The 60,948-nt window shown below is 37.6% G+C and overlaps 5 protein-coding genes across 12 annotated transcripts in view; 3 read left to right on the forward strand and 2 right to left on the reverse strand.

Moving 5' to 3' along the window:
- LOC122050396 overlaps positions 1 to 94 on the forward strand; it is a 1,050-nt gene extending 956 nt beyond the window's left edge. Inside the window, exon 4 of the mRNA XM_042611302.1 lies at positions 1 to 94. This exon is cut by the window's left edge and continues 207 nt beyond it. The gene's annotated coding sequence lies outside the window, so the exon portion shown is untranslated.
- A 1,296-nt stretch (positions 95 to 1,390) lies between these two features.
- Positions 1,391 to 7,010, reverse strand: LOC122027037 (WRKY transcription factor 55-like). Its single transcript, XM_042585872.1, has 4 exons — positions 6,843 to 7,010; positions 2,284 to 2,687; positions 2,026 to 2,145; positions 1,391 to 1,814 (listed from the first exon to the last, which is right to left on the reverse strand). Exons 1-4 carry the CDS (start codon positions 7,008 to 7,010, stop codon positions 1,391 to 1,393), a joined length of 1,116 nt encoding a protein of 371 aa, XP_042441806.1.
- Positions 7,011 to 19,052: 12,042 nt separating this feature from the next.
- LOC122050406 (transcription elongation factor TFIIS-like) lies at positions 19,053 to 22,935 on the forward strand. The gene is made up of 3 exons (XM_042611313.1): positions 19,053 to 19,144; positions 19,270 to 19,430; positions 21,911 to 22,935. Exons 2-3 carry the CDS (start codon positions 19,275 to 19,277, stop codon positions 22,925 to 22,927), a joined length of 1,173 nt encoding a protein of 390 aa, XP_042467247.1. The 5' UTR covers positions 19,053 to 19,144; positions 19,270 to 19,274; the 3' UTR covers positions 22,928 to 22,935.
- A 1,635-nt stretch (positions 22,936 to 24,570) lies between these two features.
- Positions 24,571 to 29,543, forward strand: LOC122050415 (serine/threonine-protein kinase AtPK2/AtPK19-like). Of its 2 annotated transcripts, none has more exons than XM_042611322.1 (7): positions 24,571 to 24,724; positions 25,885 to 26,805; positions 27,949 to 28,031; positions 28,117 to 28,237; positions 28,321 to 28,494; positions 28,821 to 28,928; positions 29,030 to 29,543. In XM_042611322.1, the coding sequence occupies exons 2-7, from the start codon at positions 26,155 to 26,157 to the stop codon at positions 29,327 to 29,329; spliced, it is 1,437 nt and encodes a 478-aa protein (XP_042467256.1). In that variant the 5' UTR covers positions 24,571 to 24,724; positions 25,885 to 26,154; the 3' UTR covers positions 29,330 to 29,543. The 2 variants fall into 2 exon arrangements, with proteins under 2 accessions (XP_042467256.1, XP_042467261.1); XM_042611327.1 differs by lacking the exon at positions 24,571 to 24,724 and adding an exon at positions 24,937 to 25,061.
- Positions 29,544 to 30,488: 945 nt separating this feature from the next.
- On the reverse strand, positions 30,489 to 50,081 carry LOC122050431 (thioredoxin H4-1-like). Of its 7 annotated transcripts, XM_042611357.1 has the most exons (8): positions 49,967 to 50,061; positions 49,635 to 49,802; positions 49,367 to 49,560; positions 47,932 to 47,994; positions 45,864 to 45,983; positions 35,544 to 35,666; positions 30,799 to 30,975; positions 30,489 to 30,724 (listed from the first exon to the last, which is right to left on the reverse strand). In XM_042611357.1, exons 4-7 carry the CDS (start codon positions 47,950 to 47,952, stop codon positions 30,811 to 30,813), a joined length of 429 nt encoding a protein of 142 aa, XP_042467291.1. In that variant the 5' UTR covers positions 47,953 to 47,994; positions 49,367 to 49,560; positions 49,635 to 49,802; positions 49,967 to 50,061; the 3' UTR covers positions 30,489 to 30,724; positions 30,799 to 30,810. The 7 variants fall into 7 exon arrangements, with proteins under 7 accessions (XP_042467291.1, XP_042467269.1, XP_042467285.1 ...); XM_042611335.1 differs by lacking the exons at positions 49,367 to 49,560; positions 49,635 to 49,802 and adding an exon at positions 47,073 to 47,279 and having other exon boundaries at positions 49,967 to 50,049; XM_042611351.1 differs by lacking the exons at positions 49,367 to 49,560; positions 49,635 to 49,802 and having other exon boundaries at positions 49,967 to 50,081.
- Between the last annotated feature and the right edge of the window lie 10,867 nt (positions 50,082 to 60,948).

Genomic DNA, 60,948 nt, shown 5'->3' on the forward strand with positions numbered 1-60,948 from the left:
TCCTTTCATGAAGGGAGAGGATACTCTATGCTTAATTGTGTAATCCATCTACAAATTAAATTCATGCCTGATCAAATTAAGTGTGATTAATTAATCTTCGCCTATAAATCTATAATTATTACACCTAATTTTTAAAAGGTCAAAAAAGAAAAAAAAAACTAATTTATTATTATTTTAAAATCCTAGTACCCTAAGGCGTGTCTCGAGTCGTTGCTTAATTCGCGATCCCATCCCAAAGCCCCCTCGCTTTCCTCTTGATTTAGGTCGCCATGGATCCTTTGCTCTTTGGCTGTTTTGTAGTATGCGAAGAGAAGGTGATCCGATGTCCGCGATCGCGCTGTAGGTATGTCGTCCGAATCTCTCTCGTCTCTCGCCATGGATTGAGCGTGCTGCATTAGGTTATGGTATGGATTTTTATTTCCGTGTAAAGATGAGTTTTTTATGTTGAAGATTCCTGCTTTCTTGAAGATTTTAATGGTGGTTTCCTCGGCCGATTTAGTAGGCAAAAATGCTGGGAGGTATCTAAACTCTGCAATTAGCAGATACCACGATTGGATTCGACTTCTGAACCCTTAGAAATTTGGATGGGGATAAAGCAGGATGGGCTGTTGCGGATGATTACATGGATCATCATATCGATGTCCAAGCAGCATACTGAGCACTGCTGAGAAGTGAGAAACACTAAAAAAGGGATGCCAATAAATGAAAAAGAAAGCTGGTATATAGTTCCCCGAGTCTTGGTTTTCTAGAATTATGGAAGTGCATGATGATACCCAAACTTTTACTAAGTTACAAATGTGTTCCTCCACTGATGGCATCATTGGATCATTTGCTGAATTTTGTACGTCTTGAAAGAATCCTGTGGTAATGATTGGAGGGCAATTTAACTTCTTTTGTTTTGAACTCTCGCATCAAACTGATGCCTTTTCAGCATGAAAATAGTACTCATGAAAGTTGTAAAGAATATCACCAGCACCACAAGTAGGCTGTTCTTCATTACTAATAGTTATGTGCTTAACCTCTAGCTTGTTTGACTGGCATAGTTTAGTTGAAGCTGCTGCTATCAATTCTCTGTATTCCAAGAGGAAATAGCAAAGTCTGTGTGTCACTGGGTTCTTCTTATAAATCGTGGTAAACATGTCGTATGACTTCTTCACTAAAGAAATAAAAAGTACAAGTAGCTACTTTTTGTATCACTGAGACATTCATCCACACGACAAAAATAAGTTTTCCTCATTGAGAAATTCAGAATCAGTGATGAGGATAACTGCACAAGGTCAGACTCAGTGTAGAGTAGCAGAAGTTACAAGACCTCAGTGCTTCTAGTTAGTATCGAATTATCCAGTGAATATACAAATTTATTGTGATACAAGTAAAATTCAATTGGTGTCTAAAAGAACGGGTCTAACGCCCGCAGTTTCCCTTGGCTTTGTGTGAAGATGACATCCAAGGTACTGCTACTGCTCCCTGAATTGAACATGGCATCTGCAAATTCTGCCACTGAATAATCAATGTCTCTACCACCCTGCATCTGTTCTATGTATCTATTGCTACTATCTCTGTTGAACCAGTTACGAAGTTGGATCAATGTGGTTTCTGGTGCTACTGTTTGCATATTATTTTCACCATTCTTGCTGTTGCTAACAGCACTTGGCATGAGCTCATTGGGGATCCTTATTGGGGTCGGAGAAGTGCGGCAAGTGTGTGCACCGCAGTAGGTGACTTCAAGTGTGGATGGATCATCATCAAGCCGTTGCACTTTCTTCTTTCCTTTGCAACCATAGTGATTCTTGTGGGTGCAGTGATAGTAGCTTCTGCATTAGGTAAAAACTTCATGTCACTTAAAATGTGTTGAGTTTTGAACCAGTAATTTATTTTATGTCATTGATCCGTATCCAAATCAATCACAAATGTTCTTAGGAGCCTAAAGTGATCCAGAAATGGAAGTAGTTGCGGAAAATTGAGATAGCTTTGAATTTTAAATTATCAATAAGTACTACACTTACAGAAGGATATATAAAATACCTTGGAAACCTCGAATTAAGTATCACTTTCTGACCATACTTCTTCCAGGTATATCCGTCATCAGGAGCATTCTCCATGTTAGGATGTGCCGGCACCAACTTTACCAAAGTGCCTTCCTTTCTGCAAATTCAACTGGTATGATCTATCTTTCCAATACTTTATGCTACAACATAATAGTATCGTTAACTTTCTTCCATATTGGTGGTTGGCAAACATGCAAAGGAGTTGGAGTAAGACATCAAGTTTTCAACATTTCACCTCTTCTTGGAAGATTTTTGCACCAAACACCTGCCCCCTCTCTGAGCCGATGCTGCTGCCGAGTAGACATAGCTTGAGCCACCTGCAAACTCTGTCACTGCCGGCTGAATTTCCAGTGATCTCTGCGCCGGCATGCCAGCGCACAGAGGATTTCCCGTTCCTTCACAGGCACTCATGAGGAGCATTTGGACACTGCAAGAAGATTGGTTCTGCAGGGTATATAATCCTTGGATGGCTCTGTTGAAAGCACCAACAATCTCCTCGCAAGATCCCAAGAGGTAATGTGCATCGGATGCAACGTCGACCTGGAAGAGAAGGCTGCCCTCCAGTTCTTTAGCAAGCTTGCATGCGTCAAGGATTTGAGACAAGGCTGCCTCCATGAACCTCGCACTGCTTCTGTGCCACTGAATCAGAAGAAGAAATGGATACATAACAGCGAAAATGGAGGTCATTTTAAATCAAAGCAGTCTTATTTTCTAGACGTTAGTGTATTGAATGGGTAGGAAAGGGAGGACTCGGTCGCATTCTTGAGTCTTTGGGGTGACTCTCTTGTTCTAAAACAATCTTTGAACTCTTCCACAATGCGGCAGATTGCGTGGAATTTTCATCAATTACTTGGCACTCGCATTTTCCTCGTGTCATGTAAGTAATCTTGTTATCTTTGAATCAATAAAATTATCAATGCTAATGCTTTTCCGATTGTTTATGCCCTCTTGCGTTGCAATGTTATGGTACTGATGCATCGGCATGTCGATCTCACTAGCAGTTTGAAAGCTTTAGTTTTTAACTTTGAACTTTGACCTCGTGCTCCCCTGTTTGCAGTCTAAAATATGAGGTCCTTAATTACGTCATGTGTTACATTAATTTCTAAGATACATTGAACCATCATAATAATTTAACGTCAACTTTTCAATAATTTTAGTTCCAATTGATGCTATTTATTTATTTTGGGGAAAAAAAAATCAAAAAGACATTTTTTTATTAAAATTGTAAAAAGAGCGTTTTTTTTTTCAATTATTTATCATCAAAATCGAAACAACATTCCATCCTATTACCGTCTCATTTTATTTTTGTTTTGGAAAATGGTGTACTATTTTTATTTATCATGAAAATAATATTCCATCATACGGCTGTGGGCTATGATCGTTGACGTTGGCATCATTACCCCAAGCTGCTTCTTCTTTCTCTCGCATTTTTTTCTTTCTCCCATGGTAAATCCTAATTTGTCCCTTTTTAAATGCCATCGGACCCCCCGGGTTACAGCCCGAGTAGGTTTGAACGTGATTTAGCCCTTGACAATAACTACAATATAAATATTTCATCTCTAATCAAATTATAATATAGTAATTATAAATAGTAATTGTTATAAAATAGATACTTGATCTTTAATATTAATATTATATTGTATAACAACTACAATTGTCAACTATTGGACCTCCTAAGTTTGGTGTTATATGATTTATCATTTTTTTAAAGGTAAATTGTTCTAAACTCTCCACATATAAACTCAACTTTATATTCAGTCCCTACGTCAGAAACATTTATTCTCACTCTCTAGAAAATTTTCTTTGCTTTAACTCCCTAATATACACTGATATACCTAATTGTCCTTATTTTTTAGGTATAAAAAGTTTAAAATGAAATATAAGTCTTTAATTTTAAATTCAACACATTTAAATTAGAATCTAATATATTTTCTATCAAATTACCGATGACTATTTTTCCACTTAACTATAGATTGATATACTCGATTCTAGTTAAATGATGCTGAATTTAGATAAAAATAATAGTATAATTTTTCTTAAATTTAACATTATTTAACTAGAATCAAGTATATCAATCGTTAGATGGAAAAAGAGTCATGCTCAATTTTATAGAAAATTTACTAGATTTTAGTATAAATATGCTACATTTAGGAGTAATTATATCTCATTTTAGATTGTTTTTTAAAAAATATAGATAATTAAATAAATTGGTGTGTGTTAAAGAGATGGAAGGGAGTTGAAATAAAAAAAAATTACATGGTGTAGGCTTTATAACAGTAGATATTATAATTAGCCTAAAAAGTAAAGATAATTTTGAGAATAAAAATGAGAAAAAAATATAATCCAATCGGTTCGGTTCTACGAAATTTTTTCATTGATTACCAGGGTAAATCGGAAAGTGCACGCGGTGGTCAACCTAGAAGCCCAACATCTTTTGATTATGCCTCTCATTCGGAGGAAAAATTCCTATAAATATATCATAGTTAAAGTTCGAATTACGAGTATTTAAGTAATAATCTAGATATTCTACTGTGATATCATGATCCTGGGAACGAAAAAAAAAAAAGGGAATGAAGGGGTTGTTTTAATCGTAAGTGAAAAAAAATGTTTTTATTATTATTTCAATATAAAAAAAGAGTATCCTAATTATTTTCGCTCATTTACTTTCCCTTCGAGTGTGGACGCAACTATAAATCAAAGAGATCGATATAGATGACAAATAGTCAAAGCCGTGTAAGAAAACAACTTTGCGAATAATAGACGCGTTAATTAAGTTTATGGATCAAACAGGACCAGAGAATTAATAGTTGAGGAAAGAATGATCAAAGCTTTTGGTTTTGTCGTGGTGTTTCGACTAGTTCTCATCGATGAATTCAACTCTCCAACGAAGTGCTAGCTAGCTGAAAGGTACGTACACAGGGCAGGAAAACTTCAATTGGGCGCCTTTGGAGTGGGGACACGTCCACGCACGTGAGGACCACAGTTGCACATTCAACGACACCCTTCGAACTAGGAAGACAAATTTTCCGGTAAGGAGATCAGATCGTAATTGTAATTTAGTAATAATTAGTTGTCATTTCTTCCTTAATTCATTGTTCTCTCAAAATTATAATTTGAATTTAAACGGATAATCGGAAACTACCAACAGTGGAAAACTGATCAGACAATTTGACGTTGAGCAGAAGGTGATCTCCGGTTAGCCGGAAATCTACTTATTTTATTAACCAAGAGATTTGGACCACGAACCAGGGACATGACTGAACACAATCAGAACAGGGCCATGATTTTCTAGAAAACTTTTTTGTCACATTATTTATTTGCCAAGGTTGAGGCAGAGAAGAATCAGGCATGATAATGAATGAATTCGATGGGTGCTTCCTGTTTGTGTAGCAGAATCATGTCTCACTGTCGCACATCAACGGGGCAGTTTGACCGATAGATCGATCGCTAATCGAACCGGCTGATAGAACCAGACTAACCTGGTCGATTGATCGATTGGATACATTTATAGTTTGTAATCTTGTTGAATGGATCGACCTTGGGGTCATCTCGGACTACTGCTATCTAAATGACTCGTATAGAATAAGGCGAATGGTCGAATCAACGGATTGAAGAATACTAGAAAACAGGAAAGCAAGCTCGTCGTTTTTAAAGAAAGAGACGGTGAAAATATTCTTAATCAACCAAAACGGTCTCAGAATAATTAAACAAATCCTAAACTCTAATTTGTAAACGATGGAAAATATCCTTGAATGCTAAAATCTAAAAAAAAATTCGTAATAAAACTAATAATAAAGATGTTCAGAATTTCTAAAAAAACAAAACTCTAAATAATATTTTTTAATCTGAAATATGAGTTGATACAGTGGATGATATGGAGCCTCTGAGTCGGATCAAAGTCAAGAAGATCGATTAACGTGGTAGTCAAAGGCAAGGAGACGTCACCCTCAAAGCCAGTGCAGTCGATCGTCACGACCGAGAGTTTGTCCGACCAAACCGATGGGTCCGTCAGGCACTGATCTACTGGATACTGATGCATAGTTAAAGACGAGTCAACACTTGCCAAAGCGAAGACTTCTTTTCCACTCGAAGATATCATGATTAATCAGATCGGTCGAGCAATCTAACCGATCGGAACTATAGTCAAATCAGACAAACTGGATGCCCGATCCGATTGGGTTCTTTGGCCAAACAGATAAGTCGAGTGAGGACGAATACCTAGCAACCCTTCATAAATCCGATCTGCCTGTCCTTATAAACAATCGATGCTCGGGTCGCAGGAGAAACTCGAATGGCTTGCCAAGTAAGCATGTGGTAGGCCCCTCAACCTAATGACCTCATATTTCTTGTTGTCATCTTATGCCACAGAGGATAGAGAATATTTTATCTATAAGCTGTACACTAGAAGTTTCTATCTTGTTAATCGTAGGGATTGCGGGTCTATTTCAGAAACGATGTCAAAGCATCTTTATGGTATGTCATTTTTTAAAAACACTTTGAGATTCATGTATAAACAGTAATACTATAAAAGTGGTCTCTATATACAGACACAGGTACACGAGGCTACGTGATTACACACGTTCATAGCCATTATTTTTTTTTATGAAAAGGTAAATATATATCATCACAAATGTACAAACATACAAAAAAAGATCATGTAGCCTCTTATGTCATGTCTGATGAACTGTCAGATCCAGAAGGAGAATTGCGATCGTGTACATATGCTCACCTGTGTACAATCTCTCACACTCTGCTACGCATGTTGGCTATCTGATCATCCTCAGTATAAGATACCGAAGCTGAGGAATCAATAAGCACCACCCATGATCTCTGTCCATACTGCTCGTGTCTCCTCATCACCACTAGCCATGCTCTGTCTTGTGTCGTCCGTCCTGACTTCACCATCATGGGTGTCTTTGTACCCTCCATACCATGTGTCTCAAGTATGTGTCTAGGAGCCATCGATGTCTCCCCTCCTAACCTTTATCAACCTCCTCCTATGTCATGGGCCTAGGCCACCGCGTGTCATCTCCGAGTCTCATGATATCACTTTTAGCAAGGGACCAGCTGTCAACAGATTTGATGTATCTTTACTATGAGTCATTTGCTGCGAACTAGATAGGCCTTTGTGGTGGGCCTATGCACCCTCATTCATACTATTGTTCACTCTACTTGATAAGATCACTGACTTGAGCGTTGGAGTGCCTTCGCCAGGGACCTTTTCCTTAACCCGAGTGTTAATGCTCTTTTTGACATGCAAGAGCGCTTCAGAGTTATTTTTTGGACAGCGAGGAGTCTTAGTTCAGACAATCTTAGAGCCACCTTTCCCAACCCACTATCTTCTCAACTTTTGGATAGGATCATATTTGGCACCGTTTCTGGAAACTTCAACTGCATCCGGAACGTGAAGATGAATGAGACTGGGCGACTCACCATAGTAACTCTAACACAAGAAGATTTAGAACTATTGATAGCCACCCAAGCGGCTAGAATGGTGCAACATCAACAAGCGACGACCGAGTGCCCTTTGCCGAATGATCCGGCTATATCTGCAACTTGCTTGCAGAACACGGAACCTGAGTGGAAGGCCTAACCGGGTTCCAACCTATCTACCTTCCCCAGGCCACCTTCCTGTAAGCACCCGTGCAACCGACTAGCCTTCCGCTCGTGCTTCTATCACTGATTGCATATCACTGGGCATTGTTCCGAATGCCCCTTGATCACATGGGCCGAGAAAAAAGGCCTCAGGGATCATCTTCTAAAAATGCACCGGCCCGGGACCAACATAAAGGTAAAGCTCTAATGGTCAGTAGCTCCCCCGAGCGGGCGAGCATACTATTCTCTCAAGAGATCTTGGAAGACAAACTGCCAGTTCATTTCTGACCCTTGTCGATCAGGGAATATGGAGAGGCAACCGACCCTAAGGATCACCTGCTTAAATTTGTTAATACATCTTGTTGAATCGTAAAGATGTTTGGGGGGGGGGGGGTGAATAACATTCGTCGCTTTTTCAGAAATCGAGAGTACGCAGCGGAAAAGGAACACGAAAGTACAAATGCTAACACAAGTCAATTTTACTTGGTTCAGAGCCTTCAACGACTCCGACTTCAAGGCCCGTACTTATTGAATGCTTTTATTAGACAATCACTATCAGTTCAAAAATGAGTTATAAAGATTTAAGTAGAAGAACTGAAAAATAAAAGATTACCGATAATAAGAAAGAAAGAATAGAGTTCTTTGATCGTTGATTGTCGGAGCAGCTTTTCATGATTGTCGGAGCCTTCTAGGAGCACGTGCAAGAACAAAACTTGTAGTAAATGTTGTTATGAAGCTACTTGTAGAAGGATACTTTTATAGGTCCGTCCGAGCGCCTGGATCCCCTCTCGGGTGTCTGGACTTTGCTAACACAGCGAGTTCTCATCGAAATTTCATCCTCAAAGTTTATCCACCTCTGAGCGCCCGAACCCCCTCCGGGCGCCTAGACAGCTAACATGGGTTGACCAATCGCTGTGCTCTACCACACCGAGAAGATCAAACTTACTGGTACCCCATGGTAGTTTTAATATGATCAAACAAGTTAAGTTATGTCCTGTTGTGTTTAACCCTGTGTCTGAGTGTGCAGAAACTTAGGAGCACAAGAAGTCGAGCAAAAGACGCAATTAGCGAGAAGGACAGCACGGGAGAGAGCCGACAAGATCGGTGCATTTGAGGGACGAGGTGTTGTGGAAGAGTACACTGCGGACGAGAAGGGAGAGTATGGTGTTTCCGAGGGATGAGAAGCCGAAGCGGAAGATTGCTCGAGGAGCAAAAGATGTAGTTGTTCGAGGGACGAAAAGCTGTGGAAGAGTATGTTGGTGGACGAGAAGGAAGCACGTGGCGATTCCGAGGGACGAGATGCCAGAGCAGAAGCTTGCTCGAGGAGAAGGCTAGAAGTTGGGTTCGGGTGAGCCCTATTCCGGATGACCGAAATCATTCAAACGAGCAGAGTCGAAGCGGAAGACCCAGACCGATGCGAGCGGAACCGGAGCAGGAGACCGAGACAAAAAATCAGCAATGCTGATTTTTAGCCTCAGGGCGCCCGGACTAGACCGGGGCGCCCGGACTAGGCCGGGGCGCCATGACTGAGGGTGCCCGGACTCCGGGCGTTTGAACTCTTCCGGGCGCCCGGAACTCGATTCTTAGTCATTTCGACGTGTCGTTTGAACGTTACGTCGGGGATAGAATTCTATCCCATTTCAGGCGGCTGGAACCCTTCCAGGCGCCCCGAGTAGGGCTATATAAGCATCTCTGCTCCCAGAAGCTAAAAACAACAACAATTACAAAGTAACAACACTTGTGCTTGAGTTTATTTGAGTTTAGCTTTGTTTTGTTGGCTTTGAATGCTGCAACAGGCTTCTCTGCCCAGAGGAGATTTTTAGTGCGCTTTTTCATCTGCCTTGGATTAACAACCTTCCCAGTTGCAACCATGTAAATATTTTGAACCTCGTCTTTTTAGTTTATTATTATTTCTATGTTTATACAAGTGTTTTAATTAAGTTTGAGAAAGGTATTTTTGTTTTGTTTTTGTGCAATGACTATTCACCCCCTCCTCTAGCTGGCCGCCAAGGGTCTTAACAAGTGGTGTTAGAGCCAGGATGCTTCAAGAGGACTAACCGCCAAACGAAGTACACGAGATGACAGGACCAAGCATCTACCCACCAAAGTTCGAGGGGAACTTCGCGAGCTGATGGCGCAGAGCAACAAAGATAGTGGAGCAGCAATAGCAAATAACATTAGCCGAGCGGATGGCGCAGCAGGCGACCTCGGCATCGGGCGGCCGAGCGACTCAAGAAGATCGACCGGAGCAGTACTCCACTTGGGCACAGAATAAAGGTCAGACCGGCACACCAGGAGACGCGCCGCCTGCCCCTATTCCGTTCCATCGAGCCCTGTTCTAGACTCCGTCCGAGCTAGCCCAAGTCAATCAAGGGTCATCTGATGAAGCCCCCGCCCGGGATGTTAAAAAGGGCAAGGCACCTCAGACCGGGTCATCTCTCGAGCGGATTAACCGCCAATTTTCCGAAGCAATCTTGCAGGACCCGCTCCCGAGGCACTACGCCACACTGGTAATCGGGGAGTACAGCAGCACAACCGACCCGGACGACCATCTCGGTAAGTTCGACAATGTCGCTACTCTCCATCAATACACCGACGGAGTCAAATGCAGGGTCTTCCTCACCACCCTGTCCGGCTTGGCCCAACGTTGGTTCCGAAGACTGTCGGACGGGTCAATTCGGAGCTTTAAAGACATCCGAATGACATTCCTCCACCACTTCGCCAGCAGTCGACGCTATCAGAAGACCAGCGTCAACTTATTTTCCATGAAGCAAGGGCCGAGAAAGAGCCTCCGAGCCTACATCCAGTGTTTCAACCAGGTGGCCATGGATTACGAAGAAGAAGTTGACGAGGGAAACTCGGAGAGAATGATTCCTTTATTGAATCTTTCCGAGGATGGCTATTTATAGCTTCCAAGGAATACGAAGAGTTAAGCTTTCAATTAATTCATCATTTATGATCTTCATCAATAAGGAAGATGAAGAGTTATAGGCTCCATAAATTCTTCAATTATAACTTTCATTATGATAACTCTTCAAATTCTTCATTAATTATCATTATGATGACTCTTCGAATTCTCCATTAATCATCATGATTATAACTATTCGAATTCTCTCTTCTTTGTATCAAATAAATCCATATTTGATCTTGATCTCGACTAGCTTCCGATACCATTGTTCATGTCTACGTGCTATGCATGCGACCCTCTAGGTTTTATACACGAAGGCAGTGTAAATCCATACACAGACTAAGGTAACCGTCTAGCAACAGTTTTTAGCCACCCAACGTGATAAAATTAATATCAGTCATAAACTGTAAACCACTATGAACCAATTACTGTGTAATTCAATCTCTTCATCTAAAACCTACATCCCAATTAATTCGATACATTATGCATCATTACCAAATTAATTGTTTTACTTGATTTCCAAGATATAATAAACTCCTCTTGAATGATAAATAATTCCTCCCATGGCCATGGATTTTGAGTCACTAATATCTCTATCAAGCGGCCAGGATGTTAACTCCTAATCCAAGAGAGCGATGAATCCTCTATTGACTCAAAACTATTCTCTCTATGTTTTGTCATACACCCAACTACCGTATTAATCACAATCTGATTAAAGACTGCTTTTAACGACGTCAAAACACATAACTCCACGCATAGAATAAATGAAGGTCTCAAGTCAAAAGATCAGTTACACTCGTTCATAAGAGGAATAACCAATGATGCTTAATATGTGGTCTCCTCTTGAGCGGGTCGTGTTCAGTGTACCTCTAAACTCAAGGCACCCCCAAGTACAACTTGGATATCCATCCCTCCGGTCTATCTCGACCTAGTCATACTCAGCGTTGATCTAGATATCCATGTCCCCTCTAGATATCTATCCGATCAAGGACTGTTTTCAGATTAATATACCGATTAATCTATGAGACTTTATCATTAATCATATACGTATAGAAAAGTAAATAATTAATGATAAATTCTTGCCTTTATTAAATAATTATCCACAAAATACATAAGCAGTGTCTTGGCACATAAGTGCACACACTAACACGTGACTCTCAAACTTGCTTTGTCATAAAGCCTTTGTTAAAGGATCCGCTAGATTCCTTTCAGTGGGAATTTTCTCGAGTTGTATTTCTTTCCTACTAACGATCTCCTTGATCAGATGATAACGGTGAAACACATGTTTTAATCGTTAATGAGACCTCAATTCCTTTACTTGCGCAATGGCTCCAGTGTTCTCATAGTAAATAGGTAATAGTTCAATAATGGATGGAACCACTCCAAGTTCAGTAACGAACTTCGTGATCCAAACCGTTTCCTTTGCTGCTTCTGAAGCTGCAATGTATTCCACCTTACAGGTAGAATCTGCAACAGTGTTTTGCTTGAAACTTTTCCAACTAATTGCGCCTCAATTTAATATGAATATGAATCCAGACTGGGACTTGGAGTCATCCTTGTCCATCTGGAAACTAGCTTCGGTATATCCGCATATAGTCATATCACCATCTCCATAAACTAAGAATGTATCCTTAATTCTTCTTAAGTACTTAAGGATCATCTTGACAGCCACCCAATGATCCATTTTCTAGATCAGACTGGTATCTTCTCGTAACACTCAAAGCATATGATACATCAGGTCTTGTACATAACATAGCATACATGATAGATCCTATTGCGGACGCATAAGGTATCTTATCCATGCAAATCCTCTCGTCTTCTATGCGTGGGCACATAGACTTCGAAAGGTGAATTCCGTGCCTCATAAGTATGAAACCTTTCTTAGATTCAGACATCCTAAATCGTTTTAGCACTCTGTTTATATATTTCGACTGTGAAAGACCAAGTAACCTTTTCGATATATCTTTATAGATTTTCATCCCGAGGATGTAAGTTGCTTCTCTCATGTATTTCATGGAGAACATATTGGACAACTAAACTTTAACTGACTGTAGAACTGGCACATCATTTCTTATAAGCAATATGTCATCAACATATAATATTAGGATACGACTATACTCCCACTAACCTTTTGATACACACAAGGTTCGTTTGGATTTTGTGAGAAATCAAATTGTTTGATTGCCTCATCAAAATGGATATTCCAACTCCTGGATACTTGCTTTAGTCCATAAATGGACTGTTGAAGCTTGCATACTTTATTCTTGTTAACAGATGTGATGTCATATACACATCCTTGAGCAGATTTTCATTAAGGAAAGTTATTTTCACATCTATCTGTCATATCTCATAATCATGATGAGCTGATATGGCCAGGAGTATCCGAATGGATTTAAGCATGGTCACAAGTGAGAAAGTTTTGTCATAGTCAATGTCTTGCCTTTAACGATAGTCTTTCACCGCCAACCTTGCCTTGTAGGTAATAATATTACCATCCATGTCGGTTTTCTTCTTGAAAACCCATTTGCACCCTATAGGCGTAATGCCTTCAGGTGGGTCCACCAAGTTTCAAACTTGATTTTCGTACATAGAATTTATTTTCCGACTTCATGGTTGTAAGCCACTTGTCCTTTTCTGAACTATTCAGAGTCTCTTCGTAATCAGTAGGTTCCTCATCTTCAATGAGTAACATATCATTCAATTCTCTTATAAGAGATCCATATCTCTTAGGAATATTGCGTGAGCTACCTGATCTACGAGGAGGCTGTGTCATAATCGGTTGTGGTTCTTGACTAGGCATCTCATTAGTGTTTATTAGAGTCTCTTGAACTTCATCAAGTTCAATCATACTCCCACTTGCTTCTTGTAAGAGAAATTCCTTCTCTAGAAAGGTAGCATGCCTTGAAACAAACACTTTTTGTTCCAAGGGATGATAGAATTGGTAACCCTTAGTTTTGTTAGGGTATCCAATAAATAAACACTTATCAGACTTGACATCTAACTTGTCTGATATCGCATAAGCAGGACACCCCCATATCTTCAAATAAGATATGAGGAGTTTCTTACTAGTCTATACCTCATATGCATGATCGATTAGTTAAATATCTGAATGTTAGATGAGGAAACCCTAAACTCAAATTAAGTGAATTAGGACTAGGCAATCGATTGGATAATTGATTGACCTAAAGCTAATTGATCAGGTGATCGATTGAGAGTTATTTGTCACGAGAAAGGAGAAGGACTGAATGGATTGGGGCAATCGATTAAGCATTTCCCAATCGATTGGGGCAATCGTCGTGAGAGCACAGAGAGGTGCTGAATCGATTGGCTAATTGATTCAGTCTTCTTTAATTAATCAGTTAATCGATTGGATTAGAGTTTTACGAAGCACAATGTTGTGCTGAATCGATTGGGAAAGTGCCTAATCGATTGGGAGAAAGTCGCGAGCAAATAGTGAGCTTATGAATCAATCAAGTGATCGATTGAAACTGCGTAATCGATTAGGTAATCGATTTGCGAGGTTTGAATGGACGAATCCGATGTGACAATCGATTGGGAGTAAAGTCAATTAATTGGGAACTCTAGATCTCGAGATAAAAAAGACGTTTTCATAGGGGATTCAACACCTCTTTTTCATCGTCAATTCTTGAAAGATTCCGAGAGAAGTGTTGCTGCATTTTCGAGTTTACAAAAGACATTTTAAGTAACAAAAGATCGAGAAAGTAAGGTTTTTATTTGTATTGTGTATTTATATTTTGTTTTCATTGTATTATTGTATGTGAACTTGTACGAGGTTTTTTCACCTCTGGATTGTTTTTGAGGAGTGTTCTTCATAGTAAAATGTGTGCATTGTGTGGATCCTTGAATTAGTCACATCAAGGAAGTGAATACCAAGTAAATATTAGTGTTAGTACTACTTCGAGTTTTCTGCTGCAACATATCAACAAGACGAAGCAATTTGAGTTAATTACCCCTACTTTAGCTCCCAAAGTGTCATAACAAACATTTATGATGTTGCATGTTGTACCAACTCCTATATTTATGGGGGGAAAATTAAAAAATTGATCAAGTCTATGCCTCATATTGCCTTGCCTCTAAATGCCAGCTTCTCTTCTTCTTCTTCTTCTTCTTCTTATGTTTTTTTTTATTTTTTTTTAGGTATTTCATTCTTTTTTTTCCTTTTTTTTTTTAGGTATTTCTCTACTTCTTTTCCAACTATAACTCTCTTTTTTTCTTCCTTTTTTCAATAATAATAACCCTCATTCTTCCCTTCCTTTTATTGTTTTCTACCGACCAACAATGATTCTATAGACTCTAGTCCTTCTTCCTCTCAAACAAGAGCAACCCGTTTTTTATCTTTTCTTATCATCAGAGTTAGCCGAAACTATTAGAAAAGAGGATAAAATTTCCATTCTCTTCCTTTCACCCTTGTAATTGTTTTGTTTTTTTTCCCTTTGCAAATCAATAGTAGTTCCCACTGTTCTATTTGGGTAATCTTTTAATCTTTTAGTTTACTTTATTTCTCGTCTTTAGCTAAATGTCAATAGTAGGAAAAATAAATAATCATAATTGTTGCCGTCCATAATAGGAAGTCCCAATTCTTATTTTATCTAGACTTTTCATCCTTTACCCGAAGTCCAACAAACAATAAGTTCAAGCCCTTTCCAACTTTAAGTTTTTGGATTCGTCCCATGAGACTCTAATAAGGGAGGAACTAAGTTAAAGGTTTATAACCTAACAAATAAATCTCAAATTAGGTAATAGTAAATAATAATACATTATTTTTTTAATGCTAAATTTTAAAATAAAATAGATAGATTTTGTAGGACCGTTGCGCCGGGTAGAAGGAGGTTGTTGGATAGTCCTGTAGAATAAAAATAAAAACAACCTTCCTCGAACTCTTTAAGTTAACACTTGCATAAATAGATTAAGCAGTAAATTAAAAAACATAAAATAAGAGGCACGAGTGTTTACTTGGTTACAACCGATGTGGTTGTTGATCCAATAAAGATTAAGCCCAATATCAATCTTTTTCAGACGGAGAAGTCTCTTACAGCGTTGACGTACAAAAAGAAAGAAGCTCAACTAAAACTCTAAAGCGTACAAGCGTTGGATTTACAGTTATGAGTTCGTTGAAAAGCTTCTGGACCAAGGCTATATTTATAGCCTTGGTCGGGGCGCCCTGAGGGGGATAAACTTTATCCCCCAACGATCAGATCGAGTCAAATCTCGATCCTGGTCAAAAGTCTGGTCCGGGCGCCCGGAAGGGTTTCGGGCACCCCGGAGGGCTCCGGGCGCCCCGAACTGCTCCGGGCGCCCCGAAGCCCAAAGTCAACAGATGTTGACTTTTTTGTCCGGGACCTCTTCTCTGGTTCAATCCCGCCTCGGTCCGGTTCTTCTCCTCCGGATCCGCTCGCTTGGGTGATCTCTGCCATCCAGAAAAGGGCTCATCCGAATCCAACTTCCGGTCTTCTCGAGCAGCCTTCCGCTCCGGCTTTTCATCCCTCGGAATCGCTGCGTGTTTCCTTCTCGTCCACCAGCGTACTCATCCGCAGTCTTCGTCCCTCGGTCGCACCCCGTGCCGACCTTCACGCTAGTTGCGTCTCTTGCTCCCCGAGCAATCTTCCGCTCCGGCTTTCGTCCCTCGGAACTAGCGCACGCTTCCTTTTTGTCCACCGGGGTACTCTTCCGCAGCACCTCGTCCCTCGGACGCACTGCGTGTCGTCCTTCTCGCTAGCTGCGTCTTCCGCTTGAGTACTTGTGCTCCTAAGCTCCTGCACACTTAGACACAAGGTTAAAACAACACAAGACCTAACTTAACTTGTTGATCACGCCAAAACAACCTTGGGGTTCCAACAATCTCCCCCTTTTTGGTGTGATCAACCCAAGTTAAGCTAGGGTTAAAAATAGACATGAATAATGAAATAATTTATATTGCAATAACATGTAACAAGATAGAAAAAAATTAAATTTCAAAAAATTCCAATTTTCTACCTCCCCCTAGACTTATAATTTTTCTTCTCCCCCTTTGATCACATAAAAAAATTGGGGTTGCAAGAAAAATCTAAGGGTTGACACTTAGAAAAATTATAAAAATCTATTTCAATGATTTTCTAGAAAATTTTTCTAAGGCAAGGAAAATTTCTAAATCAAACATAACTTTTGGAAAATTTCTAAGTTTTCGTCATCAAAATTAAAAATTCTCTCAGCAGAAAACTTTATGCATAAAATTTTTTTAGAACATGTAAAAAAAACTTTCTAAGAATTTATTATTATATTTTTTTAATTCTAATGCTTTTATCAAAAAGTTTTAAATTTTCATTTTTTTATTATAATTTCTCAAATTACACTTTTTCAGATTTAAAGCGACTAATATTAAATATGCAAAAAATTGTATCATGTTAATTTCAATTATTAGTTTGTCGAGATTCTTTAATCGACAAGCTATTTCTTTTAACTTAATATTTTTTGTTATATTTTGAATTTCTAATTCACAAAAATATTTTGATAGTATAAATTCTAACTTAATAAAATTTTTCGACAATATAATTTGTAAAAATTCTTTCGGCAATGTCTTTACTTTGCAAAATTCTTTCAGAAAGATATTTTCTAATTTACAGAATTCATTCGACAAAATATTTTGTAATTCACAAGAATATTTTGACAACAAAAATTCTGATTTGCAAAAATCTTTTGATGATTCTTTTGACAGTAGATTTCTTAATCCGAAAAACTTTTTCTACGATTCAATTTCTAATTCGTAAAAATCTTTAGGCAACTTTTCAATTATTTTAATCAATTGTTTAGAAGGTTTCAGCCATACCTTACTTACCTCATCGGCCGTTGGTTCTTCCCCTGTTGAATTGCTTTCTTCTGGAGACTCTCCCCCTTTCTTGATTCTTATCTCGGATGAGCTTTCTTCATCTTTAGGTGGGTCTTCCGCTATGATTGCTGTTTCGGCAATTTCTTTGGTCTCGGATTCGACTTCTTCTGATTCTTCATGAATCTTCAAGAACTTTTCCCAAAGTTCTTGCGCTTTTGTATTCTCTGATTCTGTCGAGATCTTCATCTGGTATTACGGTTAGAAGATGAAATTCTGCACGACTATTTGCCATATAATCGTTACGTTGCTTCTCGTTCTAGAGGCGTTTATCGAGTTCTTCTCCATTCGTTGTCTTTGGTGCTTCAAAACCAGTTCTCATTATTAAAAGAATACCGAAATCAGAGTTTAGATATATCTCCATTTGTTTCTTCCATAAAACAAACTCCCCCTCGAATGCGAGTGGGTAGACGCTAGCTTCAGCCATCGTTTTGTTGCTTTAGATGACGGTTAGTCCTTCTTGAAGCGTCTCGGCTCTGATACCACTTGTAGGACCGTTGCGCCGGCTAGGAGGGGGTTGTTGGATAGTCCTATAGAATAAAAACAAAAACAACCTTCCTCGAACTCTTTAATCTAACACTTGCATAAATAGATTAAGCAGTAAATTAAAAAGCATAAAATAAGAGGCACGAGTGTTTACTTGGTTACAACCGATGTGGTTGTTAATCCAAGGAAGATTAAGGCCAATATCAATCTCCTTCAGGCGGAGAAGCCTCTTACAATGTTGACGTACAAAAAGAAAGAAGCTCAACTAAAACTCTAAAGCGTACAAGCATTGGATTTGCAGTTATGAGTTCGTTGAAAAGCTTCTGGACCAAGACTATATTTATAGCCTTGGTCGGGGCGCCCTGGGGGATAAACTTTATCCCCCAACGATCAGATCGAGTCAAATCTCGATCATGGTCAAAAGTCTGGTCCGGGCGCCCCGGAGCCCAAAGTCAACAGATGTTGACTTTTTCGTCCAGGACCTCTTCTCTGGTTCAGTCCTGCCTCGGTCCGGTTCTTCTTCTCCGGATCCGCTCGCTTGGGTGATCTCTGCCATCCGGAAAAGGGCTCATCCGAACCCAACTTCCGGTCTTCTCGAGCAGCCTTCCCCTCCGACTTTTCATCCCTCGGAATCGCTGCGTGTTTCCTTCTCGTCCACCAGCGTGCCGACCTTCTCGCTAGCTGCATCTCTTGCTCCCCGAGCAATCTTCCGCTTCGGCTTTCGTCCCTCGAAACCACCGCACGTTTCCTTCTCGTCCACCGGGATACTCTTCTGCAGCACCTCGTCCTTCGGACGCACCGCGTGTCGTCCTTTTCGCTAGCCGCGTCTTCCGCTCGAGTATCTGTGCTCCTAAGCTCCTGCATACTTAGACACAAGGTTAAAATAACACAGGACCTAACTTAACTTGTTGATCACACCAAAATAACCTTGGATTCCAACAGATTTTACTAAATTAAATAAAAAATTATATTATGATAACTTGCATAATCTGCTACAATATTATTATTATTTTTGTTTATTTATGTGTTTTTACAAAAGTCCTCAAAGCATCGTGCAAATTTTCCCACCGTTCGATGCAGTGAATCTCAGAATCTTCCAGTTTCCCCTCTCTCTATATATACATACGTCGAAACGCTTATTGACACTGTGGTCGGAGAAGCCGACGAGTGGTTCGTCCCACGCCCCTGAAACAAACAGACGCCCCTACGCCGCTTTCGCTTGCTAGGGTTCGTTCCTGCGCCTTCTCCTTCGTCCCCCCTCCCTCCCTTCAGTTTTCTTTCTTTTTGCCCTTTTCGATCCTTTGCGTCATTGCCATGTTTCTTGGTTTCTTTTACTTTCCCCTTTCTTTCAGCCCTGATGGAGGAGGAGCTCTCGGAGACGTTCGAGGCTGCAAAAAAGGCGGCGGAGCAGGTCCAGACCGGCGGGGAGTGCACGGAGGTTGAACGATGTGTCAGTGCGCTTCGGAGGCTGAAGAAGATACCGGTGACCACGAAGGATTTGGTGGCCACTCAGGTAATGAGGTCCTTCCGAGCTGCATTTCTCGTACCGGGACTTATTTGACCGGATCGCTGTTCCTGCTGTTGTTTTCGAACCTATTTTGTTTAGAAAGTTTCGATCTTTTTATCTTTTGGAAACTCATTTGCCGCTCCTAGTTATGGAGATTTGGTGTATTTTTATCAGGGTGCATTTGGGTATCGACCTGATACAGAGTTTTAGGTTTGGAATGATCCGTGAGGTTATTAACTTTGCTGGTTTGTTATGGATCATACGAGAGCTTGTTCTATTTTTATCGTCAAGATTATTGAAACTTGTTCTATTTTTATCGTCAAGATTATTGAAACTTGTTCTGTTTTTAGTAACAATAGACAAAAGCATCCCATTAAGTTTGTTCAATAGACGACAGTGGAATTATAGCATTCCAATGCCAATCCCCAACCTTGATAAATAAGTTGGAGGGTAGTAGGTAGTCTTAATTGTTTGAGTAGACTTAGAAAAGGGTAGATCCACATGTATTACTAGTAATACATCTTAGAGTTCAATGATGACTCATGGTTGTTTTTGTTGTATGCAAAAAATGAGAAAACACTTAACAAAATAGATGGTACATAAAGAAGGCAGTAATGTGAGACAAGAAGAAAAACAAAAAACTATCACTAGGAGGTTGATTTAACCAAGCTCAATTTGGTTAGTCAATCTCTTGATGCCTCTGCCAAATTAGGAACTCATGCAAGAGTTTAGGCGTTTACAAGATCCATGCCTTGATGGCTCCACCGAATTAGAAACACTACAGACGATAAATATCACTGAGAGATTTTAGTCGATTATGTAGTGGTTGTATTAACACCAACAAACACCAAGCCTAGTTAAAGGTAATAGATTGGTTCCTTAATGGATTGTTTTTTCTGAAAACCTAGCCAAACATTATGCAATTGACATAGTGCAACACATATCAGGTATGCAGACATGTGCAGATGCATTTTGTGAGTTAGAAAATGCGCTTTGCCTTATTAAAGTTAGATAATTTAGGATGTCAATAGTAGATATGATTGATCTTCATCAAATTCACCTCTTTAAGTTGGGGTTTTATTATTCATGTGAGCTCCAAAACTTTAATTACCTCTAAATAAATTTAGAGAATCTTCAATTAAGGAGCTTAATATAATTGTCAAATATAAGACATTTATGTTTTTTATCATGTCAATTGTTACATGAAAGAAAAAATTGCAGCAAAAGCATGGGAAATATGTTAAAGGTTGATGGGACACTTGAAGACTTGAACTTTGTTTTTTGAGCTTGAGCAAGGGTGCACAACATACTATGGAGCTCATTGATCTACATTTGGTGGTTGCTGGGGGCATTTCTTTCACTTAGCTTATCGGCATAAGTATGTTGAAGTAAGGCCTTAACTGAAGAATTTGAGGATTGAAGATCCAAATGGATGGATTTGGATAAAGTGAGCAATAGTCATTGAGTCATGGTCAGGAATTTAGTTTTAAGACGCTGGAATACATTGGGGTTGAACCTTGACTAATGAATTTAAGTTTTCGAGTTGAAACATAGGAACCAAAGTGTGTTTCATGATTTAGTAGGGGCTAGACGCATATGTGTGATACATGCAGACAGCTTAACAGCACATCGTATTGGTTTTTCTTTGTTTGACTATGAATAAATTCGAAGAACAAAGGTTGAGAATATTTTGAAAGAATGTATAAGACAACATGTGTCTTTTTTTGCCTAAGGATAAATCTTGTAATTATGAAGGTATTGTAGAATAAACAACAACAGCTAGGATTGAAAAAAATGCACTTCTGTTATTCGTCAAGATATGCAATATTATTAGTATAAATAATGGAGCAAATTATGTAAACTTTTACTTAATGAATTTCCTTGAAGCTATTTCCTCTTGGGTCTCAACACGCAGGTCTTAGTTTCTTTGTCCAAGCAGATAACTTCTGATGAGAACAAAGGAAAGTAGTTGTATTTCATTTACTTATGGTTTGATATGCCTCTTAGATAAATGCTGTCCTGTAACCAAAGCTAGTAGTTTTCCTCCAACTAAGCGCTTACTCTTAGGAGGAACATCATTAAAATCTGTAGATAAGAAGCACATGTACACTTGTACAAAAGAATAAGATGAATGATGAGGTGGCTTCCCTCCCTCCCAATTAAGGTAACCATCAACAAATTTTTTTGATAAAGGATCATATGCATGTACCACTGCAATTGTCTATTTTATTCATATTTTCTGAATGTTCTAGATCCTTGAACTTTTTGTCCATTGAATTGGAGCTTGACTATTCTCCCTTATTTATATGCAAAAATTAACGGTAGATTTTCCTCTTTACAAAGGATTGTTTTTTGATGAATTCAAGTTCATTCTTTATTTGTTTGGAGCCAAGAATGTGGGCCTCATTCTTCTACCTTGTATATATACCTACTGGATAATGGTTGGAAGTTCTGCATAATGATGGTAATAGAGTTTTATATTTCAGGTTGGCAAAAAACTTCGCCTTCTGACAAAACATTCCCATGATGAGATTCGGACTGTGGCAAATGATTTATTTCAGTTCTGGAAGAAACTAGTGGTTCAGGAGGCATCAAAAGATAATAAGAAATCTGAAGCCTCGGAGGGAAAAAATATTCCAAAGGTTGAAAAGGACACTGAGCGAGCAATGAAACTTAATGCGGACAGGATTCCAAAAGCTGCATCAACAGAGAGCAACATTGTTTCAAAATTTGAATGTGTTGAAGCTGGTAGGGTAGACTGTGACGGGGAAAAACAGAATAGCAGAATGTGCAAACAAGGATCTGCCAAATTAGAGAATACCAATTCTAGTAAATTTGGGCACACAAACACTGGAGAATCAAACAAGAGGGATGGTTTCTCCACGGATGAGAGTGCAGAATATATTTCAAAGAAACCTCGATTAGGCAGTGGCTCATTGAAGCTGTCTTCAATGGTAAAGTGTAACAATCCTGCACGTGATAAGATCCGAGAGCTTATTGCAGAAGCCTTTGCGCGAGTTTCTAAGGAAACAGCTGAGAGCAAATTAGATGAAGTGAGGAACATCCTGGATGAAGTTGATGCATCTGACCCTATTCGTGTAGCTGTGTCTATGGAATCTGCTTTATTTGAGAAGTTAGGCCTCTCAACTGGTTCTCAAAAACACAAATACAGGTCTATAATGTTCAATTTGAGGGACAACAATAACAAAGACTTCCGACGAAGAGTCCTCCTTGGTCTTGTAAAGCCACAGGACATAGTTACTTTGGCTCCAGAAGACATGGCTAGCGACGAGAGGAAACAGGTGAATAGACAGATAAAAGAGAAGGCCTTGTTTGAATGTGAAAGAGGATCAGCTCCTAAAGCAACGACCGATCAGTTCAAATGCGGGCGGTGTGGGCAAAGGAAGACCACATACTATCAATTGCAAACACGTTCCGCTGATGAACCAATGACTACTTTTGTAACTTGTGTAAACTGCAACAACCATTGGAAGTTCTGTTAATGAATCAACATCACTGTTTGCTTTGTTGCGGTAATTAGGTGATGCAGGCATCCAGAGACTGCATACTATCAATTAAACTTGTGCAGCTGTTGAGCTGATGACTAATTTCAGAACTTAATCAATTGACCTCCTGCCAATTGAAAAATCTGAACCCTTTGCTTTATTTGTGATGCATAGGTGGTCAGAATTGAATATTCATTTATCAGCCTCTTAGTCTTCCTAAGAGGTCTGATATGGTAGTTTGTTGATTTAATCATTTTTATTAGATGTTCAGCTGTAACATGGACGTTAGTAGTTCCCATTTCTATTTGCTGCGAAGTCATCATTGCCTTCATGATTTGCTTTGGAGAATCCTTTCACTCGTCTGATTTGGTCAGATTAGTCCCAGTCATTGATCGAGCTAAAAATTGCAGTCAAATCGAACTACTCAAAAAGGCTCTTAGCATTGCATTTTGGCAACGATTGTTTCATTTGTGATCACAAATCTTCTACAGGAAGACGTCGTAATGCTCAGGGCGGTAAAGAGTTATTTAAATTTATTTATTTAATTGATTAGACATATTAAATAAATATCAATAAATTTGTATTAAATTAAATGTTAAATAAATAATCAGTCCATTTACGGGCCTAATCCTTTGGTTGTCAGTCAGTGCACTAAGATATGGGTAAATTTGCATGCACTTCTTATTGATAAACATAATTTTACATATAATTTCTATCCATAAATTATCTAAGCTCATTTCTTTTTTCATCTCAAAATATACTCGATTTTAGTTTAATGTGCTGAATTTAATAGAAAATATACTCGATTTTTAATATAAAGTACTGATTTTAAGAAGAATTATACTCATTTTTGGATTTTTTATACTCAATTTTTGACTTTTTGTATCTAAAAAATATGGATTAATTTCAATAGAAAATATACTCGATCCTAGTATAGAGTACTAGATTATAGTGTAAAGTGCTGAATTTAACATGAATTATACTTATTTTTAGATTTTTTATACCTAAAAAATAAGAGAGATAATTTTGATAGAAAATATACTCAATTTTTAATATAAAGTACTGACTTTAAGAAGAATTATATAATTTAGGTATCAATATTTGCATGAGGGAGTTGAAACAAGTAATACTTTGCATGTAGGGAGTGTAAACAAAATTTTTTAGGCATGGAGATTGCATGTAAAGTTATGATTATTATTGAGGATTTTTCTCTAATTTACCGCTAAGATGTTGTCAAAATCCAAAGTTAAGATCAAAATTTTTAATTTGTTCTAATATTGTATAAATCAACAGAATATTAATAAAATTCATCTGGTCGATTAATATCAGACGCCAAACTTGGTCAACGAATGCGGGAACGCGTAACCAGCCGCCCCTCTCGATCCCCATCAATGTACTCGCATACAAATATCGTGCGTCCACGCGACGGTAACCCACCTTTTCCGTGTCATCCACGGACCCAGTAATATAAACGGATCGGATAAGCCAACATAAAGATCTGACGGATGCCAATCTGAATTGTTGTAGGATAACGTACGGACGTCCGCACGGGCTGAGCGGTTCGGCTTTCGTCGAAGGCCAGGCAAGCTTTGCGCATATGCCAATATACGCATGGCTTAAACTGCTCCACCAATAATTCGTTGCCACGTTGCACCGATAAGGATTCGGCTGGGGGTGGGAACGATCCGGTGGGCTTCATTGTAACGCGAAATAAATATAAAAGAGCTTCGGAGATCGGCAATTGATCGCCCGCCGCGGTTTCCCGTGCTCCGATCAATCGCTCCGCCTCGCAAGGTTTGCGACTTTGCCTCTCCTCTACCCACCTCTATCGATTGGTGTCTGCTCGTTGTAATCTGGGGTTTCCTTGAGATTAGGGTTAGCTTTGGGGGGTGCTTGGATTGCAATATTGTGCTTGCAGTCGCACTGCAAATCAGTTATATTTCTTTAGATGTTTTTGTTTACCTTGCATTTTAGTTTGAATGATTGTCCTGGTACGATGCATGTGCTTGTAGCTGCGTTCGCTTGGCCTGATTCGAAAGAAAGTTTTGTTCTTTCTTGGGCATGGATGCTGTGGGAAATCTGGGTGTTTCAAGTAATTTCTATTTAGTTTGTGCCCTCTGATCTAGATCGGGTAATAGTTTTGCTCCTATGCTAAGATATGGGGATATTTTTCTTGTTAAATTCGTTTTTACGTATTTCTTGCCCTTTGTTTTGTTAATTTTATGCGTTTTATGACGATAAGCTTTTCTCCGAGTCGATTTCTTGTCAAGTATAGAACGAAAAACTTGGAATATTCATGCGTACATGAATCTTGGCTTTGAAGATGGGAAAGAAGGGGATTTGTGATGCCTTCATGCTGAAGTTGCGGTTGGGGATGTATCTCACGCCTGCTGCAAGGGACTTCTTAGGATCTGCTTTGGATATTCCTTTGTTTTAAGCATTTACCTGAAAAGAGGCGTGCCTGATTAGCTATCTGACTACTTAGGAGAAGCTTAGGATATTAGTTCTTTTCTCTTTGTCGTGTGGGCTAAGTCATGGCAATTGCTATCGAGTGCCTTCATTTATTTTGCTGGTTTCCTCAAATATCAGCATCTCACATAAAATTTATTTTTAGATGAACTGTCAGGTCCTTCTAGGTCTCTGAACCTTAGTCCTGATTACAATTTTGAAGTTTTATTGGTGATGAATTATGTTAATATTGATTCAAAGAACCTTTACTAATTTCATATGTATGAGCTACAATATGCCAGACAATCCTTTGGTAGGACTTTCTAATTCTACTGTCCTTAACACTTCAAGGAAAAAGGACTATTCATCCTACATCTATTTTTTGGAGTGTGCAATTTTATTTTTCTTCTGCCATATGTTCCATCCATTGAAGTGTAATTTTCGGTCAATATGATTTCTCTGATTTTGATTGATGTGTCTTTTTCTTTTCTGTTAAACATCTCTAGGCAACTTGATCTTCATGAATTCAAGAAATACAGTGGTATCTTCCGTTTCCTCTACAGTGGGAAACAACATCAGCTCTGGGCTTCTTCTTTGCTCACTGCCAGGATTTCTGGGATTTCCTATTATTTATGTGGATTTCCAGTTATTGAAGGCCATTGTTAGGACTCCTTCTTCATCAGTTGTCTTGGAGACCTGTGGAGTTTGCCTGATTTAGTGGAAGGGAAACCAAAATCAACTACATCAGTTTTGAAATCAGTCTAGCAATTTAAAAAATGGTCTCCTCTGAGGTAGGTTGTGTCGCCAAGGTCAATGTTCACAAGAACTTAAAGATGCAGATACTTCTTCCAGCAGTCTCTCCTGATGTTGTGGCCTCCGAAAACTTGGAATTTGATTTTTCTGATGTGTTCGGTCCTGTCCCAGTTCATGCCTCTGTTAACTTACATGTTGTCATCCCTGATAATACTGCATCAGTTTCAAGTGAGACAGTTTATGATGACCCAATGGTTATTCACAAACGATCACATTCATTAGTGGGCCCTTCAACTCCAGTTAGCCAATCATTGCAGCTTAGCAAGCTCACAATACACGAGAGTGATAGCTCCTTGGATCTTTTGGAGTGTGCAACTGGGGAGGCTGATGACCAGGATTCATCAATCTGCATCAGAGACAAGCACGAACCCATATCTGAGAAATGCGAGGGCATTGGACTTGATGATTTTGAGGTTTTGAAGCTTGTCGGGAAAGGGGCATTTGGGAAAGTGTTTCAGGTGAGAAAGAAAGGCACTTTTGAAATCTATGCAATGAAAGTAATGCGGAAGGACAGAATTGTGGAAAACAATCATGCTGAGTACATGAAAGCCGAGAGAGATATACTAACAAAAGTTGATCATCCTTTTGTAGTACAACTTAGGTATTCATTCCAGGTGCGATATCATTGTCAACTCTTTACTTATTTTGGTCTGTATACCGATAACATCTAGGATATAATATTGAACACTGCTCAATTTTGGTATTTGAATGAGTCTTGGATCGTGCCATTATATAGATTTGTGGTAGGGTAAGTCTAGGAAATTTTAACTAGTAGTTTTCCTCCGTTTTCCTTTTTTTTCAAGAGTTATTTTGGTGAAATTATCAGTTATACTTATTTGACAATAATTATTGTACAATAACATGTTACCGTCTTGGTAACTCTTATAAATTGAGTGCTTTGTTTATTTTTCATCATCAAGCAATTAAAAAGTGAGATTTCTTAGCCTCAATCTGAATAAAGATGCCTTGCTATGCACCTGGTAGTATCCAAGTGTAGTATTTTTAAAATATCTTTAAGCTAAAGATACTGCAAATACACTCTTCAGTAAACTTGACAAAATCTCAATTACTACCACTATCTTCTTGCCTCTTCAAGATGCTAAATTAATGTTCTCTTACTAAAACATTATAAAATGTGTTAATAACTTGGAACCTATCACACCTTTAGATTGAACTTGATCAGTGACACACAACTTAAAAACAATGCGTCACAAAGCCCAATTATTTGGAGATGATAACATTGTAAATTACATCACTAGTAATATCCGTTCTTGTAAATCATTTCTTATTATGTTAAGCAGTTTTTTGATTGATGTCTTGTGGGGGATTCAACTTGTCTAACTATATAATCTCTTTGTTCTCTCAAGTCTCATCTACATTTTCCTCTCCTTTTTATCATTATTGAAGATACACTTAATTGCTTCCTATGTTCTTTTTCTAGTTTTTTTTCCAATACTGTGTGCATATCCATTTTAGTATGTCATTATCACTAAAGAAATTGCTTGTGTATTGTTTCCTAACTACTCAACAATGATATAAAAAATATTATTTGTTATTCACTTTAATCAATTGACAGTCAATTTATCAGTGAGTTTTTTTTAAGAAAAATAAAAATATTTATTGGTTTTGTCAAAGCAGCTTTATGTCCACTCAATTCCAAGTATGGATGAAACGCTACAATGTTGTTCTTTATGATGAAATATGTGCTATCACAGACTTTTGAACATTTTCATCTTGTCTTCCTTTGATCTTTGCAGACAAAGTACCGGTTATACCTTGTGCTAGATTTTGTAAACGGAGGGCATCTATTCTTTCAGCTCTATAATCACGGCTTGTTCAGGTGATCATATGTTCTTAATCTATTCTCTGTATACAAGATTCAAATGCGCCTTATTATGTCAACTTACTTTTAACTACGTTATCAGAGAGGATCTTGCTCGCATATATGCTGCTGAAATAATATCTGCTGTTACCCATCTTCATGCAAATGGTGTAATGCACAGGGACCTCAAACCTGAGAACATCCTTTTGGATGCGGATGGCCATGTGAGGATCTGTTTACCCCTTTTTGTTGACCACTTATCTCCATTGTTTCCAGGAATGACTTCAATTTGGTAATGCTTCCTCAGGCCATGATAACTGACTTTGGTTTGGCAAAAGAGTTTGATGAAAATACTCGATCAAACTCTCTCTGTGGGACACTGGAGTATATGGCACCTGAGATTGTGCTTGGAAAAGGCCATAATAAAGCTGCTGACTGGTGGAGTGTTGGGATTTTATTGTTTGAGATGCTTACTGGGAAGGTTCGTGATTTTCTCCATTCACTGATCTTGCAAAATTGTTGCTAAAAGTTACCTTATGCTGATTTCGCTGTTTAAATTGATTTTATTAGAATCTTTCTAGCTTGAGCAAATTCTAATAGAAACTCTGTGTATGGCTTAAAGTATCTACTTCAACATTTTTGGAGCTATAAATCACTCAACTTTTGTCTTAGATGTACAAAAATTGGCAAATATGTATAGTATTGCTGATTAATTGATCTTTAGCCTAAGCCTACTTATAAACCTATCTATACATTTATTATCCTATCTTCCTCTATCTATTCTAATATGACCAATGGAATATGCAGCCGCCCTTTATCAGTAACAACAGAGAGAAAATGCAGCAGAAGATAATGAAGGAGAAAATTAAGCTGCCAGCTTACTTGTCCAGTGAAGCTCATTCCTTGCTCAAAGGCGTAAGTTTGCAGCATTGCTTGCTAGATTAAACTTGGAATCCTTGTTGATCTCACATTCCATCCTGTGGAAAGTTCATAAGGTGTTCTCTTTGTCCTTTCAGTTGCTCCAGAAGGAAGCAGGCAAGCGGCTCGGAAGTGGCCCTAGTGGCAGCAATGAGATAAAGAACCACAAGTGGTTTAAGTCAATTAATTGGAGGAAGCTGGAGCGTCGTGAGATCCAGCCTAGCTTCCGCCCTAATGTTGCCGGAAAGGCTTGCATTGCAAATTTCGACAAGGAGTGGACAAACATGCCGGTGTTAGATTCGCCAGTTGCCAGCCCCGTGACCGGACAGAATGAATTTCCAGGGTTCACGTACGTGAGGCCTGCTCCTTTCCTTCAGAAGCCTAGTCCTCTGAGCTGAAAGACTAGTATGGAGCTGGAATGCTTGGGTATTGCAGTTTGTATTACAACATCTGGTTTGTTTTATTTTCGTTATCAGCCTTTTCTTCTATGTTTATGTTTGTCTCTGTCCGGTTTCGATTTGCTTGAAAATTGTCTGTAAAGTTGCTCTAAAAACTGTTGTGAGCTGTCTTTACTCTAGCTTCTTTAAACTGTCAAAAATGCATTCACTGCAAGATGTCACGTTTTCCTCTTTAAAACTAATTTCATCGAAGATATCATTTCTTCATTCAAATAGGAAAAAAAGCCAAGATCTCTGCAAGGTCACTTGCTCTTACTTTTTTCTTCTCCACATGAAAAGACTTGCTTACTCCACTAATGGTGGATTCATTCTGAAGACCGCACACAGAGTTGGACATTACATTTTTTTTTTTTTCGTTTATTCTCTTCTGATGACATTAGCCCTCCTTTCATTAGCTACATTAGCTTGTCATCAATATAAGCTTGCATGTTTTTATTTATCAACTTTATCAAAGATTATATTATCAGTAGCATTCAATAATTAAATTAATTTATAGATTACCTTGTGTCTTTCACTCGAGTTGAAGAAATAAAGTTATCTTCAATCCTAATTCATCCCCCGAGTAAATTTAGACTTTTAAAATATTCATTTCTATTACTATTTGAATTTTAATCCTCTTATTTATTTCTTTAAATATTTTATCACTATATCATTCATGAGGGCAAACCCTCTTTAGGTCATATTTAACATGATCTACGAGGGAACAGGTTGGTGTTGGATTTGGCTTGGTTCATGAATGACTTTGCCCACGTGCTCAATCTGATCTAAAAAAAAATTAAAATAAAAAATAAGATTAAGATTAGTTTTAACTCTATTTTGGAAAAAGAAATCTCCAAGTATTAATTTACTGTAAAGGATGGATAAATCAGATTGGGAATTAAGATATTATCCACTAGATGTAAAATTATCCTAATAATAGATCATCAGTTTATCGATAAACTATTTTTTAATTAGATATAAAACCTCTTTCCTTCCTTTTTTAACATTCCAAGCATCTGAATTATCAAAAAATAATTAATTTAGAGCATGATATTCTACTACTACAAACCTTGAGCCTTGAGGCTGTACAAATGGTGAACGCAGAATAATATTGGGCCACTAATTCAATGCCTCATTTCCTTAGAAAGTTAAAATTCCTGACATACACAAAATGGTACGAATACCACCATTTCCTAGTGTAATACGCGTGCACCACTTCTACAATATGACTACCGTCTATTCACCACAGACATCAAAAGAATTACAGTATGTATAGCAGTATGTATAGCCTCGACAAGTTTCTCCAGTACTAAAAGGTAGTAAGCAGCCTGCGTGAACCTTGCCAATGGTGTTTTCCTGTGAAATCAAGAAATCCAACCTTAGTTTTGAGAGCGAAAAAGAGGAAAACACACACAAGGATACAAAGGTACAATGCTTTCTCATCATAGAGCTGTGTCCTTGGAGCACTGAGTTGAGGAATCAGCAAAGGTAGCTATCTTTTTCTCTAGCTCTGGTTTATTAGCACCGATAAGTTTATCCATTAGCTCCCCGTCTTTCAGAAAGAAGAATGTTGGAGTTGCTCGGATGTCCCATGAGGAGCTAAATTCCTGAAAAGTGTATATCATATATATAATCTATGGAACAAAATTCCTAAAAGATAATTCATAAGCTTAAAATCCACTCTATTTATAATGTTTGATTCGCACGCTTTGCTGCTAATCATATTGCGCGGTAGAATGATTCACCTTGGCATTTATATACTAAACAAAGCAAATCAGAATGTCTATGAGCGGAACAACATTTGGCTATTATAAATATATACGGTTCTAAGTAAATTTCAACTTTAATTGAGTGCAGGAAAAGAGAAAATGAGATGCAAGTTAAGAAGATATTCTGGGCTGCATCTGGTTGTCCATATTGTCATGTGAAAAGCTATTTAAATATAACTTGTACTTCTGTGCTGCCCGTGCTTGGAGGTATTTTAGCAATAACACTGTATATCTTAAATCAATGGTGGGTATTCTTCTCTTCCAAAACTTTGCATAGATAACTAAGAGAAAAACATCTTAGCAGTTTCAATGAGCTAAAAGCCTAACACTTGCAACCTTAGCATTTAGAAACTCTACTAATCTTTATCACGAGTTCATGACCAATTTAGAAACCTGACAAAAATTTAAGCAACTAAGAATGTTCTGAAATTGGTACTGCAAGGTTAAATGGTGTACGCCAAGGTTTAAAATTTCGACCCGTGCCGAGGTTTCGGTCCGATACCGGAACGATACGGTTTCGGTATCGTATCGTGCCGTGCCGATACTGTTAGAGTGTATACTAAAAGCCTAACTTTTGGTATAAACATTAATCTAGAAATAAGAATCACATTGGTCAAATGTCTACATTTATGATAAATGTAGTTGCTCAATTAATTTATATTGTAGATAACATGGTGTGTGGTGTCACATACAGAAGATCATGTTATCGGTTCCTTATAAATTATAAACAGTAGCTCACGACCAAGATGGAAAGGAACAAACCATTGGAAGGTCGTAGTGTAATTAGGTATTAGTTTATCTTAACTATATGATTACACTAGTACACTTAGAGTGTATTGAGTAGGACCATTTGAGGTCGTTCCTTTTATACTGACTTTATAAAAGAATAAAGACCTCAGTTATTATGGAAGTGTGTGCTCTTAATCCTAATATAATAACAAGCACATATATTTGATATTTATTTCTTTAATTTATCAATAGGTGAGATTTAGTTCGATAAATCAATAAACCCGATAAGTTGGGAAATGGTATCACTTATAGTGTGTGTTGTTGATTATAGAAGGAAACTGTGTACTAGAGATACTAGGTTGATAATGTCCTCAAGAGGAGCTCATAAGGATTGTCATGTTAAACCTCGCAGTGGACTTAGTCCGACATGATAATAAGGTTGAGTAGTACTACTCTTGGACTTAGATATTAATTAAATGAGTTGTCAGAACTCACTTAATTAGTGGACATTCGATATCTTAAACACAGGGAGACTAACATGCTCATAATAAGAAGGAAGGAGCCCAAATGTAATTTGGGATTGGTGCGATAGTTCAATAATAGTTCTTTAGTGGAATGAATTATTATTGATGAAATTAAGTTGTGTGTTCCGAACACGGATGCTTAATTTCATCGGAGACCAAACCAATTCCTCCTCTCGTCCCTATCGTAGCCTCTAGTATATAGATTTATACCCACCGTATACCCACCTTCTTACCCGTCAATCCGAAGCCGAACCGAATTGCCACCCTTAGCCAAGACCAAGTGGATGAGTATGTAGGGTCGGCCAAAGCTTGGGTCCCAAGCTTAGGTGTGTCGACCACTAGAATATTTAAAAGGATTTTTATTAAAATTATTTCATGTGGATATCATGATTTTAAAGAGAGTTTAAAATTAAAATTTCCTTTTATAGCTTTCTTACAAAAGATTAAGAGAAGAGATTAATCTCTTTCCTTATTGTAGATTAAAAGGATGGTTTAATTTTTGGTAAAACTTTCCCTATTTGTAAATCATCTACATGTTTAAAGAGAGTTTAAATTTAAAATCTTTCCTTATTTGTTGATTAAAGGAGGATTTTAAATTTTAAGAAAACTTTTTTAACCATGTTCATGATTTAAAGAGAGTTTAAAATTAATAATTCTCTTTATTAGTTTCTATAATTGAGAAAAGATTTGATATCTTTCCTTAGATTAAAGAGATTTTAATTTTAGAGATAACTTCTTTTATCCACGTTTAAAGAAAGATTTTAATTTATTAAATTTCCTTTTATAAACCAATCAGATGGGATTAAATTATCGGAGAAATAATTGTGTGAAGTTTTAATTAATTAAAACTCTCCTTGTTTTGAAGTGTGGCCGACCATTATAATTAGAAAGGGAAAATTGTTTTAATTAAATAAATTTTTCCTTTTCAGCAAAAGAATTAAGGAAGTTTTTAATTAAATTTCCTTATTCGCCAAGACCAAGGATTATAAAGAGAGGGGTAGAAGACTTCGGTGAACAACCTCTATTATTTCTCTCTCTCTTTTTCTCTGGTGTCAGGCGCCAACAACCCTCCCTTGGTGGTGGCCAACCTTCATCTTCGAGCTCTGTGTGCGGATACTACTTGGAGAAGAAGAAGAAGAAGGAGACAAAGCTTAGATCCCTTGGAGCTTGGTTGTGGAAAAAGATCCTCTTTTGGAAGCTTGTCTGGCAAACTTGAAGAAAGGAGAAGAAGGTGCTTGGTGGATTCTCATCTAGATCGCGCCCACACAACGTCCGAGGTTAAAGAGGAATACGGTGAAGATCAAGAGGTCTTTCTAAAAGGTATAACTAGTATTCGCATCATCAGTTATATTAGTAATTTTTGGAAATAATACCATCTACTATTCTAGTATTTGAATGTTTTCAAGTTGTGTTTTTGTTTTATTTTCCTTGTGATTTGATTGTTCTGGTTAACCTAAAGTTATTTTAGGAAATTAAATATTAGATTTCTATAAAAGGTTTTGTCTAGTCGGTGGTGGATGTGCCTCGCCACGTCAATATTGGGAACCAATTATAGAAATTAATATTTAATGGAATTAATAACTTAAGGTGATTTTCCGCAGGAGATCCAAGTCAAAACCTAAAGAACAAATAGATTAAGTTTTGGATCAAACGTGTTAAGTTCCGCAGCGATCCAAAATTTAATTTAAAAGACCGGAACGATACGGTTTCGGTATCGTATCGTGCCGTGCCGATACGGTTTCGGTAATTTTACTTAAACATTAAATCAGTAAAAAATATAAAATAATTAAAATATATATATAAGAATATAAATTTGATTTAATAGAATTTTTATAAAAATTATTTTTTTTAGAATTTTTAAAAATTTTAAAATAGTAAAAATAATTTCAGAATATTATTTAATAAAATTGATTATTTTTTTAAAATTTTAAATATATTTTTTTATTTTTTATATTTTATATATAAATTTTTTTTAGAATTTTTTGAATCTTTATATTTTGTTGGGATAATTTAATTAGGGTTCATGAAAGTCTCTTTAAAATATCTCAATTAAATAGGAATTGTTTAATTTATTTAAATTATAATTTTGCACAGTGCTGTGCCCGCGACCCGCGCCTGCTCCCGCGACCCAGCGCCCGCGACTCGCCCGCGCCCGCCTCCGACTGCGCCGGAGGTGTCCGGCGACACCTCCGGCTGCGCGGGAGGAGTCCGGCGAAGATTCCGGCGGCGCCAGAACAGGCTCCGCGAAGCTTCCGGCGACGCCGGAAGCTTCTGGCGATGCTGTTCCCGACTCCTCCTGGCGCGTGACGCACCACGCACGATGCGACGAAACCGTCGCTCGTCCGGTGCCGGTTTCGGTGCGCGGGCGAAACGGTAAGTTTCGCCCGTTCCGCCCGGCACTGAACGAAATTTTGTTCATTGGTACACGCTTCTTCAGAGAATCATCTAGCAGAACACTGAGTGGGAGCAATTTTCAATCTGGCAGTGCTATGGATTGCAATAACCACAGGAGGTATGGGTACTATGATACCAAGACACAGCAAATAACATAAAGACAAATTCAAAACTCAAGTCTTAAAAAAAAACTTATTATGAGCTTATCTAGGAAACCTGTATTGCAATTTATATCATACAGAGTAAGTCCCTACCAAAACTACAAGCTAATTCAGCTTTCCAACATATTGACACAAACTGATTCACCATTTTTACCTAGAGTTTGATGTGATTATCCATAACATACTATGTTCACCGCCTTGAGTAACAGATATCTCTATTCTCCAATCGTAATTCAAACAAGCATCAAGATCGCACACCATAACTAAGGCGATGAGGATGATTTAGCAGGAAGCAACAAGGGTAATGACCTTATGCAAGCACAATGTGCCCGTTTTCTCAAGGAAATGATGCAAGAACAACAATAAGTGGACTGATAATTCACACAAGCACAGGATTATGGAATAATTCAAACAACCAAAGGATGGCAACACCACACCAAAGGAAATGAGGACGAATTAGCAGGAAGAAACAAGGATAATGACCTTATGCCAGCACAATGTGCCAGGCTTCTCGAGAAAAAGTAAGAATTATAATAAGTGAACTAGAATTTAAATATGGACTGGATTGTAAAGAAATTTAAATAAAAGAAGATATTACCATTAGTTTATCAACATCTATGGTCAAAAACATCAGTGAAGGATACTTCTCAGATAACTCTGCATATAAAGGCGCTATCACTCTGCATGGGCCACACCAAGATGCACTGAAGTTTGCTACAACCTGTGGAAAATCATATAGGAACATTCAAGTTCTATGGTAAAAGAAAAATAAGCTACACGTGAAGAATTATAAAATTAGTCTCAACCTGTGATGTTACAACTTCTATGGAGATCTTTGAACTAATTACCCAAGAAGATTTAAATTGGGTATGAGTTTTTTCATGAATATGTTTTAGATTAGCTATTACAAGTCACTGAGATCACTCCGTCACTTATTTGACAGAGGCCGATGAACAGCTGCCTGGAAAGTCCAGCATCTCTTTTCAGAACAAAATATCATTTTTTAATTATTTTACAAATTAAAACAATCTCTCCCTCTAGCTAAGCCTCTACCTCCCTTTCTCTCCCTTGCTCCTTCCCAATCTCCTATAGCCATCATGGAGGAAGACGAATATTCTCTGCTGCCAACCAAAGTAAATGAGGGTAAAGGATTTCGTTGGAATAATGGCAAGAAAATTAGGGACAGCAATGGGTAGCTGACAATCGGCTACCCACAAGAATCAGAGCCATTTAAGTCTGGTTTGAGTTCAAGACACATTTGGGTTTGCGTAAAATTGCAGGTACCCATGTATCATCTATAGTGGATATGTAAATGGGCCCGAGTAGCAGATATTTAATGAGGTTTAAGTTCGGGTAATACCAAAAAAATGTGGGTACTAACACCTTGCCATTCCTACAAATTAGAGCCCTCCCACTAATCCTCTCCAATTTAATCCAGTTACCCATCAACAACAAGGGTGCTCTACCACTGCCAAGCAAAACTTGTGAGCATAAAATTGAACTCTATACAGAGTTGTCAGTCACCCTTGTTAAAGTTGTCAATGATCCAAACACAAAGGAATGTTAAAAAATGATCATCTAATCCAATAAAATCATTCTTTAGCCCACAATTCTATATGTGGGACTAAAGTAGAACGTCACAACTTCGCTCACTCAATGCTTCATATCTTATTAAAGTTTAAATTAACACTCATATCCTAGAATCTCTAATTGAGACATAGCCTAATGATGGTTCCACCATCAAACAAGTAGCTTTTTCCCAGCAACCAATCGTGTATAAGGTTAGATCAGCTCTAATGCCACATATAAGGATTCATGATCCATGAATTTTGGTAGGTTCAATCACAGATCCAAACTCCGCCCATGACGACCGGTCATGGTCAGTCCCAAGCCTGGATAAGGAAGAGGATTAAGTTAGGTTGTCAGCCAGCGTTAAAACTATAACAAATATTCAATGAATGGATCTATTAAACTATTGTGCTAATGCTAGGTTGTTCCCCGGAAGGAACGCATTGCAGGGTCCGACGTTATAGTCCGACTATAACATCTCGACAAAGACCACTACATCTCCAGAACTTGGGTGTAATGCTAAATATGTAAGAGTTCGCGTTATAGGGTCCGACTATAACATCTTAGCAAAGACCGCTACATCTCCATGAGAACTTGAGTGTAGTGTTAAATAGGCAAGAGTTATCACACCATGATTGGATGAGAACAATATGATAGGAAAACTAATAATTTAAGATTTGGAACATGGAACATAGGAACTCTCACTGGTAAATCAATGAAAGTAGTAGATATGATGATTAGGAGAAAAATTAATATTTTGTATGTACAAGAGACAAAATGAGTAGGCAAAAGGAAAAGATGATAGAGAACTCAGGTTTTAAGTTATGGTACACTAGAAAGAGTAAAGAAAGAAATGGAGTGGGTATTATTGTAGATAGTTTGTTAAAGGATAAAGTTGTAGGAGTAGTTAGAAAAGGGGATAAAATTGTTGGAGGATCGGTGGCCGGCTTGAAGGGGGGTTGGATAGACGGCACCCCCAAATCGTTAGCTTCCTACACTATTGTTAGCTTGCGCAGCGGAATACAAATAAAAACAAACAAGCTAAACTAAATACAAGACAAAGAAAGGAAATGCAAACCAAACCGCTAACACGTTCGATGTAACGTGGTTCGGAGATGATGCTCCTACTCCACGACGTGTCCGTAAGGTGGACGATCCCTCAATCCGTCGGTGGATTAGTCCCCGAAAACTCCGGCTAGCTCAAACCTCCTTGTGGATGGAGAAACCTTACCACAAACTCACCAAGACCTCTTGGACACAAGGGAAACCTTGAGCACTTTTGTGACTACTAATTAGGCTTTAACCAAGTCTAATTTCGTCGCCTTGGCCGGCCATATCAAGCTCCTTCTTATAGAGCTTGGAACAAATCAGAACCTGATTTGCCCGTTACCAGTCGACTGGTCCTTGCATCGCTCAAGGTATCCTTCCTAGGCTACCATTCATGCATCCTCGAGTATCATACAAATGTTCGCATATAAATGAATTAAGCAACGGTACTTACTTGGAGCAACAAGAAGGAGCTTGATGTGTGTGTAGTGAGCTGGCAAAACTTCGCTCTGATACCACCTGTAACGCCCGCCCTTCTTACCCAACCAAAGGCGGCGCTACGTCCTTATACTACTTACGTACATGTTTTACTATAACAGCGGAAGAATAAAAACTTTAAGAATTTAATTTATTAAGCATAATATCACATATTCTGATTTGTTCAAATGTGCATATATTGAACTTATAACTAATCATATTAATTTGTCCGGATCGTTCTTTGCCGAGCCACCACCACACACATCACTATCTGCTCCTCCTGTTGCTCCTCTAGCTCATCCAGCTTCTTTATCTGCAGTACAAGGAAAGTAAGCTGTGAGCACTCATGGCTCAGTAAGTTCCTTTCCTACTCACTAAAACCGAAAATCATCGTATATTAATATCATGCGTAGTATCATAAGCATACGACATACAAGGGTATCATATTCATATCATGACATTATATCATCAGATAATTCAAGCACATATGTAGGCAATGCATCATGAATTTGAAAGTTTATACTTATAAGTACTTGAAATTCATATCATCATTAGAGGGGATCCCGGTTTGTACCACATACATAATGCGCGCGCTTCTTAAATAGGTCCAAGGTAGCAAGTCTTGAACCCTACCATACATACATACTAGGCCCGAGTCTTACTCCATCGACCTAGGGCACTCAAAGGCCCATTACTGACGAGGCCCGAGTCTTACTCCATCGACCCCGGGGCGTTTACGGAGCTCACCCTTGGTACAAACCATAAAAATAACTTATCATGCATAACTATCATATCATGTCCTTAACAATCTTTCATGCATTTATTCTTTTTCATCATTTCTTTTCATTATGTATAGCATTTTCTATGCTATCACATATCATAACATAACTTCATTTCTTTTCATTATGTATAGCATTTCCTTATGCTATCACATATCATGGCATATTACATAACATTATGTATAGCATTTCCTATGCTATCACATATCATAACATAACTTCATTTCTTTTCATTATGTATAGCATTTCCTTATGCTATCACATATCATGGCATATTACATAACATTATGTATAGCATTTCCTATGCTATCACATATCATGACATATAACATAATTTCATTTTCTCCTCATTATGTTTAGCATTTCCTATGCTATCACATATCATGGCATATTACATAACATTATGTATAGCATTTCCTATGCTATCACATATCATGGCATATAACATAATTTCATTTTCTCCTCATTATGTTTAGCATTTCCTATGCTATCACATATCATGGCATATTACATAACATTATGTATAGCATTTCCTATGCTATCACATATCATGGCATATAACATAATTTCATTTTCTCCTCATTATGTTTAGCATTTCCTATGCTATCACATATCATGGCATATTACATAACATTATGTATAGCATTTCATAGAAGGAACCTTTGCACTAGTTCGGTTAGACAATAATCTTACTCACCTCTTTAAAATATTTTTGGTTGAAATCCTAAGGTTAGATACTCCTCTGATCATACATCATATCAATATAAAATCATGGAAAGGAATCCTTCTACATAGCATAGAAAATCTTATCATGAAATGAGGTCTTGTTTAAATCATCCTAGATTTGAAAACCTTTTCTTTAGCCGAATTTTCTTAAATTCTTTCCTAGGTTTTCTAATCCTTATAAATCCGAAAATCACATAAAAGCCTTGTACCACAGGTGAGGGGAAACTTACCTTCTTCGCTTAAGTTTCCTAGAGTTGAGAACTTGCTTGGACCTTTCTTCCTTGCTTGCTTTGCTCGGCACCAATGGAGGAGAGGAGTGGCTAGGTCTTTTGGTGGAGAGGAGGAGGAAGAAGAGGCTTCTTCCTCTTTGTGTTGCTCGGCAACAACAAGAAAGAAAGAAGAGGGAGGGAGTGAGGAGGAAGAGGAGCTTCCTTCCTCTTGTGTTGCTCGGCAACAAGAAGAAAAGAGGGGGAGAGGGAGGTCTCGGCACAAAGGGAGGAGAGGAGGATGAGTGGGTTGAGGATGAAGTTGAAGCCCCCTTCCATGCCTATTTATACTAAAAGGAGGGGAGGGAACTTGACTTGATTCATCCTCCCTATTCATTTCTTCCCTTAAATGACAAGAATATTCTAGAGATATGCCTCTTGAGTTCTCTCTTTTCTTTCCCTTAATCTCTCTCTTTTTTCTCCTTTAATTAAAATTCCTATCTCTCCTCTTACAATATTCTCTCCTATCCCACTTGGTTAATACATGCATGCATCCATAAGAGAACCAAGGTTCAAAACTTGGTTATGTATATTTTTATTTCTTTTTACTTCCTTTTTCTTTTAAGTAGAAAGAATCCTTTCTTATTCTTAACTACTTAATCCTTTCTCTCCTTATCAATAATTCTCCTATCCCCTTTGGTATCCTATACATGTTCCTTACAAGAGATCCAAGGTTCAATCTCTCTTCTAACATTTTATTTTCTTTTGTACATAATAACTCATATATTACAATATTATGCATTATGCATAAATATTTCATACATGTATATATTATCTCATATTTCTTCCTTTTTGTCTACATTAATTCCATACATTATAAATCATGCATAGATGATTTATATTCTCAATTTTATTTTCTTTCATAAAGTTTTAATCATCTAAATCCTTCCCATCTTAATATTCAACGTAGACTATCTACACATTACATTCGTACTCTCATTGCCCTTACTTTATCTAGGCTTTCTAGGGGTGTTACACCCTTACAACTCATTTGATGCTTCTTTTACAGCTTTGACTTCTTGCCTTCAAGCCTACTTCCTTTGGCTCTCGTCCCTCGGATGCATCCAAGCCCGCGGCTCGTCCCCGATGCCATCCTTCGGTACCAAGTCGCTTCCTCGGCTTTGGCCTTGTCCTTGTCCCTGATGCTCCATCCTTCGGACCGTCAACCCGAGTCACATGTGTCACTTCGCACAACTCAAGTACACATATCAAATAAATGTAGTGACTATTATTGTAAACCCTTCACTAAACACTGAAGTCGTAGGAGTAGTCAGATATGGAGATAGAATCATAGTCCTTAAGATAATAGTTGTGAAAGAAACTATGAACATAATTATTGTAAATGCACCACAAGTAGGATTAGATGAAGCTACCAAATTAATATTTTGGGATGACTTAGATGAAATATTATAAAATATTATGTCAAATGAAATTATTTTAATAGGAGGTGATCTAAATTGGCATGTCAGAGTAAAAATTGAGGAATATGAGAGGGTACATAGGAGTTATGGGTTTGGAACAAGAAATGAAAAAGGGAAAACTATATTAGATTTTGTGATAGCATATGACCTCATAATAGCTAATATAATTTTTTAAGAAAAGAGAAGAGCACTTAGTCACATTAAAAAGTGGGAATAATAAATCACAAATTGACTTTCTTATGGTTAGGAAGAAAGATAGAAAAATTTGTAAAGATTGCAAAGTTATCACTGGAGAAAGCTTAACTATCTAACATAGGTTAGTAGTGTTGAATATACGTCTCAAACATAGTATCAATAGAAAAAAATATATATGATTCCTAAAATTAAGTGGTGGAAGTTAAAGGATGAAAAGCAAAATATATTTAAGGAGAAGGTAGAAGTATAAGCATTAGGTGAAATATACGATGACTCTAATACAACATGGGATAAGATGGTATCAAAGTTGAAAATAGTAGCGAAGAGTGTACTCGGTGAGTGAAAGGGACATGCACCACTAAGTAAGGAATCTTGGTGGTGAAATGAGAAAGTACAAGAGAAAGTAAAGGAAAAACAAATAGCTTATAAGGAATTATATATTTGTAAGAACGAGAAAAATTTAAAAAAATATACAATAGCCAAGAAAAAAACTAAGAAAGTAATGAGTGAAGCAAAAAATAAAACTTTTGAACGATTATATCAACAATTGGATACAAAAGAAGGGGAAAGAGACATTTATAGAATAGCTAAAGAGATCTTAGCCAAATAAAATGTATTAAAGATGAATATAATAAGGTATTAGTAAATGATTGAAAAATAAAAGAACGGTGGAAGAGGTATTTTCATCAACTGTTTAATGAAGGTTTAGGTGACCAACTTAACTTAGATAATTTAAGTAGGTCAAATGAGCATAGAAATTTTAATTTTTATCATAGAATTCAAATTTCAAAAAGTAAAATAAACTTTAAATGAAATGCACGAAAAGCCGTTGGGAAATAAAGTTATGAAGTGCATAGGGAAATAAGGTATTGAATACTTACAAAATTATTTAACATGATATTGAAAATGAAAAAAATGTCTGTTCAACGGAGGATAAGTACTCTAGTTCCCTTATATAAGAACAAGGGAGATGTACAAAATTGTGCAAACTATAAGGGTATTAAACTAATGAGTCATACTCTGAAACTTTAGGAAAAAGTAATAGAAAAAAAAAGATTAAGGAGACCATGACCGAAAATCAATTTGGATTCATGCCGGGAAGGTCGACAATAGAAGCTATTCATCTTTTTAGACAAATAATTGAAAAATATCGGGAGCAAAATAAGATCTACACATGAAAAAGCTTATGATAGAGTCCCAAAAGAAATTATATGGAGAATTCTAGAAAAGAGAGGTGTTAGTGTAACATATATTGAACTAATTAAGGATATATACGAAGATGTAACGACCAAAGTAAATACTTCAGACGGAGTAACTGAAACATTTCCAATAAAGATAGGGTTACATCAAGGATCAGCTCTAAGTCCCTATCTTTTTACACTAATTATGGATGAACTCACTGGAGACATTCAAGACATAGTATTGCGATGATGTTGTTTGCGGATGATATTATTTTGATAGATGAAACATGTGAAGAAGTACATGCTAAACTAGAATCTTGACAGAAAAAGTTAGAAGGAAAAGGTTTTAAGCTTAGTAGATTAAAAACAGAATATATGAAATTTAAGTTTAGCAATATTAGAAGTAATGGACATACGAGGATGGACAAAATAAGAAATGAGAGCATTAGAGAGAAATTCGGAGTTGCATCTATTGAGGAAAAACTCCGAGAGACACGTTTAAGATGGTACGGGCATGTACTTAGACGATCAATAAATGCTCCAGTTAGGCGATGTGAAACTATGATAAACATGCATATCAAACGAGGAAGAGGAAGAACAAAAAAGACTTGGTTAGAAACAATAAAATAAGATAAAATTTATTTAAATATAGAGGATGATATAGTAAGAGATGGAACTTAATGGCGTAAAAGAATTCATACAGCCGACCCCACCTAGTGGGAAAATGCTTGGTTGTTATTGTCGTCGTTGTCAATCACAGATCCAATGCTTAAATTCAGCCTAAAAGTAGTTAGCTATCAAAGTTTATAAATTCTCATAATCCACTTGCAACTCTCCGCAAGACAAAATTAGAGTGCCACTAGAAGATTTGAAAGAGAGCGAGAGAGAGAGAGATTTGATTGTACAACTAATTAAAAAAAAAAACGCACATTTTGACTTTAGATTGGAAATCTGATGGTTTTCTATCCACCTTGGTACCATTAATACCTCACTTATGATGTTGTATGACATTTTGACTTTATACAACAAAATATAGTACCAAATTAAGGTAGCGTTTGGTTTAGAGGTTTGGGAATGAGGGAATGGATTCATTCCCAAACCTTGTGTTTGGTTGATGGGAATGGAATCAAGATTTTGGAATGAAACCCAAAAACTTGGGTATGCATGAAACTCACCCCTCCCTTGGGTTTTGATGGAATGGGAATAAGAATTAAGTTTTGGACGAAAATACCCTTAGTATATTTGTTCAATTTTTCTTTCATTCCACACTCTCTCCTTGTTCTCTCTCATCATACTTTCTCTCTCCTCATTCTATCATCACTTTTTCTCTCTCAACATACTTTCTCTCACCTCATTCTCTCTCATCACACATTTTCTACTATTTTCTCTCTGTATTCTCTTTCATCACACACCCTCTTTCATTATTTTCTCTCTCTTCATTTTTTCATCATACTTTCTCTCTCCTCAATCTCTCTTACCATACTCTCTCTCCATATTTTATTTCATCACACTTTCTCTCTCTTCATTCTCTCCCATCACACTCTCTCTCCTCATTCTCTCTCATCACACATTCCCTATCATTTTCTCTCTGTATTCTCTCTCATCACACACTCTCTCTCATTATTTTCTCTTTCTTCATTCTCTCCTATTTTTTCATTATACTTTCTCTCTCCTCAATCTCTCTTACTATACTCTCTCTCCATATTTTCTCTCAATACTTTCTCTCTCTTCATTCTCTTTCATCACACTCTCTCTCCTCATTTTCTCTCATCATACTTTCCCTCTCTTCATTTTTTCCCATCACACTTTCTCTCTCATCACATTTTTTCATCATACTTTCTCTCCTCAATCTCTCATTTTCTCTCATCACACTTTCTCTCTCTTCATTTTTTCCCATCACTCTTTCTCTCTCAACACACTTTCTCTCTCATCATACTTTTTCACTTTTCAATCTCTCCAATCACACTCTCTCTCCTCATTTTCTCTCATCACACTTTCCCTCTCTTCATTTTTTCACATCACACTTTCTCTCTCATCATTCTCTCTCATCATATGTTTATCTCACATTCAACTTTCTCTTCCATCTAATTTTTTTCTCTTATTTTTCTCTAAGGGTAAAAAAGGAAATTTAAGTTCATTCCAATTGAAAATATTCAACTAACCAAACATTATTTTTTAGAATGATACCCAAGCTCATACCCATTCCCATTCCGTAATACTATGATACTCATTCTCATTCCGATTCCTAGGAGAGAACCAAACGCCACCTAAATTTTGGGTATCCATTTATAATTACAACAATTAGCCTGAAAGTTTTCTTACTCCCACTAATTGAATCTTAGTTTCTTTAAAATGGCATGACTTGAATATTAATCACATTAAGTACAATTTGAGCAATAGGCATCTATTGGTAGAAATCAACTAAAAGCCTCCAATTATTTTTCACAAAGTTGTACATCAGCTACAATACCAAAGTTATATCAGATCGAAGTAAAATGACCATAGTAAAATCTCATCCAAGGATATAAACCCTACAATGGAATTTTATTTAGGAATTATTTATTATAATAATCATTTGAATAATATAGGTTTCTCTAAACTTTGATCTGGGGATAGAATATATTCAAGTAACCCTCACTCATGAGTATCTGAGACAATTCAACCTATTTGTTTTACAAAACTTACCTTCTTGTATCATCAAAGCACTGCCCAACATATAATGCAAGCATTGTTTGGTTCATATTCAGAGCAATGCCTATTGTTCCTTCTTCAAACTCTACTAATTCACGTAACATTATTTTGCCAAGGCTACAAATATGAACAATTCTGTCATCTACTACCCTAGTCCAATCCCGTTCTTAATGTAATGAATATGTCTTTTCATTTCTTCTTTGGATCTCCTTGAATTATCAGAACTGCAATAAAATCCTTGGTTATTAAATTTTAATGAATTACTAAGTTCTGGTCATTCAAAATACTATGAAATTAGAATGAAATCGAATACGATTCCAATATTTCATATCTATCATGTCAGCATGTAACACTAAAAAAAAACGAGGTAACACCATTTTGGATGGAATTGTGCAGAAATTCAGGGGACAAATTCACATAACAGAAACACGCTAGACTCAAAAACCTTCATATGCAAGTGTTAATGACAGATCATTTCAAATATATGCTGGATGCTTTGTGAAATCTCTTTAGCCATATTCCTTGGTCTGAAGAATGTACAAGCCTTTTTCTTTTCAATCACTTACAATCTTGCCTTGTTTTTCTGCTTCTGAAATCTTTTGCTCCCAGTTACCCTTGCTTGTTATTACATGCACATTGCCACCTCCCATGTCTATCTCATCATCCATGTCACTAGCTGCCTCACTCTAAAAGGAAAAGGGAAGATAATGTAAAAAAATTAACAAATAGGGAAGAAATTATAAGAGTGATAGATATATACTCAACAAAGATATGGTCCAGAGAAATAGAATAAAAATTTCAGCATTAGATATTGACCAAGAAATTCAATTCACTATTTAAAACAATAATGTGAAATAACAAAAAAATTCCATATATTTTTAGAAACAAACTATAAATTCCATTATTAAAAGAGACTCAACTAATCTACTATAGCAGGAACAAGTGAGTACATAAGCAATTAAAGATTCCAAGCTATTTCAAAAAATAACTCTATATAGAGTGTATGTGTAGTTCAAAACCATAAGAGTTGTTCTTGCCGCATAAGAATATTAATCCACAAAAATTAATCCTACAAGGCCAGTTTGTCAAAAGTTACCTTGACACACTCAATCATCATGTCTAAATTTTTTTGCTCTCATTTAAAAATTTATTAACTAAATCCCAACTTTTTCAACTTTGGAACAATTTTTTGGCATGTCATTTTCCTGTTAACAACAATTAAATGACTTGCATAGGCTTGACATGGACTACTCTGCTGAGTTAAGAAAGCACAATATGTGCTTCTCTATGGATACATTATCTTGTTTCTTAGTATCCCTCCTTCCCAAGCTCAAACATATTGCACCATTAAATGGAATTGGAAGCAACACCACAAGAATATTTGTTAATAACATTGTTAGCAAAAGTAATATAACTAGTCACATTGACATGACTAAGAAAGAGGATAATAAGTTTAGGGCTTTGAATGTAAAAAAGGAAGCAAGGACCATATTTCCATATGTTAACCAGGTGGTCCAGGGATGACTCTTGGATCAGATGGTTAGTGTGGGGGCAAAAATTCAATGTCAAAGATATATTAGCACAAAAGTTTTAATGAAAACAAGCAACCACAACATTAATAAGGATGGCTTAATAGATTTATACATTGTAATATGGGAGCTCTTATGATAAACTCACTAGTAATGTCTCGAGTCCTACAACAAAAGGACCAGTAATTCTTGCAATGATGCACAACATATATATATTCAACAACTTTCATACAGTAAAACTCTCACCATGAATAGCAATAGCAAGCACGAAAACTCTAGCAACATAATGGACAAAGGGTGTCTTCTTTCCAGTTACTAGTTTCACATAAGACTTCTGAAGAGGCAATAATCCACATCAGATTCCCTCATTCTTCATTCAATGATCCTTATGATATAGTAAAGCGATGAGGATCAAACACATCCAAAGTCACAACGAAATGATCCATATCATCACTGTCCAAAGTTGGATAGATATTTCATGTCAGGAGACGATCATTTTCATACCATTACTAGCACAAAACGAGAGAGAGAGAGAGAGAGAGAGAGAGAGAGAATTTTTAACATGGTTCAACAACATTTCCTTAAAATCAGAATTGTGCAGAGGTATCTTATAAAGGCATAAATAGAAAGAGGTAGGTTGCATAGGGTCAGAATAGACAAAAAGTAACAATACAAATTGCTTCAAGCTACAGACATGGCTGCCAACATGATGCCCCCATTATCACCCTACAATCTGAACAAACTCACTAGGAAGCTAAACCAGATATACATTAATGCCCCATCCTTCATAGTGCATCAGTTAAGCTTCATTCTTCTACATTTCATATCACATTAAAAAATAGACGTATGAGGTAACTAACTTTTTTGCTAGATTTGGTAAATTAGCTCCTAACATCAGCATTACCAGCTCAAACTCATATGTATTTTGAAAAGCAAAATATTTAGAATGCAGGATAATCATCCACCAATATAGCAAGGATGTTAACAAAATAGTGATGAAAGATGCAAGTCAGAGATGCAAAGAATAGACAGTGGCAACAAATACATAATTTGTTTATATTAAATAGTGAGAAGGTTTCGATATTGTCTATTGATAACTTCTTACCTTCCTTACACAGTTTCCCATTTGAATTGAGAAAGGAACCAAAACAACAATTTATATCAGCTTCTGTGAAAAAAAGAACAAGGTCTGTATTACTAAAAGCCCATGAGAGGAAAAATTTACTAGATAATAACTATGAAAATAAATCTCAACAGCCAATAAAAATACAACAACCAAATCTTATCCTACTAGGTGGGGTCAACAACCACTAAAAATAAATGGTCAGAAATCTTAGGAAATGATCCAGTAGCATATGATAAGGATATTATAATGCATGGATGGGTGGGTGCTGCAGCGTGGGGATGATTCTCATGTCACAAAAAAGAACTAAAAAAGGCTTTGCAGACAGAGATTTTAATTTGTATAAGATGATAATTCATGTAAATCAAATAGCTATATCATTAATTGTGAAATATTCTAGCGCCGATAAGATTATATTTATTTTCAATCTTAGTTAACTTATTGAGCATATGTATGTAGTGTATCTTATTCCATACATACATCTTTGAGGTTTCATTTTGTTAATAATAAATGAATTTGAAGAAAGTGAATTAAGGTATCAAATTAGGTTTATGCTAATCTCACTATTTAATGATATTGATTGAATTTTTACAAAGAGGCACCATAATGGTCAATCATTACAACCTACTCTAGCACTCCCCCTAAAAATTGTGTAGAACTATTGCTAATGCTCATCTTGCTTACAATGTAATGAAAAATTTTACTCCGTAGGCCTTTAGTAGGCACATCACCTAACTAATATGATTTGACAAAAGTAATCAAGATAATTCCTCTGTCCAGCTTCTCCTTCTAAAATGTCAATACACTTTAATAGCTTAGTACAATTGCATTGCACGGAGTTGTTTACCATTTTGATGGCTGCTTTGTTGTCACAATATAACATTGAAGAATAGCTTTTCATTATGTTAAACTGTACCAAAACAAATTTCTAAGCCGGAGAGCCACATATGGTCTATGGTTAGAGGCTTTGTATTTCACTCCAGAACTAAATCTAGGAAAAGTTTATGTTTTGTTGTTCCAAGTCACTAGATTGCCAACAGCAGTAAGTAGAGAACCGAGGAACAGACTGCCTATAATCAATAAATCTTCCCTAATTTGCAGCTGTATACATCTCAACCTTGAGGCAATTGTTGCTAGCAAGGAGAACAATCTTGTTCTTGGGCATCTCTTTAAATGCCTCAAAATGCGTGTATCGTGTGGGGAATTATCCACTCAACCTCATTCACCTACCAGCAACTTTTCACTTTGGTCATTAGATGTCGCAGGCAATCAACACCCAGGCATAGCAGTCTCATAATGCATTAAACACAAATTTTTACAAGAAAAATAATTGCGCTGTTAAAAAGATTTTGCCACTTAAATAATATGGAAATATCATAGATTTCCTTGATACTTGTCATATTGATAGGAAAGGCACCTTCTTGGGCACAATGTCTCCACTTTATTGTTCTTTATCAATCTGTCACATCAACATAGTCATTCCATTATGGCGATCAATAGGAAGGGGACGTTAAATTCCAAGCACAAGTTATTGCCCTTCCCCTCCAAAGTGAACCGATATATCTTCCAAAAGTTCTAATATTAGCTACTCCAAGACATTTCTTCTTTCTGCTGCATTGACAGTTCCAGCTTATATAAGAATTACTGAAAATGACTAAATCAGCTAAAAACTTTTCTTCGCGCACCTATAAGCTACGTTATCAAAGGCCATCTAATATCTCCCGATCTCTAATTAGTCGTCTTTAATTCGCAACAGGCAAACCCAAAAGTTACGTAGAACTGGCCATCATATCCCATTCGTCCATGTAAACGGATAACAACCATGCGGCGATATATGAACACAGAGAGGCGCACTAAATAGCAATGATCAGCAACAACTAATCAAAAAAGGGGCATATTTTAATGGAAAATACGGGGAAATGTGAGATCTTTCTCATATGGTAACAAATTCAGAACACACGGGACGAATTAGTCGCGGTGACGTCGCCGAATTCATGGTGAGGAAAGGAATAGTTACCTATTTCAGGCCGACGACTCGAAGTATCGAGCCCGCTCCAGGTTCTCCTCGGAGCAGACTGATCGACACTGTAACAACCACGTATTGCTAAGTCGATTATCCCAAAGTCGGTGGTTCTAGAAAGAGCCGATCGAAGCCCAATTTTTCTTAATGGGCTGAACCCATAATCTTACCCCGGTAAATTATTAGCCCATTGCTGAATTCTCTTCTAATATAATTTAACAATTATTCGACCATGCAAGTATTTGCCCCGGGAGTTCAGCAAGCATCCATAGGCGGTTTCGACGGGACATTTTTCTTTTTGCTAGTCCCCGCTTCTCCGTCAGTTCATCCTTGACCAACACGAAATAATTCATGTATGTCTACTGGTCTAGGCAGTTAAATAAGATATATAAGAGAGGATACATTTAATTATTAGTCAGGATTGGACCTCTATATTTCATAATGATAATATGAGCATTGTGATAAAAAAAAAAAATTGAATACGTTCATCCTTAATCTCCCTGTCAATTCGTCTCAAAGTTAACACTGAGGAGATAAATTATAGACAACTACTAGACTTTGGAATAGTGACTAGCACATAAGGAAGACATTTATCTCGGCTTTATCGAGATTCGAATCTCATACTTTATTATGACAACACCTCATATGCTAGTCACTGGACCCATTCGAGAGGATATGATGATAATATGATCATATTTACATTTTGAGGGGATAAAAAAATTTGATAAATTAATTATTAGGACAGTTAATTTAGATTGGATCCATCCAATTAATTTATCTCACTAAATAATTTAAGTATGATGATTAAAATTTTATTAACTCATTTAAAAGACAGGTCCAAATAAATCAATCTGTCTGGCCCTCGGTTCGTATAAGTCAAACAACGGGTACAGGTTGAGAAAAAAATATCTGTAAAACTTAAAACTAAAATAAAAATATTTAATTTATTTTTATATATATATATATATATATAATTTTATGGTGGACTTTGGATTGATCCGCCTAACTTACCCATCTTCTTGAGTTAGATTGGAATTTTTTAATTCGTCAAGAAGATAAAATTACCCGCTCTGTCAAATAACTAACCCACCACGGATCCATCTACCTTGCTATGGACCGGCTCGCCTAGCAGCTCTATTGACTACTAGGCGAGGAATTATGCGCTTTTGAATTTTTTCCGGCAAGCGAAAAGGGAAAGACTTTTGGAATTAAATAAAAAAAATGAAATTTTAAGGGTGTATTTACAAATAAAAGAGAAAAAGAAATAAATAAGGATTTTAACTTTTAAAAAGGTTGAATGCGCTTATGCGCCTAACTTAATTTCAGTAGTCTTTTAATTGTTGCTTGAATGTCAATTTAAGTCAAATGATCCTATTTGAAACTGAGAAGATGGCATGTTAATTCACGTGGATAATTTATTGACTAATGGTTGATCTTTTGATTTAGAATGAAGCTTCTTAATGATCCTGTGTATCACTAGACGATCCAATGAAGTGCTAGTAATCAAAGCTCAAGGAATTAAGGGGTCTCTGGTAAGACTCTCCGATGCTCAAGGTAGTACAATTTCCTTACAAGTAGAAGAAGAATAATAGTGGATGTACGAATGAAGGTATCAGATGTAAGAATTACATACTTTGTCAACAGAGAGAACCTCTTTTTATACCACCTCCCATGATCTCCGTGATCATGAGGTGGCTTCATACGTCAAAGTTTGTTAGGTAGTTCTTCAAAGAGCTTCCGAGGAATCTTTTTTGCATTTACATATGTACCTCTTTTATCGTTTATAACTTAAATCTTTTTTAAAATCGTTGAAGGAAGATGTCGTTATAGATGAATCATCAATGAGAAACCAAATAGACGCCGGAGTTTCTAAAGTAATATTCCCCGGCAACTATGTCAAGCTGTTAAAATGTTGTCGGTTGTTTGTTTGCTGAATATATCTCGGCTAGTCCGCAAGCCGACCATATTACTTGTCATTGTATTATGTTATAGTATCTTGGCCTGTCCATAAGGCTGGCCGTATTACTTGCCATTGCATCAATCTGCCCTTTCATATGTTAAATACTACAGGGATCTGTTCTAATATAGAGCCCACAGTGTGTCAAATCTTCATTCAAGAAATCATATGGTAGATTATGTATGTTATAGCTTTATTTTAGAGACAATATGACATTAAGTAACTAAAACTCGGTCAACCTGTGCCTGACCGAGTGCATATGCAGAGTTTTCTAAAGATAAGTATCTTTAAGTTTGTCCGGTCTTTACCCAGTTGGGCGTACAAGGGAAGCCTTGTATTCGACCAGTCTTCATCCAGCCGATCTTATATTAAAAGTTTTATAATACCACGTGTTTCTAAGTCCGTTCGAGTTTTACCCGACCAACCGTATATTAAGAACTATATATATATATATATATATAAAGTTAAGTATCTCTAGGTCCGCCCGAGCTTTGCCCGGTCAGGTATTCATAGAGAACTTTTATGTTTATTCGACCTCTATTCGGTTGACCATATATTAAAAGATATATATAAGGTTAAGTATCTTTGGGCCCGCTTGGGCTTTGTCCGGCTAGGTGTTCACAGAAAACCTTATGTTCATTCGGCCTTCATCAGGTTGATCTTATATTTGTTGGTGCAGTTAGCACTGACGGTCTAACTCAAGTTTTGATGAATGACAAAGTAAGTTAAGTTAGGTTTATTGTGATCTAACACTTTGATTGAGTGTGCAAGAGAAGTCCAGATAAGTCGACGGGCTGACCGGATATCTGACACGAAGTCCAGCTAGGTCAACGGGCTAACATGATAGTTGGCACGAAATCCAGATAGATCGACGGGATGACCGGATGTCTGTCACGAAATCTAGCTAAGTCGACAGGCTGACCTAATAGCTGGCACGAAGTCCAGACAGGTCGACAGGCTGACTTAATGTCTGGCAGGTAAGTTAAGGTAAGTCACTGGAGGGGAGTGACTTGGTGAGGATGCGTGCATTCCCACTCAGGGAATTTAGGCGTCGATCTAACTTAGAACCATTTCGGGAATCTAAGTTGAGATCGCGACTAGATTCTGATCTCGGCGAGACGGAATCTAATTACTACTCTATAATTGTGCTAACACTTTATTTTGTAGGGTAGTATAATTTGCATTTGCCTCGGACTAACATTTTCTTGCAGGAAATTGAGTTGCTGGAAAATGGTGGTCCAAGCGCCTGGAAGGGATTCGGGCGCCCGGAATGCAAATTCTATCCCGACGTAGGGTTGAGCGCGCTGATTGGCTGGGCCGACGTCATGCTCCAAGCGTCTAGAAGGGATCCGGACGCCCGAAGCTTCCTATATAAGGAGGCTATCACCTGGAGCAAATAACAACAACTTCTGCTACAATTGCTCTTGTGCGCGCTGCTTCCAAGACACTCTTACTACGCTGCGAAATTTCTCCGACAACTAACGATTTAGTCTTTACTTTCTTGTTGTCGGTAATTTCATTTTGCAAGTTCCTGTACTCATTTTGTAAACATATTTTCGAATTATTAGTGATTACTCAACGAAAGTATTCAACGAGTGTGGGCCTTAAAGTAGGAGTCGACGAAGGCTCCGAACCAAGTAAAATTAGTTTGTGTTAGCATTGTGTCTTTCGTATTTCTGCTGCATACTCGACTCAATTTAATTACGAATTTTTCGAATGCTATTCACCCCCTCCTCTAGCATTTTCACGATCCAACAATATTAAAAGATATATATAAGGTTAAGTATCTCTGGGTCCGCCCGAGCTTTACCCGGCCAGGTGTTCATAGAAAATCTTATGTTCGTTCGGCTTTTATCGGGCCGATCTTATACTAAAAGATATATATAAGGTTAAGTATCTCTAGGTCCGCTCGAGTTTTATCGGGCCAGGTGTTCACAGAGAACCTTATGTTCATTCGGCCTTCATCTGACCGATCTTATACTAAGACCTTTATAAAGTTAAACTTCTTTACGTCTGCCCGGTCTTTACCCGACCGGGCATACACAAAGAGTTTTGTGTTCGATCGACCCTCGTCTAGCCGATCTTATATTTTTGTGAGGCTAGCTAAGTATTGCTAAGCCTGACCGACCCTTTGCCCGACCTGGCTTTCCTTAAACCGGGTCGGCCATTAACTGACCAAGCACATTACCTTTTTATTTTCAGAGTAAAACCCTAAAATCTTTATATTCAACCAAGTTCACACCCGGTTGTCCTTATATGGACGTTCTGCACTGGAGTCGCACGGGCAAGATCTGAGAATTCTGAGGTTGGACAATCAACAGAACCAGGTATGAAATGCTCATCCATTTTGTCTTTGACCACCACATTACCTTGACTTTAACTACTACGTCATCTTCTAGATCCGCTCATTATGACCCGTATCACTAGCCTCCCCTTCAAGTCTAGTCGAAGGAGACGTAGTTGGCTGACTGGACTCGAGTTTTAGTCTCGCTCGTTCTCCTTCTATACCTAGTGATTTTCAAGGTTTATGTTTTTGATCGTGCTTCTAGGCACTTGATGATCTTTTCAAAAAATGATCCGCTCCTTGCTAGAGCTAGTACTGACGACACACGAAAAGGTATTTTTGACTACAAAATGTGTCAATTGTCATGTCCTACATAAATGCTCATTTATGGATAAATATCATGTGGCCCCGATACTCATTCTTTGCGACATTTGTTGACATCTGCTGTTTCGTATGGCACAATGTCACATTCAACTTCGCAAATTAGTGATCATCCTTATGCAAGCCATTTTAATCTAATGGTGAAAACTAAATTTCTCCTTATAAAACCCTAGACCTTATGCATTCTCCGCATTGTCTTTCATCTTCTTCAATCTCTCCTTCCAATAATCTCTTTTCCTCTCGGCTTTCTTCTACTCTTAACCTTACGCCCAATAAGTCGCTGATCTTCTGTCTACTTTTCATTCTACCATGGCTTATGAATTTTTCGCTCTATGGTATACTCTTACCTCTTCGAAGTTCGATGCCTCCGATAGAGTCTATCTCTATTCTAGATATGAAATTCCTCCCAATTACCGCATTCGTCTTTTTCCTAGGACAAGCATCCTCATCTTCCTCCTAATAATCGTGTGACTTTCTTCCCCCATCAATGAGTGGTTGGTTTACGTTTTCCTGTTCACCCATTTTTATCAGAAGTAAGTCAGTATTTTCGCATCTCACTACAATAATTTACACTGAATGTATTCTGTTATATGTGTGGGATGTTTATGTTGTTCCACCTGTTCGTAATTCCTCCTACTCCTTGTAATCTTTATCTGTTTGTCTATCCAAAAAAAAAAAAATCAAAATTTGGGTTTTCCTATTCCAATCTTAACCTAAAGTAGTCTTCTTTGAGGATATGTCATCTTCGAATAAGAGTTGGAAATCTCATTTCTTCTTGATAGAAATACCTGATTCTGTCACTTGACTTACTGCTTGGCAAGCTTCCTTTTCTCTTCCTGATCCTACAAGATTGAAAAAGGATCATGTGTTTACTATTTATCTCCCCAAACTAAGCCATCAATATTTTAAAATTTACAAATGGTTACAGGAGGCTTTTTTATATCTTTTTGATTTAAGCCCCATTCAAAAGAGACTGTCATGTTCCTTTGGTAAGCTTTGTTAACTTTGATGCTTACACTTTCTCTAACTAAAGTATCTTTTATTTTATACAGTGGACTATTCTATTATCCTTGATCGATGAATCAATCGATCTAAAAAAGGCTGAGCTATGTGCCAAGGAAAAGGAATTATTGGCCAAGCGGGGTTTACCAGTACCCCCTCCTTCTGAGGAGGCCTCTGAAGATCGTGGGATTGAGACGAGCACAACTAGAGTATCCGGGAAGTTGCCTTCAAAACCTTCTCCAACCCCTGTGAGCTCTTCTCCAGAGAAGGCAACTTCTCCCGAGAGACAACTCAAAAGGCATAAATTAACTCTCACACCTTCTCCCAAAAGGCAAACAAATCCCTCCAGGCGGATCCTACTTGAGAGGAAATACAAGAACCATCTCCTGAACCAACCGAACTACCGTTCCTGCATAAACTCAAGAAGATATTTCCCTACCGAACTACTCTTCAGATCCCATTCCTTCTATATCTCCTGGCCCAAGGGCTACTTTGGCTGATCCAGAATGTTCCCTACAACCATCAATTATCTTTTCCTTACCTTCTGCCCAAGTTTCGATTTCTTCCACGTCTCTCCTTCCTTCTACTCTACCAACATTATTAGGAGGGCATTTAATCATGGCTTGGAAAGAGGCTAAGACTCAACTTAGTGAACTCACGCCCACAGAATTGGCGGACGAATTTTCTTATGAGCAAACTAAGGTATTATAGATTGTGTTGGAACCCCATATTGTTTTGATGTGATTAAACAAGTTAAGTTAGGTCCTGTGGTATTTTGACCTTGTGTCTAAGTGTGCAGGAACTTAGGAGCACAGAAAGTTGAGCGAAAAACGTAACTAGCGAGAAGGATGACACCAGAGAAAGCTGACGGATTCGGTGCGTATGAGGGACCAGGCGCTACGGAAGAGTACACCGGCGGATAAAAAGGAAGTGTGCGGTGTTTCTGAGGGACGAGAAGCAGGAGCGGAAGATTGCTCGGGGAGCAAGAGACGCAGCCAGCGAGAAGGTCAGCACGGGAGAGAGCCGACCGACTCGGTGCGTCCGAGGGGCGAAGAGCTGCGAATGAGTACACTGGTGGACAAAAAGGAAGCACACGACGATTCCGAGGGACGAGAAGTCGAAGCGAAAGCCTGCTCGAGAAGGCCGAAATTGGGTTCGGGTGAACCTTATTTCAGTTGACCGAAATCACGCAAGTGAGTGGAGCGGAAGATCTGGACCGATGCGAGCAATACTGGAGCAGAGGGCTCGGACTAGAAAAAGTCAACTGTGTTGACTTTAGTGGTCCGAGCCCCGGAGCGATTTCGGGCGCCCGGAACCTGACTTTTGACCAGATCACATTTTACCGTGATCCTTGCGAAGGGGATAAAATTTTATCCCCTTCTAGGTGTCAGAAATCCTCCAGGCGCCTCAACCAAGGCTATAAATACAGTTTTGGTCCAGAAGCTTTTCAATTCAACAAGCAATTGTAACAACACTTGTGTGTTTTCCTATTTGTTTAGCTTCCTTCTTTCTGTGCTTACACTGCTATAAAAGAGACTTCTCCACCTGAAGGAGAATTTATTGCGATCATCTTCCTTGGATTAACTGCGGAGCACAACGAGATGGTCTGAACTATCCACCAATGTTCGGGAGTTCGTGTTTTGGAAGCACGAAGAGAGATGAGGTATTTCTTAAAATAGATTTCTGATTTTACTAATAATGAAATATGGTTATGAAGCACAAGAAGAACAAGAAGAAATTGAAAGCGAACGAACTGGAGCAATGACGATTTCATGTCAAGCGGTGAATAATATCTCTTATACTCGGTGGAGGATCTCGACTGGTCACTACAAGAAGTGCAGAGAACTCGGGAAAAGTCTTGAAGTTCCCGAAAGCCGAGAAAGCGATTCAACTCGATGGACAAGTCGTCGTACTCGAAGAAGAGACCAAGAATGGGGCAACCCCTATAGACAGGGCACTATTGCACACCTAAAGCTCATCCATGAGCATCAAGAGAGTCTTTGGAGGAAAATAGCTCTGGGAGGGAGACGTCAAGGATCGTCCGGATGTCAGTCCACCACCAACAAATGTTTAAATTTGTTAAATTATTAACTAAAGATTTTTAAAAAAGAAAATAACTTTAAATAAATTTTATAGGAGATCTTAAAAATAAATGATAAATTAAAATTTGAAAATGATAATTTGAAAATACAAGTAGTTGAAAATTAAATATAATCAACATATTAGAAAATTTTATGGATTAAATTGGTACCTTAGATACCACAAATTAGAAATATTTAAAAAAATATCTAAGAAATATCTAATTAATCATTGGAACCTATATTGGGTTCCTAAGTCTTGTCTTACTGCGTTAATTTAGGCGAAGCACTTTCGAGAGAAAATTAAGCGTTAATTTCCTTATCGACTTTGTTAGAAGTGGTTGATGATCTAATAACCAAGAAGGTGCCTACACGGAAGTCATAAAATAAAATATTTAATTGACTAACTGATAAAGTATTAAATTGAAATTAGATAATGTTTTAAAGTCTTTCAAACATGTTTTGAAAATTACTCAAATTTTTTTTTTCTCTAAACTTAGAAATTTCTAAAGTTTTAACTAAATTATTTTATTTTGTGATTCTTAGAATTTAAAATTTTCTTAATTCTTTTTGTGATATCAAAATAATCTTCATTTAAAGTTCATAGACTTGTTGTGATATCCATTTTTGTGGAAAGGGAAGAAGGAAAATATTAAGTCTAGGGGAGGTAGATTAAAATTTTTCGCATGCAAAATTTACTCTTGATTTATGTTGATTTATCCTACCTTAACTGTTCACATCAAGGTGGGGACCCAGTTATTTTGATGTGATTAATTAGATTAACAAGTTAAATTAGTGTACAGGTGTGCAGCATGTGGCGAGCGCGAGCCTATGTGCAAGTCTACGACACAGAAGACACGCAGGAAGGCTGAGCAGTGAACCCACCGGGCATCTGAGGGACGAAGAGCGAGACATTTGAGAAGGCAGGCGTGGACGATTGCTCGGGACGGCGTGCGGTGCTGAGCATTGCAGGGCCGGACGAGACGAAGAGAGACGATGCTGCAAGGTACGTCGAGACAGCGACATGAAATGCAGGTGATGCGATGAGAGAAAGACGCATATGACAAGATTTCGAGGACAAGAAAGAGAGCGCGCGAAGCGGCGGGAGAAGGTCGAAGTTATCGGTGAGTCTTATTTTCGGTTGGCGAAATCACCCAAGTGGGCGAAGAGAGCGAGCCGAGGCGAGCAGCACCGGATCAGAGGGTCCGGACCGAAAAAAGTCAACTGTGTTGTCGAACCAGTCTGGGCACTCGAAGCGATTTCGAGCGCCCGAAACCCGACTTTTGACTAGATCACGTTTGACCTTAATCCGTTGCGAAGGAGATAAAATTTTATCCCCTTCCAGGCACCTAGAACCCTCCAGGCGCCCCCAACCAAGGCTATAGATATAGCCTTGGTCCAGAAGCTTTTCAATTCAACAAGCAATTGTACCAACACTTGTGCGCTTTCTTGTTTTGTTCAGCTTCCTTCTTTCTGTGCTTACACTGCTGTAAAAGAGGATTCTCCACCTGAAGGAGAATTTAGTACGATCATCTTCCTTAGATTAACAACCTCCCCGATTATAACCAAGTAAACTCCGACGTCTCTTTTCTTTTAAGTTCAGTCTTTAATTATTTATACAAGTGTTATCTTAAAAAGTTCGAGAAGGATATTTTTATTTTGCAGGGCTATTCAACCCCTCCGACAGCCGACCACCAACGGTCACCAACAGATTGATCAACTATTCTTAACTTATTTCGAATGCTTCTAATTATATTTATCTTTTAGCGTTGGGTTATTTGCATTGGTGTTGCCTAGCATCTACATGTCTTGGCCAAAGAAAATGAGTTGCTAAAACAACAAGCCTCTGTAACAATTTTTACACAAAATTCCGAGCGAATAAAAGAACAATCTACTCAACTAAAAGAAACTTAAGAACTAGCTGAAGCTGAGCATGAGAAAGCGACTCAATGGAAGACCTCCTCAAAAACTCTCAAGGCTCAACTTCAATCGGAAGCGAACCTTCGGGAAGAAATGAGAATGAAACTGGATGAGTAGATTACTGAGAATAAGCAACTATGCGCTCAAATGTCTGAATTAAAGTCTACTCACGCAACCGAGCTAGCTGCCAAGGAAGCTAAGTTGCTGACTCAAAAGACTGAGCAAGATTCCTTACTCGCTAATCTACTAATCGCTCAAATGGAAGCAAGAACCACCCAGGTGACGTTGACAACTTATCGGGCGGGAGAGGACGAGCGTTTTGAAGCGAGGAAGACTGCCATTTTCAACACTCGCGAGTTCAATGTGCCCATTGTTGACTCCTTTTCTAAGGCTCCTGTTCTCGGAGCCAATAGAGCAATGGCACAACTAAAAGAGGGTGGATATCTAATCACCAATCCTCCAGCCAGCTTCTTGGATCATAAGAAGATACTACATGCTGCCTCTTCCGACTTATTTCCTTGCTTTTCTTAATCTTTCTTTTTTATGTTCAAGTTGATTGTTAACATCTACTAGACTCTTATTGCCTATTCCAGTATTTGATTAAACTCATTGACCATATTTTAATATTTATTGTTTCTATTTATTTGTTTATTTTTACAAAACTTCACTGTGCAACCTCCATCGCTCGCTCGGGCAAAAACTTAGGTGAGCTGAGATTATGTCTTTTTGGATTGCTCGCTTGGGCAAAACGAACTATCACATGTGTCATACATCTGGTTCAGGACATCCATTCATATGATCGACCAAACTTGAGATTTATTTAAACTCACACTGGTTTGATCGTATGCCTTAAAAAAAGAACTAGCCATGCTACTCATTATTTACTCAAGTAAGTGGATCTGGGATTGATCAAAATTAAACATGTTCACTATAAATTAGCATGTTCACCTAGTATTTCCTAGACATGTTTTGAAAACTCGTTCGAGCTTAAGACTAGTAAAGATTAATTATACCCTCACCTTGATAAATTACACAGAACACCTTGTTTGCTTCGGTAACTTGCCTCGATAAAAACACTATTGTTGGAATGTATACTAAAAGCCCAGTTTTTTGTATAAACATTTATTTAAAAATAAGAATCACATTGGTCAATATCTACATTTATATGCTAAGTGTAGTTGTTCAATTAACCTATATTGTAGATAACATGGTGTGTGGTGTCATACACAGAAGATCATGTTATCAATTCCTTATAAATTATAAACAGTAGCTCACGACTGAGATGGAAAGGAACAAACCGTTAGAATAGTCGTAGTGTAATTAGGTATTAGTTTATCTTGACTAATAAATTACACTA

This window comes from Zingiber officinale, chromosome 1B (assembly GCF_018446385.1).
Source record: "Zingiber officinale cultivar Zhangliang chromosome 1B, Zo_v1.1, whole genome shotgun sequence".
In the NCBI taxonomy this organism is placed as follows: Eukaryota; Viridiplantae; Streptophyta; class Magnoliopsida; order Zingiberales; family Zingiberaceae; genus Zingiber; species Zingiber officinale.

Coding starts and splice junctions, on each gene's coding strand:
- LOC122050406 (XM_042611313.1), top strand. CDS start 19,275: ATGGAGGAGGAGCTCTCGGAGACGTTCGAGGCTGCAAAAAAGGCGGCG. Junction 19,431..21,910: donor AGGATTTGGTGGCCACTCAG/GTAATGAGGTCC, acceptor TTTATATTTCAG/GTTGGCAAAAAACTTCGCCT.
- LOC122050415 (XM_042611322.1), top strand. CDS start 26,155: ATGGTCTCCTCTGAGGTAGGTTGTGTCGCCAAGGTCAATGTTCACAAG. Junction 26,806..27,948: donor AACTTAGGTATTCATTCCAG/GTGCGATATCAT, acceptor TGATCTTTGCAG/ACAAAGTACCGGTTATACCT. Junction 28,032..28,116: donor TATAATCACGGCTTGTTCAG/GTGATCATATGT, acceptor CTACGTTATCAG/AGAGGATCTTGCTCGCATAT.
- LOC122027037 (XM_042585872.1), bottom strand. CDS start 7,010: ATGGCTCCTAGACACATACTTGAGACACATGGTATGGAGGGTACAAAG. Junction 2,688..6,842: donor TTATTGATTCCTCAGCTTCG/GTATCTTATACT, acceptor CTTCTGATTCAG/TGGCACAGAAGCAGTGCGAG. Junction 2,146..2,283: donor CAAAAATCTTCCAAGAAGAG/GTGAAATGTTGA, acceptor TTGAATTTGCAG/AAAGGAAGGCACTTTGGTAA.
- LOC122050431 (XM_042611335.1), bottom strand. CDS start 47,111: ATGTTGCTAGAGTTTTCGTGCTTGCTATTGCTATTCATG. Junction 45,984..47,072: donor GCTTGCTATTGCTATTCATG/GTGAGAGTTTTA, acceptor TTTTCCTTTTAG/AGTGAGGCAGCTAGTGACAT. Junction 30,976..35,543: donor TAGATGTTGATAAACTAATG/GTAATATCTTCT, acceptor TACACTTTTCAG/GAATTTAGCTCCTCATGGGA.